Consider the following 72,089-nt stretch of genomic DNA (forward strand, 5'->3'; position numbering starts at 1 on the left):
GTAACTATAAATGAGGAGAACATTTGTGATTGATGCCTTGAAAATCATAATTCTTTAAAATCCACTGAGTTCTCTGAGCCTGCCCAAGTAAATCCCTCTTTCTGGTTAAGGTCAGTACTTCATTCTTTCTCAAAGACCCTTGGCTGCCTACACAAGACAACTCTTGGACTCTTGGGAACTTCCACCATTTTTCTTCCTGACCACTAGGCCAACAAGTAGATTAAGTCATCATATAAGAAGTCCAGAGATGTTTTGCACTTCCTAAGGAAGGAAAGAAACAATACCATGAAAGAACTGTAAGACCTAGAAAATATGTAATGGCAGAATTCATAGGGAAACATACAGAACTATATATGTGGACATTGGATATTGAATATTGGTTCTACAGGCAGCAGAACATCCCATTTATCCACTATATTGATGACATTATATTAATCAAATTAGATAAGCAACAAATGGCAAATATGTTGGAGCCCTTGAGAAGATCTATGAAGTTCAGAGGGTGAGATATCAACTCTATAAAAAGTTAAGATACTATCACATTGATAGAATTTTTAAAGGACTTTGTAGTCTGTGGAATCCCAGGAAATGCTTTTCAGATAAAGAACAATTAATGAATCTCACACCTTTTACCATGAAAAAGAAAGTGTCATGCTTGGTGGGTCACATCGAGAGGACTGCTCTGGTCATTATACAGAGTGACATGAAAGGCTGCAAACTCTGAGTGACTCTCAGAAAAGGCTCTGGAGCAGCCCTAGATTTTCATGTTGAAATAAGTGACACTAATGCTTTGGCCATTTAATATGACAGACCCTGTGGTCTTAGGTATATCTGTGAGGGGAAAAAGTTGTTACATAGAATTTACATAAAATTTAATGGGAAAATTATAATGCAGTCCCTTAGGGTTCTAGAGCAAGGCTATAGCCTCTGCAAGGGAGAATTAAACATCTTTTGAATAACAGTTCTTGGTGTGGTACTGGCTCTGCTAGAGATGTATAATAAGATATCAATGACATGTAGTCAGAAATGCCCAACACAAGCTAGCTTTTGTTAACCACACCACTATTTGAGGGCTGACAGCAATGGCAAGGGTAGAACCAGGCAATCCAGTTAGGAAGCTGTTATAAATTGAGGGAGGTAGAATTGCTGGCATTAGGAAGTGCTCAGATTTTGGATATACCTTGAAGACAGAGTTGATATCATATGTTGGTAGATTGGAAGTGGAGAATGATGGAAAACAGAGGAACCAGGAATGAGTAGAAGCTTCTGAACCTGAGCAAAAGGGGTAAAAATGGATTGGTCATTTATTGAAATGTCAAAGACAATGAGAGGAGAATTGCAAAAGACCAGGGCCAGTGTGGGGTTGAAGTTGTCCATAGCTCAGTTTCGGGAATGTTAAATTTGAGATATATCTTATACATTCAAATAGAGAGGCCAAATAGACAGTTGATATACAAGTCTAGATTCCAAGGGAGAGGTTCAAGCTAGAGAAATACATTTGGGAATTATTAGCATGGAGATAGATCATCTTTAAAGCCATGAATCTATATGAGATCATTAGAGGAGGGTTGTAGATAGAAAAGAAGGTCAATAACTGAACGCTGCACACTCACATTTAGAGATCAGGGAGATGAAGAGATGACGAGGAGACAACAACAAAGCCAAAATAGCATAGCTATAAACGGAAAGAAGACAACCAGGCCAAAAAAAAAAAAAAAAAAAAAAAAAAAAATCTCACCTTGAAGTTAAGTTAGGAAAGTGTTTCAAGGATAGAGTGATGACATTATGTCATATTCAGCTACTAATTAAGACGACCCAATCTCATTGTTTTGTTTCTTCAAATCTCCTTTGCTTTGGCGTTTTCTACTTTCACTCTTTTTTATTAGGTCCCATTTTCCCTTCATTTCATCAGTCCCTGTGTCTTTGCCCACTCGTCTTCCCTTATAACTATGGCTCTTTAAATATGGTAGTGAGTTTTTGGCTACTCATGTCCTTTGAGGTATAAAAAGCATCTTTCTAGTTTATAAACACAAACATAATTCCTGACATAATTTGGACACTGACCTTGTATGTCTTCCAAATAATTCATAGTTCTTTTTAGACATTACCTCATAATCCTAAGATTTATTTGGAAATACATGTGAAGAATTAATTGCCTAAAATAGGCCAAGTAGAACATTTAAACTAAATAAAATAAATTTATCTGTAGATAAAATCTTATTTTTCTCATAAGCTCTTATACATAAATATTCATGGAAACCACATAGACTGGATCATTGAAATATCAATCCAGATAACTCAATAGTGAGAAAAAGAGCCACCATGTTTGGCCTGGTTTAAACAGTTACAGCATCATATTATTAATATCATCGTCATCGTCACCACCACCATTGTCTATGAGAAGTCTTAATCAGTGTCAGCATTGTCCTCAGCATTTTAAATTATTATTTTCATTGTTAAAGTCACTCTATAAAATAGTTATTTGAATTATCTATCTTAACACGAGGAGTCTAGACCCAAAGACTTTAAGAAAGTTGCTTACAGTCACACAGATAAAACTGATGGGCGTGACATGTGTGACTACAAAGTCTAATAATGACAATTGATACTTCAATCTTGGTTTTAAAGGAAGAACTAAGATCATTGCCAAGAGTATCATGGTAGCTGAAATGAGAAATCTAGAGGATAGTTTAAGCATAAGAAATAGGAAACAGAACTAAAAAATATATGTGAATTAAAAGTTGGTTTTTTTGAAAAACTAATAAAATGAATGTCTAGCAAGACTAAACAAGGTAAGAAAATAAATAAAATATCTATCTCATCTATCCATCTAATCTATCATCTATCTATCTAAGCTAGTATAGAATTAAAAAGGGAAATTGGCCCAGGGCAAGAAAAGAAAATTACAGACCAATTCTCACTTGTTAAAATGTTTTAGATGGAAATATTCTAACAAAATGAAGTTAAAATTAGTAAAATAAGTGATTATCCACATTTGAAATAATGTCTCTAATTCATGGTGCTTGATTCATTCTCACCATTTCATATTACTCAAAATATTCTTCTTGCTTGCTCCTTTCTTTGAAATATTATTTTGCTATAGTTGTGTTTAGTTTGTTATTCCTTTGTTCAAGGTAATTCACAAACAGTATTTCTACAGGCAAAGATAAAGCAGAAAATGATAATGAGAAGGGAGGACTAGACCATATTTGAGCTTTACCAGAATTTTTCTGCCCTTGGTATGTAAGATGTATTACTTTGGAAGAAAACATGCTGGAAACCAGCTAGGATGATTTTGCAAGGCAAAAGGTAATGCATGTCTGTAGTGTACGTACTGAAGTTGAAAAAAGGTAAATGCTGCAGATTTAGCTATTCAGTTAAAGTTAAAGCTTTCCTCCATATTACAGATATTTCTAATGGACCTATCAAAATAAACGTAATGCCCCAAATTAGAGAAATCAATTAATCAAATAATATTATTTTTTTTGCATAATGGAGCAATATAAATGGTACTTAAAAATTAAATATAATTGCTAGGTGAGTACAGTCAGATACACAAATACAAAATAAACAGTGAAGTTTTTTTATATGTGGTAATAATGACTAGTTGTAAGATATGTGGAAAGAAGTACTAAACACACATTTTTACATTTATATAAGTACAAAAAAGATATAAGAAAATATTAAATTTAAAATTAATAGAATATACTTTTTAATACAATACAATTTAAAAGAAAGTACAAAAACTGTACAAACAAAAGCATAGCATTTTATTAAAAAACACAAAAAATGATTTTAATAAGCAGAGACAACCAGTTTTTTGGTAGAAATTTTCTTTAAGAATGATATATTTGTATTGGTAGCAGCATAAACAAGTGAGTTTTTATTTAAAAAGTCTATTTGTTTTTTTAAAAATCTCACATTTAAAGTTCAAAAAGAGTTAAATTTTAAAATTACTTTTATAAAAACAGTTATATCTGTGTTTTCAATTAGTATCTAAATTATGTATTTATTATTTGTAAAAAATTAGATTATTTTGATGATTGTCATGGTCATGAATAATTTAGGTAACTGAAAGAACTGAAGGTGACTCAAATCTTATATGCTGCATGGAACAGAATAGACAAAAGCATGGGCTTTGCAGTCAGATACACGCCTATATTCAAACCCTTGTAGTCCTATTAATGAGCTGAATGGACTTGAGTAATGCTGTGACTTGAAATGTGTCCTCTAAAAAAATAGTTGAAGTTGGAACCTCGGGTACCTCTGCACATCACCTTGTTTAGAAATAGGGTCTCTGCAGAGGTAAAATGAGGTCATTAGGTGGTCCTTAATCCAATATGACAGGGAGAAGAATGCCATGGGATGATGGAGGCAGGGATTGGAGTGATGCATCTACACCTAAGAAACACAAAGGATTGCCAGCAATACCAAAAACTAAGGGAAAGGTATAAAATAGGTTCTCCCCTAGAGCTTTCAGAAAGAGCAGAGTAGGGGCCTGCAAAGAACTTGATTTCAGACCTCTATCCTTCAGAACTGGGAGAGAATAAATTTGCCATTTTAAGTCTCCTAGTTTGTGGTAACTAATTTGTCATAGCAGCCCCAGGAAACTAGTACGGGTAAGTAACATTTATTCAAGTTTCAGAGTCTCCCTCCTTCAAATAGACATCATAATTCCCCTTGAAGACTTAATATTTTTGTGGTCTGAGTTTCTGCATCTGTAAAATAGGAATAATAATATCCTCATCATAATGTTGAAAGGATTAAATGAGTATTATATGTAAAGCACTTCATCATGTACCTGAAACATAGGTAAAGATTCTTAAGGATTTGCCACTTTATTATTAGATGTGATAATCCTTATAATATTCTTAACATAGTGCTTAAAGCATGGTAAGCACTTGTTAAGTATTATGTATTTTTGTAGTTAAATAATAAAGATATGCAAAATACAAGGTACCTCAAACATAGCTTGCCTTCAATAATTTTGTGCCATGATAAAATTTTTATAAATAAAGTTTTATAAATAAAGTAATTAATGTATTCTTTAAGTTATTTAATTTTCTGATGAAGCTGTAAATTAATCTTTAAAAAGCTGAAATAAATTGCTTCAAATGGAGAAGTTTATGCCTCAATGAAATCTGAGGTCTGTCTGCATTCTGAATTTAAAATGGGTAACAGATAAGTACTCCTAGAAGAGATATACTATTTGAAGAAAAATGAATTAAGAATATACCAAAAGAGATCAATTTCCTAATTTAAATAACTATTGCAATTACGACAAGGATTGCCCTGTTTTTTGGAAATAAACATTGAAGTGTTATGAGAAAAGAGATCATACTATACCTGCAACTTACTTTGAACTAGTTCAGTAAAATATTCTCCATCTACTTATCTATCTATCTATATTTAGATAGAGAGGGGTAAAAATATGGGTAAAGTATTAAAAATATAGGCTATATAGGGAAGGTTATTCAAGAAATATCTGTACTATTTTTGCATTACTCTATAAGTCTAAAAAATGTCAAAATAAAAAGTTAGAAAAAAAAAGACTACATAAAAAGAAAAAAATAGAAATTTAATATAAAGCAGAGATGTTCTGATTAGTTACTTACATCATGAAGTTGTTTGTTCTTATACAGAGCTAGATTTAATTTATTTGACCCAATCTGAATTCTTTTTAGGCATTAGGTTAATGTTTTGCATCAACACTTATTATCATATCAGTTATTTTTAGTTTTGTTTCTGTTATATGCTTTCTGTTTTCTGCTCCTTTAATTATCGTTTGTTATTTCCAAGTTTTCTGCTGTTTGCTATTGTATATTTTATATTTTCTACTTTGCTAATGTGGAAGGTATACAGCCTCTTTTCAGCTCAATTACTTAGTAAGGCTGCGTGTATACTTAAATCACACAGTTTAACATACTTTTACTTTCAGATTGTTTTTAAGATTTTTATTAAAATATAGCAAACATAAAAGATTATATTAGTTTCAAGTGTTCACAATAGTTATTCAACATTTGCATACCTAAAGAAATGATCACCATGATAAGTCCAGAAACCATCTCACACTGTATCACAGTATTATGCTATCACAATATTATGGACTACATATAGTTCCTATGCTGTACATTACATCCCTATGACTTATTTGTTTTATACATGGAAATTTGAACCTCTAATTCTCCTTCACCTTTTCCCCCCATTTTAAGTTTTCAATTAACTTGACGTTCAATATTATTTTATATTAATTTTAGATGTACAGCATAGTGGTTACGCATTTATATAATTTAAGAAGTAATCCCCTGAGTAGTGTAATACCCACCTATACATAGTTATTGTCATATTATTGACTATATTTCATATGTTATATCCTACATCCCCATGACTACTGTGTAACAATCAATTTGTACTTCTTAATCCCTTCCTGTGTTTTACCCATCCCCAACCACCCTCTCATCAAGCAACCATAAAAATTTCTCTGTATCTATGAGTTAGTTTCTGTTTTGTTTGTTTGTTTATTTTGTTATTTAGATTCCACATATAAGTGAAATCACATTGTGTCTATTTTTCTCTGTCTGATACTCTACTCAGCACAATACCCTCCAGGTCCAGATGGTGAGGGTTCATTCCCTTCCATGACCAAGCAATATTCAATTTTATATATGTACCTTTTCCTCTTTATCCATTTATCTATTGATGGACACCCAGACTGCTTCCACATCTTGTCCATTGTAAAAAAAAAAAATGCTGCAATGAACATATCGATGCACATGTACCCTCGAAGTAGTGTTTTGGGTTTCTTTGGATAAATACCCAGAAGTGAGATTACAGTTTTTTCTTTGTCTCTTGTTATAGCCTTTCTTTTAACGCTTATTTTGTCTTGTATAAGTATCGCTACCCCAACTCCTTCTCCTTCTCCTTCTCCTTCTTCTTCTTCTTCTTTTTTTTTTTTTTTTTCAGGAACTATCTTTTCCCCATCCCTTTGCTTTCAGTCTGCATGTGTCTTTTGATCTGATGTAAGTTGCTTGTAGGCAGCATACATAAGGGTCTTTTTTTTTTATCCATTCAGCCACCCTATTTGATTGAAGAATTTAATTCATGTACATTTAAAGTAATTGTTGATACATATGTAGTTATTGCCATTTTATTATTCATATTTTTTATTTATTTATTTTTTCATCTTAAAAATGTCCCTCTAAGATTCCTTGTAATTCTGGTTTGGTGTTAGTGAATTACTTTAGCTTTTTCTTGTATGGGATGCTCTTTATCTGTCCTTTGATTATAAATGATAAGTTTGTGGGGGAATCTTGGTTGTAGGTCCTTGCTTTTCATAACTTTGAATATTTTCTGCCAATCCCTTCTGGCCTGCAAAGTTGCTGTTGAGATAGCTGACAGTCTTATGGGAGTTCCCTTGTAGGTAACTAACTGCTTTTCTCTTGCTTATCAGATTCTCTCTTTGTCACTAAGTTTTGGCATTTTAATTATGCTGGGTCTTGGTGTGGGCCTCTTTGGATTCACCTGTTTGGGACTCTCTGCACTTCTTGGGCTTGTATATTTATTTGCTTTGCCAGGTTAAGGAACTTTTCTGTCATTATTTCTTCAAATAGATGTTCAATTCCCTGCTCTTTCTTTTCTGCTTCTGGTATGCCTCTGACGTGAATGTTGGTACACTTCATGCTGTCCCAGAGGCCCCTTAAATTATCCTTGTTTCTTTGGATCCTTTTTTTTTCTTTTTGCTGTGCTGATTGGGTGTTTTCTGCTACCTTATCTTATAAATAGCTGATTTGATCCTCTACTTCATCTAATCTACTGTTGATTCCTTCTCAAGTATCCTTCATTTCAGTTGTTTGTTCCAAACAATAGAACATGTATAAATACAAATGAAGTAACTTTTTAAAACAGTTTCTGAATCTTATTTTATTTCACCTATGCAAAACTCACCTGACTTGGTACTTCTCACAGCTTTGTGGAGAGGGGAACATAGGAATGTATGCAGGTAAATACTAACTACTTTATCATTTAAAAGATCTACAACACAAGAACATTGATTTGCGTCATTTTATTTCTATAAATATGGTTTCCTGAAAGATTATTTTATGAGCCTGGTATAGGGAAACATTTTCTGACTTGTCTTACAGATAGAGTATGAACCAAGAGATGCTATTTTTGTTTAATGATTTTCCACTTGCGATCACTGAGCATCCTTATAAACAATATTTTGAACTCTGTGCCTGATAGATTGCTTGTGTCCATTTTATTTAGTTCTTTTTCTAGAGCTTTGTTCTGTTCTTTTATTTGGGACATGTTTATTTGTCTCCTCATTTTGGCTGCCTCCCTGTGTTTGTTTTATGTATTAGATAGGACTTCTATGTATCCTGGTTTTAGTAGAGGGGCCTTATGTAGTAAGTGTGCAGTGGGGTTCAGTGGTGCAGTCTTCCTGTTCACATGTGCTCAGTACTCCAGGTGTGTCCCTTGTGTGGGTTATGTTTTCCCTCCAGTTGTAGTTGACTTTGATTGCTGTTTGCAGTCAGTAGGAGAGATTGATCCTCAAGCTCATTGGTTGTGAGGACTGGCCATGACTACAGTGGAAGAGCTATTGTGCAAAGGCTGACCCCACAGAGCAGGATTATTTTTAGCAGGGCTCTGGTGCCTGCCCAGTCTGCCCTTTGGGTATGTCATTCCCAGAAGTGGTTGGATGATAGATAGTCCAGCTGGGTCTGAAGTTGGCTACCAGATGTGCCAACCCATGGGCCTCCTGGGAGGGGGCCCACTGCAGGCCAAGTTCATCTGCAGCTTGTGCCTTTCCAGGGACCACCTGACATGAGCCACAAAGCAATCTTCAGATGGCCGCCACCCATGCTGTGCTTGGAGGTGCCTTGAGAGCCTAAGCTGCGAACTGTAGGCCTGTCAGCCAGAGGTATGGGACATACTGAAGCCAGATGTTGCTTGTTTAGGTTTTGTGAACCTTTGAGAAATTTTAGGAAAGTTTCCAGCATGAGCCAAGGCAGGCCATTTATAGGGAAAATCCACTGCAAGCATCTTGTGTGGTCCCAAAAGTTGGGTGGGGCATGGTCTCAGTGAAACTAGGTGACTGAATGGTGTTAACAAGGTTGATAGAGACTCAGATATAGTGGCCACCTGCATCTGCACACCTGGAGGCGAAGGGCTCAATAAAGAAACAGTGGCTTCTACCAGAAACTCCATTAGTCTGGAAGAAAGCTGCCCCTCCATCCCTCAATCTGAAGCCAGACAACTCAGTTCTTCCCTGTATGTCCCTGGTGCCTTTGGAGCTGCTGCCCTAGTGATGGAGCTCAGAGCGAGTGAATCCATCAATGACTAAGTACATACATGCGACCTTTAAGAGGAGTGCCTGGGAATGCAGCCACCCTCATCCCATTCAACCACAATCTCTGTTTTTCCCAACCAGAGGTTATGGGGACTTCTTTCCCCGGCACTGGAACCCTGGGCTGGGGAGCCTGGTATGCGGCTGGGACCCTCCATTCCACTGGTGTGGATGGGGAGAATTTCCACAACCGAGATATCCCTCCCATTTTTAATGGTCACGCGTGGGTGTGGGACCAGCCCATCCCATATCTCTGCCCCTCCTACCAGTCTCAAGGTGGCTTCTTCTGTATGTTAGGACTTCAGTATGGTTCAGTTAGACTTCAGGGGATTCTCAATGATGGTTGTTCTGTAGTTTAGTTGTAATTTTGATGTTGTCATGAGAGGAAGTAAGCACCTCATTTGCCTTCTCCACCATCTTGACCAATTTCTCTTATGAAGTTATTTTTGATGAATGATTTAAAGTATGATTTCAATAGAAGCTAGCTAGCATAACTGGAGAATAAATCAGAAACAGAACTACATATATTTCACACTACAGTCACCTGTATCAAACACAATTAGTTCAAAGTGATGAGTATGGCTTCATTTTTTAAAATTTTGTTCCAAACAATAGAACATGTATAAATACAAATGAAATAACTTTTTAAAACAGTTTCTGAATCTTATTTTATTTCACCTATGCAAAACTCACCTGACTTGGTACTTCTCACAGCTTTGTGGAGAGGGGAACATAGGAATGTATGCAGGTAAATACTAACTACTTTATCATTTAAAAGATCTACAACACAAGAACATTGATTTGCGTCATTTTATTTCTATAAATATGGTTTCCTGAAAGATTATTTTATGAGCCTGGTATAGGGAAACATTTTCTGACTTGTCTTACAGATAGAGTATGAACCAAGAGATGCTATTTTTGTTTAATGATTTTCCACCCTTATGGAGTTTTTCATTGTATATAGTAAGTTTTCAGTTGGAAGGCTGCCAAAATGACTTTAATTTAAGCTTTGATGTTACAAGTGAATCTCTTGGTAAATATCATAAATCATTCAGTGAAAATATCAATATATCCAAAAGCCAGACCAAAACAACTTAAGGTCCAAAGGCTCAATATGCCATATTGAACAAAAAGCTTAATCAGTCAGTAGATCAAAGAAAGCTTCAGTTATCTTCAGATAAACTCAACAACACTTTTTAAAAAATATGTACACCAGACTTCATTCATCTACAACATAAGTTTTCCACCATTAGTGTACATATGCTCCCATTTATTAAGAGGTACTTTGTGACCAATATATATATATGCCTTTTGTTCAGTGTCATTCATGCAAAGAGCTATCATAAACTGAAGTTTATGAAAAATCTTCCCAATTTATACTATAAGGAAGTAGGTCACCTCTGCAGTAACAGAGTATTTAACTGGTGGTGAAAATATTTAGCAAGGTAGGATCTTATTTTTTAACCAACAGTGAAACACCTCCATTCAAGTAAATTAATACTCTTATCTAAAATTTATCAACTGTATTATTTATTTTTGAGTGTTTTACCATCTAAAACTTAGTGGTTTAAAATAACCATTTATTTGCTCATGTTACTGGGGATTGGCAAGATGAGCAGGGTTCAGCTGACATGTTTCATCTCTGCTACTTATAGTGTCAGCTGGATACATTCATGCTGTTGTGGTCAGCTAGCAGGTCAGCTGGTTGGCCCTGGATAGCTTCACTTACATTATTGGCAACTGGCTGGGGCTGTTGGCCAGGGCATGTAAGTTCTCTCCATATGGCATCTCCAGCAAGCTACCTTGGGCTTTCTTATACAGGAGCTGATTTCTAACAGGACAAGAACAAAGGCTGGACATCATCTTGAGTCCTGAGCTTGGAAGTCATACCATGATACAGTCCCATTCTGTTAGTTAAAGCTAGTTACAAGGACAGCCCATATTAAAGGGAAGGGAAATAGATCCCAACACTTCATGAGAGGAATTGCAAAGTCCAATTGAAACAAGAAAAGCATGTAATAGAGATAAGAGAAATTATTGTGGCCATCTTTGCAAACATTCTGTCATATCAACATATAAGCACTAGAATTTCTACTTTCCTTTAAAAAAAAAATGGCTCTAATAGTGACTTTGCAAAATTTTCAACAAACTATTCCTCTCCTTCATATTGTTGTTGTTTCTAGTAGATTAATTGTAAATGCTTTGAAATAATTGTCTTGAATCTAGGCTGGTTGTTTTATATACCCCCCTTATTTAAAGAGTGTAGTGACTCCCATCTATGTCCAAGTAATCCAAAATTTATCTTTTCACAAATATTAAGTGTTGTTGTGTACGGCTCTTGTTGTGCACCATATCTACACTGTAACATCACTCATAAAAATCCAAGTGCTGAACTCTTTTACTAAATTTTTAAATTCCTATTTTTCCTTTAAAATTTTTCTCTCTCCTATTTCACATTACCTGGATATTTTAAGTGTAGCCCATCATGATGATTATATTTTATAAAATTAGTCACAATATAAAAGCTTCCATTCCATGCTCTTTGACAGGCATGCTGAAATCAAAGTGGAGGACTCCTTAAAAAAAATGGGGGATTGATTGTATGGAAGGTCTCATTGGTATATGCCAGAAGTGTCAGTATGGAACAATTTAAATAACATGTAGCCAGAGTAATTCAGCTTTAGATTTAAAAACTTTATCCAACAAAAACTTCATAACTGAGATATTAAGGAAGAAACTCTGGAGCTAGTGTAGCACTCTCCTCCAACCTCGGGCATAGGGCAGATTTTCTTCAAGTCTTTATTTTTGGAGATCTGGGCTTCAACAACCATTGTGTCATTTATATCCACGAGTATAAAACACATCTTGCTGGAGAATAGTTATAAAGCTGATGGCACAAATATGTAGTTTCAAGAAAATAAGCAGCTTTTAGAGATAGATCATTACTTTTCCTCTTTTCATTTCCATCCTGCTTTCAAACTTCCAAAATTTCAGATTTGAACATTCACTGAGGTAATGATGTTATTCAGGGTACTAACTAGGCTGATTTAACAGTGATTTATACTAAGATAGATTGTCCATTTGACTCTCATATAAACGCCTAAAATGGAGGGCAGCCCTCTTCCATGATGTGGTCCTGAGATGTGGGATACTTGCCTTTTATTGTTTCACCATTCCCAGTTCTGCTTAGTCTGAGCTGGCTCCCCATAGCTAAGTCCAGTTCTGGGGAGTTGCGGGGGGGATGGAGTGGAGGGCGAGTAGCTTCCTTTTAGGGACATGGCCCAGAAATTGCACAAATCACTTGGTATACATGTTATTTGCCAGAATCAAGTCATATTATTACATCTAATTACAAGAAAGAATATGGAATATAGTCCCTACCTGAGTAACCAAGACCAAGCTATAATTTGATGGGGAAGATTCTATTAGCAAAGAGAGCAATGAAGTGAATGGATTCTGAAGGGCAATTAACCACCTCAGCCACATTATTCAAACTAAGACGTGGACATAGGAAATAGTCACATCCAGAGGACAATTAGCCATTGCATATCAAAAGCACTAAAAATGTAGTCAACACAAAAATTCTACTACTAAGAAAAGCCCAAGAAAATAACTTTGGATGTGCACAAAGTTGGTGCTACAATTTTAATCATTGCAGTATTAATAAAGTGACAAAAATCTCTACAAAACAAACAGTAGGTGATGGATTAATACAGATTATTGAAGAGCAATATTAAAATCTAGGTATTCTTACTGGAGTAGTTATATTATTTAGAATTTTGATCAGCTGTTTTTACAGAAACTTAAATAACATGGATGACATGGCAAGAGTTTTACAATGCGTTATTGAATAGAAAAATAGAAGTCAGGTGTAATATAAATGTGGTTTCATTTTGTATAATCTTATCATCAATGTGGACATATCATATGTAAATTACAGTCTTTTCTAACTCTAAAATTCTTTTAATGATAGAAAGGGAAAATATCAAAAAGAGATTAATGCAACACTTGGAATTCTAATATCCTATCTATCTCATTTTTTTATAAAGCAATCCTTTATCTTTGCTATTCTTTGAATTGAGCACTGCATTCATAGCTAAGGAATAAACACACTCTTTATTTTCCTCTGAATCTTTTTTGGTTGGATTATGCCACAATTGAGGAAGGAACATTTTTTGGCTACCATGGTCTCCTTAACTGCAGAAGATTTCAGAATATAATCCATCAGCTTGGAAATCCAGAATCCAAGTAAATTGTTTCAGGGCTGCTTATTCCTTTCTGGAGGTATCTTATCTCCTTCAAGCCCCCATTCAGGATTTGTTGCATTTTTGAAAAAGCAACTAAGAGTTAAAATATATATTGGCTCGAAATAGGGCAACAACACATCAAGTTGCCTCTATGTATAATTTAAGTAGGAAAATATTACTGAACAAGGATGACATAAAGCAGCAAGTTGAGAGAGTTTCCAGGAATGCATAAAAAATCTGCTTGCTGAAAAGATCTGGCTAGAATTATACTAGTGATGTTTCTGGCTAGGTTCTTTTAAGGTACCCAATGACAGAACTCCATGATATCCATTTATTAAAACATCAGATTATTAAAGGGCTAGATATGTAATCTCCTAATAGATTTGTTTCTTTACCAACTGCTTGATTATGATAACTTCACCATGTTAACAAAATGGATTATTTTTGTTGTCCCTGTACTTACCAGGGCCTAACTGGTAAATAGCCTGTCAATATTTCCGTTTCAACCCCAGTGTTTCAATGGGATACAATTTGACTGAAAATCAGCTGCAGGCATCCACTTGTTCAGTCCAAAAATAATTTTTACGTTGTTTAAGTCAAATAGTTCTGTAGCCATTTAAACATTCTTAAGTAAAGGAGGACAAATTGGGCCCTTGTCTGTACCCATCAGTAGGTTTATTTTCTTCCTCAAATATTCTTAAATCTCCAATTAGTATTTTAAATTTTCTATGAATTTGTATTGATTGAGAGTCTATTTTGCTTGGCCCCCAGTGTCTAGTTAAGACCCTCAGATGAGATTTCGCTCTGCTCCTGCTGAGAATATAATAGTAGGGTGAGGCTTGTACTTGAAGGTCTCTCTCCCTTAGAATAAATTATGGCTGTGCAATTTTTGGTAAAATTTAACTAAAAGAAATCTTGCTTTGCTTTTATGTGCTATAAGATAACTGATCTGCCTTTTTCCTGCTAAAATAACTCAGTATCCTATTGCACATACTTTAAGATTAGCAGTATGAGAAATACCCAAATGTCAACCAAGATGGAAGAAACAACAGCTGAAAACTATCTCAGTTTCTATAGAAATATTATGAGCTAGTGGATGGAACAGACATATTGGGGGATAATAATGATAACAGTAAGCAAAAGGATGTTTTTATTAAATCTGGGAATGTGTTTTGGCAATAAAAAATGTTTGTAGGATGAATCCTGGTCATTACAGAGGGTGTTTTTCTTTTCTTTTTTGTTTTTTGAATAGCAAAATTTGTAAAAAATGATATTCACTGACTGACAGGCTTTTTATTGAAATTAAATAAAACTATATTTACATAAGAAATTTTCAAATGAACTGGAGATATAATTTTATTTTCTTTTTTTATATGTTATTAAAATTAGCTCCTTTTTAATCTATATTTTTGTCCTAAATTCTTTCTCTATTTACTGACTTTGTATATTTGTGTGCTGGATAAATTTTCCCACAAAAATATTGAACTATCCTAGAAATGCAAGGTCATTTCAATTAAAAAATATTATTAAAACTACAGTGATTTAACAGAATATAAAAGATAAATTGTGTAGCCATCTCAATAGATTAAGAAAAGTCTTTTGATAATAACATAAATTCTTGACTTTTAAAAAATGTAGCAAAGTCAAAATAGAAAGTAACACAGAAACCCTAGTATTAAAAACCTTTAGAGTTTTGTAACAATGTGAATGCACTTAATGCTATTGAACTGTATGCTTAAAATAATTAAAATGATAAGTTTTACATTTTCTATATTTTAATACAATAAAATATACATAATTTTATTAAAGAGTAAGTTTAAAAGGATGCATATACTCATAATTGTGTCATATCAATAGCATATACTCAAATTATTGACTAAGCTGTTTTGAATAGTTCAACAAAAAATTTAATCATTAATGCTATCACGTTTAAGCACTATAATACTGCTATAAATGTGTTTTACTGACGACTTTTGTTTTCTAGACATGGTACAAGAACTTTATATTATCTCATTTAATTTTTAAACAATTCTCTGAGATAGAAATGATCATTTGTATTTTACTTATGAGGTACCTGAGATTAAGGGAGTTGAAATTATTTGCCTTATGCCACATAGCTACGTGATGGATGCTGCCCAGGGCCGTCATACTCTAAAAATGATGTTCACAGCACTTTTGCTCTAATGCATCCTATGGTTACATTCATTGATTCTCACTGGCCTGAATACAAAATTAAAAAAAAAATTTAATAACTGAAACAAAATTTGGCCTCCCAAAAGATATGTGTACATCCTAATTCCTGGAACCAGTGGATGTTACTTTATTTAGAAAAAAAGGTTGTTGCAGACATAATTAAATTAAGGATTTTGAGATGGAAAGATTATGCTAGATTATCTAGTGGGTGCTAAATCTAATGACAAGTGACCTTATAAGAGACACACGGAGGAGATTTGACAGAGAGAAGAGGAAGAAGCCATGTGACCATGGAGGCAGAGCTTGGCATATTGCTACCATGAGCCAGAGAATGCGCAGAGTCACTGGAAACTGGCAGAAATAAGGAACAGAATCTCTCCTCCGGCCTTTGAAGGAAGTGTAGCCCTGGCACACCTTGATTTTGGACTTCTGGCTTCCAGACTAAAAGAATAATTTTTGTTGTTTTAAGAAAAAGAATTTGTAGGAAATATCAAATTTAATGGTGAAATTTAGAGACATGGTCATTAAGGTTAGGAAAAGACAAGAATGCCTGCTGTCAATATTTCTATTCAATTTTGTTGCTGGAAACCCTAACTAATCCAAGAAAGCGACAAAAAAATCCCCAAACTGTCCTTTGGAATCAATGGGAAATAGATGTTACAATAATCACAAGTCATTATTCTTTCTAGTGAGCTGGGGATCTATGCTGCCATTACTCAGATGTGTCTGAAGCATTAGAATACTTAAGAATCCTCAGGGATGGAGAAGACTTTGTCTTCTTTTTCCACTTTTTTTTCTGCTTCCCTTCTGTACTTCCATTGCATATTTCTCCCATCATTCACCTCACTCTGACTCCGGTTCTCCTGATTCGAGAGAACTGTAAAGTCCTATGATCTTCAGAACTGGCATTTTTCTGTTAAATCATTCTATTTGATGGACACAGGAATCATTGCTTTGATTAACTATGTCATTGCAGTAAATACAAGTACATTAAATCAACACTTCACACTTCTGAAAGTGATTTATTTTTAACATGTGATATATTTATGATTTCAGATATTAAAGACATATTTATATCTCCATTTTAATCAAATTACAGCACAGCACATTTCTTTAATAGAGGAGATGACCACAACACAAGTCTAAGTCCACAACTTGACAATAATCAACAGAAGGGGCAGGAACTGAGCTTGGAGTGATATTTGGAAACTGGATGTTGAGCTTCTGAAGGCCATGCACGTTCAGGCTGTGACCCCCCGTTACTCTTTTCCTTACATGTAGAGAAGGAACTAGGGTGTGTCCAAGTATGTGCCATACGGCCACATTGTTCTGGAGTTTGGTAGTTGGTAGACCTACCAAACTAGACCTCCCTCTGTGATTATGTCTGTGATCTTGGAGAATTCATTTCACTTATCTGGACTTCAGTTCCCTTACTCTATAAAATGATTAGATTAAAAGAGCTCATCTCTCAAATGGTTTTTATTTCGGAAATTCCTTCAGTGTTTGGACACAAAGTGGCAATATATGCTATTCACCAAATATTTTTTATGTATGTATCATAATGATACATGTTTACCTTCATTATTTTATTAAACCATTATATCAATTCTCTGAGGAAGAAGTTATAAGCCCAATTTTATAGTTGAGGGAACAAAGGCATAGAGAGATTAAATAACTGGGCAAAGTCATGCAATTATAAAATTACAAAGGCAGAATTCAAACGGTAGTCCTCTTGTGTTCAAAATTTGTAGTTCTAATCACTATGTTATTCTACAAGGATTCAGCTCAAATTGTGCTGATTTAATAAATGTATTCACCGAGTTATCTAGTTATTCTAAAGTGTTCAATCCAGGTCTGTACTATATTCCCAAAATGTAATAACCATAATAGTGTAATTTTCAGTGTTCACCTTCCCAGCTCTGATCAAAATTAAAGTGATGGTGGTACACACATCCCAGCCGAAAATGCCTACTTCCCTTTACCACTAGATGTAAGTGTCACCGTTATGAGATACATATATCATCAAATATCCTATACAGTGTACCTATTTACTATCTCTGCTGTGTAGTATCTGTATGTCCCGCAAACTGTAAGTTTGACAGGGCAAAGATATTTGTCTATCTTGTTTACTGAATCACTAGTACTCAGAATAAAATCTGGTGCAAGATAGATGCTCAATAAATATTTATTGATTAAAAGAATAAATAACCATGGGTAGATGTTTATTTCAGAGTTTATATGCACACATGACTGAATTATATGATTGGATTGGAATTACAGTATGTGCATAGTACTCTTTCCAATCATTTTCAATATATTCTGTCAGATTTACAAGTCTTGGGTTGAATTATAAAGATAAATAAGTTATGATATCTAGGTTGTAGAAGTTGTTTGATTATAGCAATCACGACTCTCTGGGTAGATCATGCAAGCACGCCTCTTTCATCAGAGTTTTTACCAAAGTATAAGGATTGTCTTTTTTTTTCTGCTTGTTCAATATGTGACACCTGGACCTCCCACAGTATAAGGTAAAGTTAGTGGCCTAGCAAACTCGGAAATATCCCATTCAGACAATTTACTCTAATCATGTAATAAGCATTCAATGTGTTTTTGTTGATTGATTCTAAATTGGAGCCAACTTATTTCAAATTATCTCTCTGCCTGGGAGCTTCATGTAAGATTCAATACTATAGGTTTTTCAGTTTTGCTATTTAGTCACAGCATTGTCTGTGATTCCTATTATCAAATTTAGTACACTTGAGCCAAAAGAAATGCCCTCTTCATTTTGAAGTCAAAACCATGTTTCTTGCTGAGGCTCACAGAATAAAACCGCTTAAAATTTCTGCATTTTAGATTTAGCTAATGACAACCAATGAAAAATAATCCATTAAGTCTGCATCGTTGCAATCAGCCTGTACCTTCCTAGAGGTCTATGGGAACAGAGTCCCAGAGAGCAGTTTCCAGGCTCTCGACCTCACATGGAAAGGTGCTGGCTCGATTAGTAGTTGTACCTCAGTTGTAACTAGTTGGCCATCAGCTGTAACCAGTTAGCCACTGGCCACTGATAATACTGCGGTGGCTGAGCTAGCAAATGTGGATTGCTGTTAGCAACGGGTTGGTTGGTTGGCAGAGAAGCGGGCGGCAGATTGCAGCTAGCAAGTGGGATGGCGGATTGCAGATCGTGTGGATCCTACTTCCTGTGTCTTGCCCAGCCGCCAGCGAGACTGAGGTGCAGGAAGACCCCCTGTTGGGGTACTGGTGGATGTTTGCTTTTGTATCTCGACCAGCCACCATAAAGAATATAGTGGTATGTGACTCCCCTATCTATGGCTCTGTTGTTCCTTTTTGGCCTCACCATATCGTGCGTTCTTGTGTGGGGAGCGGGAGCTGAGTCCCTGCATGACAAGGTCAAAATCTATAATTTTGTTGTAAACTTTACTTTCCCACTTTGATCTGGATTATTTCCGAGCATTTGATTTTTCCTTCACCAAAAGCTTGCTATGCAACCATAGTAATCCAATTAATGTTGGTTTAATTAAATTGTATGGATTGAATTTAATTTTCCATGTCAAGCATGCTTCATTAACATTGATGAACACACAGAAAAGAGGCAGAATATGGCTACATACTTAGAGACCTTACAGGCACATATAGATTTGTGATGTGGTATAATATCTATGGTTTCAGAAGCCCTTGCTGCAAAGAGCCCAACTAACTCCATAATCTCTCTGTATTTCATAAACCTTCACCAAGTACATTTGGGAAATATACCAAACTAGATATCCAAAAACCTGCCATCATTCTTATCACCAGGGAATGAAAAAAATTTAATTGCAAGAAAATGATACAACAAACTTCTATTCTGTTTCTCTTGAGTATTTTTAACAGGAGTATCACTCACAATTCTCTCAGAGGTAATTAAAAAAGAAGGTAGGAAAGTAACTGTACCTGGTCTAATGATTTCTTATACATCTTATGGGCTGGATTCTATGTCTTTATTTGTTCCCGGTTTAGACTCAAATGCTTGCTCCTTGCAAATTCCCATTTTAGGGTTTTTTCATTGCTGTTGACTTCCTTAATTGTGCCCCTTGAAGAAAACTATCTAAGATATCCCACATAAATATTCTGAGCCAGAGAAAATTCTTCATGATTTCTTTTTAGCATCACCCCAGTTATTTTCTCCCCCATTTCCTCCAAGGTGTTCCTGCCAATGTTAAAAAATGAACAAACAAAAAACAAACAAACAGAAAATTGCCTATGGTGTTTATTTTTAAAGCATAGTCAGCATATCAAATATAGGGCATAAATAGATCAACACGTTGGACATAAAGAATTTCCAACTACCACTGTGAATTAATAACAACAACAGCAACAAAAGCCACTTTTTAAGCCTTTTGTTCTGAGTTATCCATTGTTGGCTATGACTTGAAACTTATGTGGAACTTTAAAACGTTATCCTCAAATTTGTGCTAATTTTTACTAAAAAATAATACAAGTTAAAATGAATTTTTGACGCTGACCCGTCAGCACAGTAGAATAGCAAGAGGGTCTGAGCGGGCTGCACAAAATAAAGGCAAAACCCTATCTGGCAAGAATCTTTCCGAGTCTTGGTTTCCTCACATGAAAATACCAAATCTACCTGGCAGGGTTTTTGAATAAAAAGAACCGTAGTTGACATGTACTAAATCTACCTTTCCACACTTCACACTGAAATTTCATGTAAAGGACCCAATAAGCTCATCCTTCTGAGAACACTTTCTTTCTCATACTATTTCTTCTCACCTACGCTTCCCTTCACACCACTCTTTTACACTCAAAGAGCAGTAGAACCACTATTGTCTTTGTTTTCCATAACTAGTTCTTCTAGTTACCACAGACAGTTTACAACTAAGTGACTGGGAGATTCTCAAGTCAAAATAGGGAAAATTAATTGCAGACTTATCATGTGCCAGGCACCATTCAAAGTGCTTATTGTTTATATAGCACCTTTCATTATGTACCTCATATTTGTAGAAAAAGGAATTTAAGAATCACACTAAAAATTCCTTTTTTCATACTTTTTATTTTTCAATTACACTTGACATACAATATTATATTAGTTTCAGGTGCACAACATAATGATTAGACACTTACATAAATTGCAAAGTGATTACCTCCATAAGTTTAGTACCCATCTGACACAATGCATAGTTACTGCAATATTATTGACTGTATTACTTATGGTACACTTTATATCCACATGACTATTTTGTAACTATCAATTTGTACTTCTTAATCCCATTTCCTTTTTCACCAATTCCCCTTAAACACGTTCCCATCTGACAACTGGCAAAATGTTCTCTGTATCTGAGTTTGTTTCTGTTTTATTTGTATGTTTACTTTGTTCTTTAGATTTCACATATAAGTGAAATCATATGGTATTTGTCTTTCTCTATCTGACTTACATGTTCAGTTAGCATAATACCCGCTAGGTTCATCTATGTTGCTGCAGATGGCAAGATTTCATTCTTTTTTATGGCTAAATAATATTTCATTGTGTATATGTATCACTTCTTCTTTATGCATTCATCTATTGATGGATATTTAGGTTGCTTCCAGATTTGGGTTATTGTCAATAATGCTGTAATGAATGTATGGGTGCATATGTCTTTCTGAATTAGTGTTTTGGTTTTCTTCGGATAAATACCCAAAAATAGAATTGCTGGGTCATTCATTGTCTCTTGTTATAACTTCTTTTTTTAAAGTCTATTTTGTCTGATGTAAGTATTACCACACCAGCCTTTTTATTTCATTTCTGTTTTCATGAAATATAGTTTTCCATCTCTTTACTTTCAGTCTGTGTGTGTCTTATGATCTAAAGTGAGTCTCTTGTAGGCAGTATATGTAAGGGTTTTGTTTTCTTATCCATTCAACTTCCATATACCTTTTGATTGGGACATTCAATCCATTTACATTTAAAGTAATCATTGACAGATATGCAGTTATTGCCATTTTATTATTCACATTTTTGATCTTTTCTTCTTCTTAAGTAAATATCCTTTAACATTTCTTGAAATACTGGTTTGGTGGTAATGAACTCCTTTAGCTTTTTCTTGCCTAGGAAGAATTTGATCTATCCTTTGATTCTAAATCATAGCTTTGCTGGGTAGAGTAATCGTAGTTGTAGGTCATGGCTTTTCATCACTTTGAATATTTCCTGCCAGTCCAATCTGGCCAGGAGAGTTTCTGTTGAGAAATCAGATGACAGTTTTATGGGAGCTCCCTTGTATATGCATAACTAGCTGCTTTTCTCTTGCTGCTCTTCAGATTATCTCTTTGTCTTTAAGCTTTGGCATTTTAATGATGATGTGTCTGGTGTGGGCCTCTTTGGGTGCATCTTGTTTGGGACTCTGTACTTTCTGGGCTTATATGTCTATTTCCTTCACCAGGTTAGGGAAGTTTTCTGACATTATTTCTTCAAATAGGTTTTCAATTCTTTGCTCTTTCTCTTTTCTCTTTCTAGTAACCCTAAGATGTGGAATGCTGGTTCACTTAATATTGTCCCAGAGGCCCCTTAAACTATCCTCATTTTCTTGGGATTCTTTTTTCTTTTTGCTGTTCTGATTGTGTGTTTTCTGCTATCCTGTCTTCCAAATTGCTGTTTTAATCCACTGCTTTATGTAGTCTACTGTTGATCACTATTTTTTTAATTATTATTATTTGTTTCAGGTGTACAAAACAACACACTAGTTAGACATTTATTTCACCCCTCATTGCTAATATTATTGATTTCAGTTATTGTAGTCTTTTTTTCTCACTGGTTCATTTTTGTTTTCTATCTCCACTTTTTTTTTTCTATTTCTTTGTTGAAGTTCTCCTTGGGATCACTGAGCATCCTTATAATCAGTGTTTTGAACTCTGCATTTGGTAGATTGTTTATCTCCATTTTGTTTAGTTATTTTTTGTTTGTTTGTTTTACTTTTGTTCTGTTGTTTTATTTGGGACATTTTTCTTTGTCTCCTCAATTTGGCTGCCTCCCAGTGTTTGTTTCTATTAGGTAGAGCTACTATGTCTGTTGGTCTTAGTAGGGTGGCCTTATGCAGTAGGTGTCCTGTGGGGCCAAGTGACACAGTTTTCATAGTCACCTGAGCTGGGAACTCCAGGTGTGTCCCTTGTGTGGGTTTTGTTTGCCCTCCTGTTGTAGCTGAGTCCTCATTGCTATTGGCATGTCAATGAGAAGGATTGACTATCAGGCTTATTTGCTGAGGACTGGCCATGGCTACAGTGGAAGAGCTGTTGTTCAGGGGCTGACATTATGGGGCAAGATTCACTTGAGAGATGGCTGATACCTGCTGAGTCTACCCTTTGGGTGTGTCATTATTGAAGGTTGTTGGGTAGTGCTCTTGTATGGTCTGAAACTGACCACTGGGTGTGTTGGTTCTGGAGCCTCTTGAGAAGGTTTCTGGTGCAGGCCAAGTTCAGCAGCTTCCTGTGCCCTACCCAGAACCACTTGGTATGAGCTACAAAGTGATCTGCAGATGGTTGCCACTTGTGCTACACTTGGAGGTGCCTGGGCAAAGCTAAGCTACAAACTGCAGTTAGCTGCCGCTAGTACCAAGCTTGGGGCTGCTTGACACAAGACATGGGCCTTGCCGAGGCCAGATGCTGCTTATCTGAGGTTTGTGAAACTTCGAGATTTTAGAAACATCTGCAGCATGAACCAAGACAGTCTGTTTGTATGGAATAGCCCCTGGAAGCAGTTTGGCTGGGCCTGCAAGTTGAGTGGGACAGGGTCTCAGGGAATTACCAGGGTGGGGCAATCCATGTTACCCAGGTTAATGGAGACTTGGATATGGCACTCGCCTGAACAGGAGGAGGTCTCAACAAAGCAACAATGGCTTTTGCCAGCACTTCTCTCTGGAAGAAAGCTGCCCCTCCAGCCCTTGCCCTGTAGCCAGACATCTTAATTCCTCCCTGTGTGTCCCTGGCATTTTTTTGAGCTGTTTTCTCAGCATTGGAGCTCAGAGTGAGTGAGTCAGTCAGCGAATAAGTCCATGTGTGGGCCCTTTAAGAGGAATGCTTGGGACACCAGCAGCCTGCTATCTCACTCAGTCGCAATTTCCATTGGTTTTCTCATTCAGAAATTATGGAGACATCTCTTTCTGGTACTGAAACCCTGGGTCCTGGAACCTGGTATAGAGCTGGGACCCCTGACTCCTCAGAGAGAACCTCGTTGGCTAAGATATCCCTTCTGGGTTTTAACCACCACAGGAGGGTGTTGGACCAGCCCAATCTGCATCTCTGCCCCTCCTACCAGTCTCAACATGGCTTCTTCTGAATATCCTCAGTTGTAGGACTTATGTTTCATTGAACTTTAGGCAATTATCAGTGATGGTTATTCTTTTGTATAGTTGTAATTTTGATGCCGTGAGAGGAGGTGAGTGTTTACTTATTCCACCAACTTGACCTACTTTCCACACTAAAAATTCTTTAATCATCATGGGCTAAGTGAAACAAATGATCTCAATGTTACAATTGAAGAATGGGAGATGAAAAAATGGGGAAATGTGGAATAGTTCCTCCTGGTTAAAGAGAACATGAGCTGGGCAACTTTTGGAGATTTATTTTCTAAATCTTGTGCCTGAGTGCAGAGACAACTGTCATCCATCATTAGTGCCTTGACTGGTGTGTGCCATAGAGAATTCAATGAATTTTTGCAAGTGTGAAAACATATATGAAGACTGATCATTTGATTCTGAAGGAAATTTTTTAAACTTACACTTGCACCAAAATAGAAGATACACACACACACACACACACACACACACACACACACACACACAGCAAGAAGCAATTGATTTTTTTTTTCTCCTGGAAGTTCAAATGTTAATGACACCAGGATTCACTCACACTGTCTGCCTCTCTGCTTGGCTTTAGTCTGGGATAGGAATTACACACAGTAGGTAGGTCTCCACTTTTGCATGTTTTTAGAAGGAAACACAGAACAGCAAGGTACCTCAATAAAATATTTTTATTCAGGTTTTCCTGAGGACTTATGGAAAGGTCACATTCATTTGGAAGCAATGCAAGCTTCTAGAGACAATAGCTCATGTTATCATTAGGAAAAACTATATGAGAAAAATATGTTAAGGAAAAGAAAAAGTCTTGCCCATAGCAATTCTTTCAAAATCCGATGACAAATGTCAGAGTATTGTTGGACTAGTAGAATATGCCACATTTCAAAATGCTAGAAAAGAGGACTAGAATTGGAAAGTGAGTCACAGAGGGACACTTTTAATCATTTACATAGTTAGTCTGAGGATTTTCACTTGCAACATATCATGTCAGTTTCTCCAATTATTAGGAGCCCCAGAAATTTTCTACTAAATAACTAAAACATATTTTCATGTGTCTTAACTCACAGAAACCATCTAGGAAGAAAGGCATGAATACGAAGGTGCAATTTTGAGCCCATGTTTAGAAAGTTAGCCCAGTTAATTTTGACTGATAAGAATTAAAAACCATGATCATTTTAGCCCTGGAAGCCCTGATGTTTTCAGTGCTTGGTGATTCTTCTAAATCAAGTGGGGAAATGCTGACATACTAGGAGCACTCCCACAAGTTAAGTGTAAATTTCCAGAGTAGTTCTTGTTAAGGGATTACTCATGCTGCATTATTACTTTAATTATACTTTAAAAAATCACATCAAGGGACCCTGCTAATGGGAATTTTAAGGACCTCTTAAACAATGGGCAGCATCCACAGCAGCTTGCTTTTTTGGCCTTCACCATTTGCCATGAAAGTGGACACTTTGCTTGTGTTGACAACGCTCTATATGTAGGGAACGTATGCCCTACAGGATCCAAGACGTAGCAATATTCATCTACATTCTAGTCCCACATCCTCACCTCCTAGTTCCCTTGCTGGTGTTTCAGAACCCAGAGACTCATCTTAAAACGGCACACATTCTGAGGTGATGTTAAAACCTCTTGTCAAGAATTGTGAAGTTTAGATATCACCCCCTAAACTGTGAAAATCTAAGATCCCAAGCACAGAATTGTGAGTCTTTTGCCTATCCCTTATCCATGATTTTAAAAATACAGAAGTAATTGTCTCTAATAGACTCAAGTTTCAGCAAGTTCTTCACAATCCATGAGCTGATAGATGCAAACACTCATACATGACGGAAGCAGTAGCTGGAGTGAGAGAAAAAACATACAAATTTTTCTAAATTCTATATGATGATTTTTTAAATGTTTACTCCTGCCCCCAAACAAATTTTTTTTTTAATAAACTTGTCATTTGCTTTAAAAAGAGAGTAGAAAAGATACTCTATGCCATGAAAAGTAGAATTATTTATCTGAAAGAAGTAGGAAGAATGAGTAGAATGAATTAAGTAATTTGGCTATTGCATATACTGCATACATACACAAACACACACACACACACACACGCATGCATGTTCATAACAAAATAAGTAAGAAATAGTCATAATATTACAGTCCTTATTTCTGTGATGGATCACATGGTCACAGGTTATATTCATATAACCACATTCTTTCACTACCTGTTTCATATTCCCTTTGCTCTCAGAAGCATCTCAACTGTGGTTCTTTGCTTGGTGGGCTGACCCAAACCTTAATTCCTAAAATGTCTCGGTCATTAGGCATCCTTCCTGGATTGGGTTGCTATAGTTTTTAACTAACTTTATCACGGATGTAGGAAGTGCTAAAAGATATCCTAAGCCTTCTCCTGTATATCAGACATGGACTTCCTTAGCACCATTGTATAGTAGCAGTCCAACTTTTCTTGGCACTCAGGATTAATTATCCCAGACAGTATAGTAACTCTCTTGTTTGCTTGTTGATTCAGAGGTGTGAAGAGCTCAAAGAGACTGGGTGGCAGTTTTGTTTCTAATTCAATGGAATTGTTGTGTCTCCTCGTAGAATCATTCCTCCCTTTTGAATTAAGACTTCTAGATAAGCAGAGCACAAGGTTGTGGAGAAATGAAGCAAACATTTTGCTTGTGGATCGAGGAGGGTAATATTGAGTGGTGCCACTCCATCCATTGCTTGATTCCTGATCCTGTGCCTCTTGTCTATGGGGGAAGAGTATCATATATTAGACACTGGTTTGGAGTATATCGCTTCTGAAAAGACATTGTCCTAGATACCTGCAATGAATTTCCACCTAGATGGCACTAAAACTGAGTCTTTAAAAAGCCAGAACATTATTTTATGAAGCCATCTGCTTTAGTGTGTTGGGGAACAAGGTAATGCCAATGAATTCCATGAGCCTGAGCCCACTGCCACACTTCGTTTCCTGTGACTTGAGTTCCTTGATCAGAACCAGTGCTGTGTGGGATACCATAATGGTGGATAAGGCATTATGTAAATGCACGAATGGTAGTTTCACAGAAGCATTGCATTCAGAGAAAGGAAATGTGTATCCAGAGTGTGTATCTATTCCAGTAAGAACAAAGTGTTGCCCCTTCCATGATGGAAGAGGGCCAATGGAATCCTGCCCCCAACTGGATGGCTGAACACTCCAGGTAGTGGTACCACTGTCACTCCAGGTAGTGGTCTCTGCTGTCGGCTAACTGAGCACTCAACAGCACCCACAGCCAGGTTAGCCTTGGTGAGTGTAAGTCTATGTTGCTGAACCCATGCATAACCTCCAGCCCTGACACCATGACCACTTTGTTCATGAGCCCATTGGATGATGACAAGTGTGGCTGTGGAAAGATCCTGAGTCATAGCCATTGAATGGGTGGTCATATCCACTTGCTTGTTAAAGTCCTTCTCTGCTAAAATCACCCTTTGGTGAACATTCACACAGGACAGAAATATCTTCACTTTTTGTTTGCTCATGCAGTAAGGTCTATTCATATAATTCACCAAAGACCAATTTTCCAATCACATTTCTTCTAAATCCCTTAACATCCAGCAAAACTATTGACAACAGCTCGCTAAGCAGTACAGACTTATACTTCTGGCCATTTTTCTTTCTAAGCAAAATGAAAAACAGACACACTGCTCAAATTTCTGTTCACTGGGAGGATTTCACCTCCCCACTATCCTTCAGGGTTGTCCCTAAAAGAAGCTGTTCACTTTCAGGTGGTGCCTGCATATTGTATAGAACTATCTATAAACTAGGCTCAAATGTTCTCTTCCTCAGTTGACTGGTAGTAGGTAACTCCCCATGGAGCCACAGAAGTGAGCTAGAACGGAAAAAGTAATGTATAATAGCAGGAATAGATGCTGTGGCATTTGAGCCACTTCCTCCTGTAACTTACTCATGCTTTCAGGGCCAGCTCAAGCCTGATCTGTAATATAACACTTCCTTTTGATAACAGTGGTGCTATGTATACCCACCTTTAGGTTTAGTGAATCAGACCACACCCAGTTCATGATGGAAAGTTCAAGTCACATAGTAACTTGGTGGACCATGGGTAAGCATTCAGTTTCTAATAAGATACAGTAGCAAACCCAAAGCTGTTTCTGTAAAGGAGAGGAGGTATCCACCAAGGGTAGCACGGCTTTCTTCAAAATCTAAGGGTCTGAGCTACGATTAATCTACAGAGGCCTGCCAAATGTTCCAAAATAGCATCTTGATATGCCACTGACATTTCAAGAACCATCTGATCTATTGGATCCTTTGGCTCAAGTGGCAGAGCAGCTTGCTTGGTATCCTGAACCTGTAGCTGATTCTTCTCTTCTTTTGAGCCCACTCAAATCTAGCAGTTCTTAGGGTCACTTAGTAAATAGGCCAGAGTAACAAACCCAAATGAGGACTATGTTGCCTCTGAAATCCAAAGAGGCCCACTTGGCACTGTGCATTGTTTTTAGGTTGTACAAGGGCCTAAACTATAACAATGTATCATTCATGTTAGAAGAGATGTATCAACATATCCCACACAACTATATCCACTACGTGAATAAGTAAATTCTTCTTTCAGGAAAGATATAGCTAATTATTGGTAATTGACTGAGAATTCTATAATTTAAATAATCCTCAATTACCAAAAGCAAACATAAAGAATGTAATCAAATTTTTGTTTGTTTTGCCAATCATTTTTAAGTGACAGGTAGGATTTTATGAGTGGCCATGAACTGTCAAAATATTTAAACATATCTCTATAGAAAAACTGGTAGAAGATAATAAATTTTTTCCTGAGAATAGAAACTCAATAATAAGTTAAGCAGCAATGATAACACTAGCTTTTACTAATCGTTAGCATTTTTGAGTTTTTATTATATTCCCAGTAGTGTGCTAAAGACCATGTGTTAAGATCAACTTATCTCATGCCCATAACAACTTCAAATGCTAGGCTTTTAAAGGGCACTCAAACTTGCTAAATTCAAAGTCTAAGTGTATTCCTCCATAAAAGTACAACATCTTATTAATTTAATGCATTTAAACTATGCTTTGCTAGCTGTATTTTAAAAATACCATATCCTACTTTGTAAAGAACACAGCACATATAGTTATTTGGATAAAGTTGTACTTTTAAGTTATTTAAACCATTTAAACTTTAACAGTTCTTCTTTAACTAACTCGTCTGATTTTATCTAACCCATCTAACCTGTTTTATTTTATTTTTAACATTTATTTCCAGGACTGGTTTCATGGGCCTGTAATCCATGCAGTCACACAGGGCCCTATGAGAAAAAGTGCCTCTCACTGGGTTTATGCTCAGCTGTTGCTATCTTGAAATCCCTAGTAATATTTAATCAAGACCTTGCATTTTTATTTGTCACCGAATACCACAAATTATGTTATCTGGTCCTACTTGGCACCACCTGATATTATCTTATTTACTATACTACGTGTTTATGCTTTGTCTTCCCTACCAGAATGTAATCTCTATAAGAATAGAATAGAGATTATATCTATTTTGTATACCAAAGTAATTAACAAGTGCTCAAAAAACGTTTCTTGAATTTTGTATCTGTTCTCACTATATCTGAACAAAGCTATATCTTGAGCATAAGCAGCCCAACCCAAGGAATTAATATTCATCTAATGTTACTCATATTTAAGAGGTGTATCAAAGAGGACATAAACATTCTCTCTAAGGCTGACCTTGCATTTCCAAACTTATTAAGTAATGGTAAATGTCACAGTGTGTCTGGAGAGAATATGCCAATTTTTTTCATTTAACATCAGTATTTGAATTACAATTTCTTGGTGACCAAATCCCATCTGAAATTTCACGAGCAAGAGGCTGCTCTTCTGGTGACCTTTTCCCATCCTCTTTAAAATCCATTGTGGCACTTTAATCCTTACTTAACAGATAAGAACAGGAAGAAGAAAAGAAAAATGGAGAAATTAATCAGCATAAAATAAATCATATCTGTTATTCCTCTTAAAATTAAATTCTGGCTCTGATATTCCACTAAAACCATCAGCACCATTTTGCCTTATTTAATAAATGTGTTTAGACCCTTTATCATAAAAAAAAAATAGCTTTATATAGTAATAGTTGTAGAAGTTAACATAATTCTCTATAATATAATTTTTAACTGAGAGATATTCTTTATGGTGTGTCTAGGTGTGGATTAATATGATTTTTTCCTACTGTGAGTCCATGACCTTCTTAAATGTGTAAGTTAATGATTTTTTATTATTTATTTAAACATCACTTCTACCCTCTCTCTCTCTGTCTTCTTTTGAGATTTCCATAGTTATGATGGTATGTTTGATTAAACTCAGGTCTCTGAGGTTCTCATTTTCTTCATCTTTTTTTTTTTTTTTAATTTTCATTGACTAAATACGTAATCTCAATTGATCCTTTTTCAAGATTACTGATTATTTTACCTGTTGAAATCTGCTGTTGAGCTTCTCTAATTATGAAGAGTCTTAGTGAACTCTTTATTTCAGTCACTATAATTTTCCACTTCAGAATTCCTATGTGTTTCTCTCTAAAATTAATATATATATATATACATATACACACATATACATACATATTACAGTTTACATTTTACAGTTAATGAGAAATCATTATCCTACTTTCATTTAGTTCTTGAGACATGGTTTCCTTTATGTCTTTGAACGTATTTTAAATAGCTGACTCAAAGTCTTTGTCTAGTAAGTCTAACATCTAGGCTTCACCAGGGACAGTGTCTACTAATTGCTTTATTCCTTGTGTATGGACCATACTTTCTTATTTCTTTGTATATCTCATATTATTATTTCTTTTTGAAAACTGGACGTTTCAAATACAATGTGGTAACTGTGGAAATCAACTTCTTCCCCTTCTCCATAGTTTGTTATTCTTTATTTAGCAACTTTTCTGAACTAATTCTCTGAAGTCTGTATTTTTTTTTATGTATAGTCACTGAAATCTCTGCTTAGTTTAGTGGTTAGCTGATGATTGGTCAGAGATTTCTTTAGATGCCTAGGACCAATAAGCCTGCAAGTCTTTGCTAAGGAGCTCTGTACATATGTTGAATCATACCCTTGATACTCTGTCAGGCAGCTTTTTTTTTCCTGCTTGCACCATGCCTCAAGGTAAGCCAGATGAGAAATTAGGGCCTTCTTAGATCTTCTCTGAGCATGTTCAGAGCCCTAAGCAGACATACAGCCTTACACATGCATGTGGCTTTCTAGATTCCCAAGAATATGTCAGAGGTTTTCAAAACCCCCATAGACAACTCATGCCTCAGGTTTTCCTTTTGGGTTTGCCTATTCTTTGCCTTAACTGTTTTTCACTACCCCCGGCAGTGACAATATTAACTTTTTTTTTTTTTTTTACTTTTTTAAAATTTTTGTAAATGCCCCAAGGAAAACCCTGTTTATACTACGTGAGCTCCAAGTCTGATCAGCCAAACAGCATTGCTAGTGGGATTTTCTCAGGAACTACCAGACAGATCAAATAATGAGAATTTTCTGGGAATGGGTCTTTGAAGGCATTTCAACCCTGTCTTTCCCTTCAATTGACTAACAGCAGTTGGTTTTCACTATGATTGCAGGTTTTTGTTTTTTAAGGACACTTGTGGAGCTGAGGAGGGCGGGAAGTAGGAATAGGGCAAGTAAAAATACCACAAAGTTCACTGTTCTTGAATAAACACTCTCCAGATTTCTACAAGATTTAAATTTTCAGAGTTCTGAGAAAGTTGATCCCTAAAGTTTTTGCTAGTGTTCTCTTGTTTTTATAGAGGAAAGAATTTTCTGAGGTTTTTTACTCTGCAGTTTTTGCTGACAGAATTGTACTTTCCAAGAGATGTTCTTAAAAAAAAAAGTACTTGATATTTTTTTTATCACTCACTTTAAGTTGAGGTACCTGAATTGCAGCTTTGTTCTAAGTTGACTGATGCTGTGTTTTTGCCTGTCTAACATTCATAAAACTGAATATAAATTTTTCCTCAAATTTCACTATTAGTAGTCTAAGTAAATATAATTTTTCTCCTCTCTGGTAAAGATTTTTTTTAAAATCACAGTAAGTACAAAATATTATTTCTCTGGTTCCTCTCGTTCTTTAAGATTATAGTGTTCTTCAAATGTATTCTAACCAGGTTAGTGATATTCCAGGAGATTTCCTACGTGGACTCCTGCCGTTATTCTAGTGATTGAGAAAGCAGCTATAATTCCTGGGGAAGCTGCCATCTTCATTATTTCTCAGTTCAGGCAGAAGCTGTATCTGATTTCTGATAGAACCACAACATATTCCTCAAAAAGCAGGCTCAGAGAAATGTGCTCTTGACTCTCCAGGCAAAACTGCAACTACCTTCTGTGATATAGTTTAGCAGTCTTCAGCATGGACAATGCATAACGCTGTGAGGGAAATACTCTAGGATACACCCCCTGTTCACACACATACACAACCTCCCTCCCCCCATCCACCAATATCTGGCTCCAGAGTGCTACATTTCTTGAAATTGATAAATATACATTAATATATCATTATCAACCAAAGTTCATTGTTTACATTAGGGTTCACTTTTGGTGGTGTACATTCTATGGAGTTGACATTCTCGTATACACAATGACAACTATCTACTATTGTAATATCATACAGAATAGTTTAACTACCGTAACAATACTCTGTTCTCTGCCTATTCATCCCTCCCTCCCACCTAACCTTTGGTTATTACTAAGCTTTACTTTCTCCATAATTTTGCCTTTTCCAGAAGGTCAAATATTTGGAGTTATACAGTATAAAGACTTCTCAGATTGACTTCTTTACTAAGTGATATGCATCTAACATTCCTCCAGGTCTTTTTGTGGCCTCATAACACATCTCTTTTCAGTGCTGAATAATATTTCATTCTCTATGACAGTATATTTACCTACTCACTGAAGGATATCTTGGTTGCCACCAAGTTTTGGCAATTATGAATAAAGCTGTTATAAATATCCATATGCGGATTTTTGTGTCGACATAATTTTTTCAACTCATATGGGTAAATACCAAGGAGCATGATTGCTGTATCCTATAATAAGAGTATATTTAGGTTTGGAAGAAATTGCCAACCTGTCTTCCAAAATAGCTGTAATATTTTGCATTCCCACCAGCAATAAATGAGAGTTCCTGTTGCTCTACATCCTCGATAGAATTTGGTGTTCTCAGCATTCTAGATTTTGGCCATTATGATAAATGTGCAGTGTTATCTCGTTGTTTTAATTTTCAATTCCCTAATGACATTTTTTAAATGCTTACATACTATTTGCATATCTTCTTTGATGAAGTATCTATTCAGTCTTTTGCCTACTTTTAAATCAGTTTGGTCATTTTCTCACTCTTAAGTTTAACAATTCTTTGTATATTTTAGATAAATCTTTTTTCTGATGTGATGTATCTTTAGCAAATATTTTCTCACAGTCTATGGCTTATTTTTCATTCTCTTGATATTGTTTTTCACAAAGTAGAAGTTTTTAATTTTAATGATAACCAGCTTATCAGTTATTTCTTTCATGGATCATGCTTTTGGTGATTATATATAAAAAGTCATTGTCATACCCAAAGTCATCTAGGTTTTCTACTCTTCTAGGAATTTTAGTTTTGTCTTTTACATTTACACATATGGTCTATGGACCATTTAGAGTTAATTTTATGAAGAGTGTAAGGTCTGTGTCTAAATTTTTTGTTGTCGTTGTTTTCTTGCTGATGTTCAGTTTCAGCACCATTTGTTGAAAAGACAATCTTTGCTCCATTGTATTTCCTTTGCTCCTGCATCAAAAACCAGTTGACCACAGTTATATGAGTAAATTTCTTGGCTATCTATTCTGTTCCATTGATTTCATTGTGTTGAATATATAGATCAATTTGGGAATGCTGACATCTTCACAATATGAGTCTTTCTATCTATGAACATAAACTATATCTATATTTATTTAATTCTTTGATTGCTTTTATCAGAGTTTTGTAGTTTTTCTCATATAGATTTGTACATATTTTGTTAGATTTGTAGCAAAGTATTTTATTTTTAGGGATGCTAATAAAATGGAATTTTATTTCTTTTCAAATTCCACTTGTACATTGCTGACATATAAGAAAGTAATTAATTTTGTATATTAACTTTATATCTTGCAAAGTTGCTATAATTGCTTATTAGTTCCAGGAATTTTTTGGTTGATTTTTCCAGATAATGTTATCTGCAAACAAAGACAATTTTATTTATTTTTTCCCTATCTGAATATCTTTTATTGTCTTACTGGATTAACTAGGACTTCTGGTACAGTGTTGAAAAGTAAGTTAGAGTGGCTATCCTTTCCTTGTTCCTGATCTCAGTGGGAAAGCTTTGAGTTTCTTGCCATTAAGTATAATGTTAGCTGTAGGTTTTCTATAGATATTCTTTATCAAATTGAGGAAATTCCCCTTTTTCTCGTTTGCTGAGATTTTTATCATAAATGGATATTGGATTTTATCAAATGCTTTTTCTGAATTTATTGATATGATCATGTAATTTTTCTTTTTTAAGCTGTTAATATAATGAGTTACATTAATTGATTTTCTAATGTTGAACCAGCCTTGTATATCTAAGATAAATCCCACCTGTACATGATATATTATTGTTTTTATACATTGTTGAACTTGATTTGCTAATATTTTGTTGAGGATTTTTGCATTTAAGTTCATAAAAGATATTGATCTGTAGTTTTCTTTTCATGTGTTCTCATAGTTTTCGTTTTAGGGTAATGTTAGCTTCATAGAATGAGATACAATGTATTCCCCCTTCTTCTAGCTTTTGGAAAAGACTGTAAAAAAATGATATAATTTCTTCCTTAAAAGTTTCATAGAATTTACCAATGAACTCATCTAGGCCTGCTGCTCTCTGTTTTGGAAGCTTATTAATTATTTATTCTATTTCTTTAATAGATATAGGTCAATTCATATTGGCCTATTCTTATGTAAGTTTTGACAGAGGGTTTCTTTCAAGAAATTGGTCCATTTCATTTAGGTTATTAAATGTGTGGGCATAGAGTCATCATAATATTCCTTGATTATCCTTTTAATGTCCATGGGATCTATAGCGATATCCCTTCTTTCATTTCTAATATTAGTAATTTATACCTTCTTTCTCAGTTTTTTTAGTTAACCTGGCTAGAAGTTCATCCACTTAATTGATCTTTTCAAAAAAACAGATTTGGTTTTGTTTATTTTCTTTATTGATTTTGTTTTCAATTTTATTGATCTTCTTTAAATTTAATTATTTCATTTCATTTAATGCTATAAATTTTCCTGTAAACACTATTTTCACTGCATCACTTAATTCAAAATATTTTTAAATTTCTCTTGAGATGTCTGCTTTGATCCATGCATAATTTAGACATTGTTTAATGTCTATTCTTTTAAATTAGTTTATATGTGTTTTATAGCCTGGAATGGTATCTATCTTTGTAAATTTTCCATGTGAGCTTGAGAAGAATGTTTATTCTGCTATTGTTGGATGAAATACTTCATAGATGTCAATTATATCCAGTTGATTGATAGTGCTGTTTAGTTCAAATCTATCCTTACTAATTTCTGCCTGCAGAATCTGTTCATTTCTGATAGAGGAGTATTATTTTCCAATTATAATAGTGGCTGCTCTATTTCTCCTTGAAGTTCTATCAGTTTTTGCCTCGTGTATTTTGACACTCTGTTGTTAGGTGCAACACATTAAGGATTGTTATGTTTCCTTGAAGTATGGATCCCTTTATCATTATGTAATAGCCACTTTATCCCTGATAACTTTTCTTGCTCTGAAGTCTACCCTGTCTGAAATTAATATAGCTACTTCTGCATTCTTTTTATTAATGTTAGTATCATATGACTTTCTCCATATTTTTATTTTAATTCCTATGTGATTTTACATTTAAAGTTTATGTAAATCCTTAAAAGTTTAAAGTTAATCCTTTACTTAAAGGATTTCTTATAAACAGCATGTAGTTGGAAACTGTTTTGTGATCCACTCTGAAAAATCACTGTCATTTAATTGGTGTATTTAGATAACTCACATTTAAGGTTTTCACTGATACAGTTGAATTACTATCTACTATATTTATTACTGTTTCTATTTGTTGTTTTTTATTCCTATTTTGTCTTCCACACAGTTTCTGTTTTTGTTTGTGTGTGTGTGTATGTGTGTGTTTCTAATTGTGCTTTTTACATAATTTCACTTCTCTCTTCTCTGAGCATATCAATTATACTTGTTTTTTTGTTGTTTTTTTCTTTTTTATTGGTTGCTCTTAAGTTTGTAATATACATTTACACCTAATCCAAGCCCACTTTCAAATAACACTATACCACTCATAGGTAACGCAAGTATCTTACAATGATAAAATATTCCAAATTTTCTTCTCTATCATCCCTTGTCCTACACACACACATTTACACACACACACACACACACACACGCACATGTATAAAATAGAATATATTGTTGCGGTTATTATTTGGAATAAAATGTTATCACTTAAGAACAAGAAAAGTAAGTGTTTTAATTTTACTTACACTTATTCTTCCTCTGAGGCTCTTACTTTATATAGATCCACATTTCTAACCTACATCATTTTCCTTTTTTCTGAAGAACCTCTTCAAAGATTTCTTGCAAGGCAGATCTACTGGCAAAACAAATTCTAAGTTTTGTTTGTTGAGAAAGTCTTTATTTCTCCTTCACTTTTGAATAATATTTTCACAGGGTACAGAATTCTAGGTTGTTTTTTTCTTTTTCTCTTAAGGCTAAATATTTCACTCAATTCTCTTCTTGCTTGCATGGTTTTTGAGAAGTCAGATGTGATTATTTGCTCCTCTATAGCTAAGGTGTTTTTTTCCTATTGCTTCTCAAGATATTTACATATTGTGTATTTTTCTAAATTTGAATATGACATGCCTAGATTTAGTTTTTATCTGCAGTTATTCTGCTTCGTGTTCTCTGAGCTTTCTGGATCTGTTGTCTGATGACTGACAATTTGGGAGAAATTCATAATCACTATTCTTTCAAATATTGCTTCCATTCCTTTCTCTTTTTGGTATTTTCTTTACACATATTTTATACCTTTTGTATTTGTCCCACAGTCCTTGCATATGCTGTTCTGTTTTTTGTTTGTTTGTTTGTTTGTTTGTTTGGTCTCCTTTTATTTTGCTTTTCAATTTTAGAAATTTCTGTCATTCTCAAACTCAGAGATTCTTTCTTTGCTGTTTCAAGTCTACTAACAAGCCCCTCAAAGGCATTCATTAATTTTCTTACAGTGTTTTTAATCTCTAGCATTTCCTTTGGATATTTCTTAGAATTTCCATCTTTGTTTACACTATCCATCTAGTTTTTGCATGTTGTGTACTTTATATAGTAAAGCCCTTAGTGTATTAATCATAATATATATATACACATATATATGTATACATGTATGTGTATATATATACATATGTATGTATATATGCATGTGTATATATATATATATATATATATATATATATATATATTTAATTTCTTGTGTAATAATTCCAATTATTTCTGCCTTATATGGCTCTGGTTCTGATGCTTGTTTATTCTCTTTAAACTGCATTTTAGTTTGCCTTGTAATTTTTTTTTTTTTTTGAAAGGTAGACATAATATACTGGATAAGAGGAACTGTGTTAAATGGGCCTTTAGTAATGAGTGGTAATATGTGGGGGAAAGGGAAGTGTTCTACAGTCCTATGATTCGATTTAACTTGTCTGGTGAGCCTGTGATCCTGGATTTTGAACTTTATTTGTGCTTTACAGTAACCTCTTGCCTTAAGTGAGAGAGGATGACTAGAGGGGTCTAGAGTTGTGTATTTCCCTTTCCCCACTTGAAAGACTAGAATCAGATAGAGTTAGGTATTTTCCTACCCTGGTAGGCTATGTTCTAATAAAACCCATGCAGGTTAGCCTCTGCTAAAATAGGTTTTCCTGAAGGCAGGCCTTTTAAGAACTGAATATTCTGGCAAATGTAAAAATGGTTTATTTTTGCCTCCCTCTGATGGGAGCACTAGGTGATTTTCTTGTTATTCACTGTGAAGGCTTAGAACTCCTGGAGGTAAAGTTCACAAATGTGTGTTCCCCCTCATATAACTAAGTCCCTTTAAGTTTTTAACTCTCAAAGTTGTCTACATTGAGCCTCCAGCAATTCATTAATTATAGTTCAGGTTTTTCTATTTTAGCACTAGTTGACAACCATGTTTCTGCTCCTGGGTTTCTACTCTGGTAAGTTGTGTTCCTCTGTGTCCACCTGTTTATTCTTCTAATTTTAGGGGCAGCAGTTTATCCATGTCCCCAGTTTTCTGATGGATCTAAGAACAATTTATTTTTAAATTTCTATAGTTTTTGTTATTAGGATGGAGTGGCAACTTCTAACCTCTGACATGCCAAACTGGAAACCAGAAGTCTCCCAAATAATTTTAATAGAATAACTTTTCAACTTCTAAATTTTCTCTTTTTATTTTACTTTGCATTAATAGACAATGAAGCATTTTCTTTTCTGTATCATGTTCCCTTTTATAATCACTCTTTTTCTATTGTATGAAAGAAAAGTATGCCTTTCAGTCATTCTATATTTCACTATGACTACTCAAGGGTATAGAAGTCTCTGGATACCACATGAATAAATCCTTCAAATTATTATTGGCAATCAAACATTTTTTAATTAAGGTACTATAGGGCTTCATTTATTTTGCCATTTTATACATATTAATGTTTAAGGTGGAAGTGTGTTATTAGAAACTGTGTATTATAGTCTGTGTTGTGATATTATAAATTAAGAAACTATAGAGTGGGTAGCATGAGTAATTTTCATTTCAAACCTTGGTTTGTTGGTAAAGAATTAAGGGAACAAAAACATGAAAAGCAAACAGAATACATATATAAAATATCTGAAGTAGTACAATACCAATTTTTTCCCCATTCTCTATTTGTACAACTCTGTGAAATGAGGAAGATCTTGACAAGTATTCTTATACATCTTCGTTTCAGCTATGTATAAAGATCTAGAGTGTACTTAAAGTACATATTAAGATAGAACCATGTTATTAAAAAATATTAGCAAAGATATATTTATCATTTTAATTTTTGCAAAACTTTTGTATATATCATATTATAACATAATTCCAAGTGAAAGAGAATAATGTACCTAAACAGTCATTTTATAACTTTTGATAATATTTTCAGTTTATTTTCCAAAAATATAATGACTGGGTAATAAATCATTATGTTTACAATTCTTTTTTGTCTAAATAAAATGCACAAAAACCTAATTAATGCATAGATTGTAGATCACTAAAAATTATTTTTGATGTTAGAGCACAATGTGAAATTCAACATATATCATGAAAGGGGTTTTGAAAATTAAGGGACTTTTAAAAAACAAAAACACCTTCAACTTTCCATTCATTTATTTATATTAACAAGTTTTCATATATGTGTATAGAAAAGCTGAAATTGATTTGATATAGAAGTCTGCCTCAATATAACAGTAATTATTTATTAATCCTTATATAAGTGAACTAATTATCAAGAAATATAATTTTAATAATATTTTACTATATATATTCATGATTAACTAAAATCTGGGTCATATTATACTATTTTAATAAATTCTGCACTAATAATAATTGTAACATAGCTCAATCCAAAAAAAAAAAATATGAAACCTTACAATGACCAGAACTTTTAAAAAATTAAGATTAATTGATATACAAAATCTTCCAGCAGAGCAATGATCAAAAACATTACTTAGAGATGACATTATGTTTGGATATGTAATGGAAATGTGAAGTCAAAAAGGGAACTAATACTAACATTTCTGTCTGATTAAGAAAACTCCCTGGGTATATAACCCCCAAATCTGAAAACATTTATCTGTAAAGATATATGTACTCCGATGCTTACTGCAGCCGTATTTGCGGTGGCCAAGATGTGGAAACAACCAGAGTCCTTTGATAGATGATTGGATAAAGAAGATGTAGTACATATATGCAATGGAATATTACTTGGCCATAAGAAAAGATAAAATACTGCCATTTGTGACAACATGGGTGGATCTTGAGATTATCATGCAAAGTGAACTATGTCAGACAGAAAAAGTCAAGAACCATATAACTTCACTCAGATGTGGCATATAAAACTGAAAGCAACAAATGAACAAGACAAACAAAAAATCATAGACACAGACAACAGTTTATTGGTTACCAGAAGCTGAAGTAGAAGAGGGTAATGGGGATCAAATATATAGTGATGGAAGGAGAACTGACTCTGGGTGATGAACCCACAATTCATTATGTAGATGATGTATTATACAAATGTACATTTGAGACCTATATAATTTTATTAACCAATGTCACCCTAATAAATATTTTTAGAAAAGAAAAAACAGTTCACGTATTTTTAAACAAATCAAGGGCGATATGAACTTGCTAAGTATTTAGATAACTAGATTAACTTAGAAAAGTAATTTGAAAGTTTTACTTTAAAAACTTCAATAATTACAAGTGCTAATATAGTATTTGGAACTATATAAATTTAATGTGAAAATCTTTAAAAATAGGGTTATAAATGTACAGAGTGATATAATTTTTAAAAATTATTTTGAAAATACAGAAGCAAAATTTTTTGAAATCATCTACAAAAATTATGAAGGATTATTGCTGTGAATTCTCTAAAGTAAACTTATTGAATCTATACCAGTTTTTCTTATACCTATTTGTCAATTTTTTTCCAGTTTCATTCAGAGTCAGTAGTGGTTGGTCTACGATAATCATCAGTTTTCTTCATGTTTGTCATCAGCTCATTGACTATGCAAGATAATCTGATTACCATAATTTATAATTTAGACTGACCTCTAGAGAGTTTTGAATAGCAAGGTGCCAGATGTCTTGGACTTGTCTAAGGAAAGTTGAGGCAGATGCATCTCACTATTTAATCTCTCTATAGTACTAAAGAGTACTAAAAAAAGTTGTTTTATATGAGGTCTCACAATTAAGTTTGCGAACTTGTTGCAACAACATTGCTAATCTTCTTTGATATCAGAGGGATTATTCATTATGAATTTGTACCAACTGGACAAACAGTTAACCAAGTTTACTATTTGGAAATGCTGAAAAATCTGCATGAAAAAAGTTAAATGATCTGAACTTTTTGGCAACAATTCATGGCTCTTGCCTCATGACAATGCACCAGCTCACATGGCACTGTCTGTGAGGGAGTTTTTAGCCAGTAAACAAATAACTGTATTGGAAAACCCTCCCTACTCACCTGATCTGGCCCCCAAAGACTTCTTTCTTTACCCGAATGTAAAGGAAATATTGGAAGGAAGATATTTTGATGACATTCAGGACATCAAGGGTAATATGATGACAGCTCTGATGGCCTTTCCAGAAAAAGAGTTCCACAATTGCTTTGAAGGGTGGACTAGATGCTGGTGTCAGTGCATAGCTTCCCAAGCATAGTACCTCGAAGGCGACCATAGTGATATTGAGCAATGAGGTATGTATCACTTTTTCTAGGAGTTCACCAACTTAATTGTCTGACCTATTGGGCACGTCTCTTTGACAATTTTCAGAAACAAAATGCATTTTTATTGATAAGTTTGTAAAATATTGTATTAGTAGCAGCATTAGCAATATCATAGTTATTAACCATCAGTATTAGTTCTGATCTAATCACTTTAATATATTGCCTCATTTAATACTCAGAAACTTATGAATTAGCTAATGTATTTTAACATCAGTCCAGTTCATAATAGGGAAAAAGTCTTAAAGATATTGAGTAATGTGTACAATTTTATACCTCTAGGAAAGGGTAGAGCTGGATTTGAATGTTGAAAGTTATCTGATGCTTTAGTCCTACTATATTGCCTACTGGACAAGTTATACCTATGGTTCATCCTTGGACAATACATCTTAGGTTACTTCTAGACTTGGAGCAAAAGTTCTGTCTAGGATAGCATTAAAATGTATATTTTCTTGCTGTAATAAAAGTGATGCCTTGAAAAAGACCAAACAGAAATTACAGCTGTCAGCACATTTATGATACACAATAAACACAACCTAAGCATCATTTTCTTACCTTTGTCATGACAAAATAAAATTGTGAGTACTGTGCAAAGGAAAAATGCTAACAAAACATGCTTTAGATGGAAGCTACCTGGTTAGAAAACCTGATTTACAGCACATATAAAATAAGTGCTGAAGCAGGTCTTGCTATTTGATATTAGAAACTAATGCTGAAAAACATCTACTAAATTTCATGGACTTCTTTATTGAAACCTATAGATTCAGATACCCAGATAAAGAGCTCAGTTTGGTAATGTTGTTACTCCTTTAACAGAAAAACAGATCAGGAAGCCACTGTATTGGTTTGATATAGAATCATCTCCATATATCCTGCTTTAAGAGCTAGAAGAGTAAAAACTGTTGAGAATATGATAGCTTATAATTAAGGATAGAAACATTTTGCATGAAATAATTGAATGGTGAAGGTGAAAGGGATCATGAAACAAAGGCCAATGAATTCAAATGTTATATATAAATTCACTTATCTTATATATGAGTTATTTTCACACGTATATCCAACATATAAGTTACTTCCTCTGTTAAATATTATTTCCACTGAACCATTGCTGACTGTGGGAGAGCCTGTGGTTTTTCTTTTTTTTTAAGTTATAATTTTAGTGATCTCCTAATTTCAAGTTGAAACCTTGTTTACAATGTCTTGTTGTTTTTTGTTTTTTTTGTTTTTTTGCTCACAAGAGAGAACAATAAGCCAGTGGAATTTGCATTCCAGCAAACTGTATCGTCATGTACTTACCTCTTTGGTTTTGAAATTTTGTGATTAGACTAAAGGGTACTATATTATCAACCTGACATACACATACATCAGTGTTTTTCTGTTTTGTTTTTTGTTTCATTTATTTAATTTTTATTAGTTTCAGGAGTACAAAACAATGTAATAGTTAGACATTTATCATTTATACCCCTCGCAAAGTGATAACCCCCTTCCCCAGTCTACTACCCCTCTGACATCGCAACAGCCATTACATTTCCACTGTCTCTATTCCAAATGCTGTACTCCACTTCTTGTAACTATATAGAGATTATAGTTGACATTCATTATTGTTCAGCTTCAGCTTCAGGTGTACAGTGCAGTGATCAGGCATCTACATCATCCCTGAGGTGGTCTCTCTAATGAGACAAGTGTCCATTGGATACCCTACAGAATCTTTACAATATTATTGATTACATTCTCCAAATTCACTTTCATATCCCCGTGGCCATCTTGTGGTTACCAATTATGCTTTCTAATCCCCTCACCTTCTCCCTTATCCCCACTGCCCCTCCTATCTAGCAACCCTTAGTTTTTCCTCTATGTCTCTGAGACTGTTTCTGATTACTTCATTCATTTAATCTTTTCTTTAGATTCCACATATAAGTGAGATCATATGGTATTTGTCTTTCTCTGTCTGACTTATTTCACTTAGCATAATGTTCTCTAGGTCCATCCATGTTGTTGCAAATGGTAAGATTTCTTTCTTCTTTATGGCTGTGTAATACTCCATTGTATAATTGTACCACAGTTTCTTAATCCAGTTGTCTACCAATGTGCATTTCGGTTGTTTCCATGTCTTGTCTACTGTGTATAGTGCTGCAATAAACATAGGGGTGCATAATTTTTTTCGAATTAGAGTTTTGGATTTCTCCGGATAGATACCTAGGAGTAGAATTGCTGGGTCATAAGGTAGTTCAATTTCCAGTTTTTTCAGATACCTCCATACTGTTTTCCATAGTGGCTGCACCAATCTACAATCCCACCAACAGTGCACAAGGGGTCAATTTTCTCCATATCCTCACCAGCAGTTGTTGTTTGTTGATTTATTGATGATAGCCATTTTGACTGAGGTGAGGTGCTGTCTCATTGTGTTTTTTATTTGCATTTCTCTAATGATTAGCGAGGTTGAGCATTTTTTCATGTGTTTGTTTGCCATCTGTATGTCCTCTTTAGAAAAATGTCTCTTCATGTCCTCTGCCCATTTTTTAACTGGGTTGTTTGTTTTCTGGGAGTTAAATTAAGTGAATTTTTCATAAATTTTGTATATTAACCCCTTACGGATATATCATTGGCAAATGTCTTCTCTCATTCAGTAGGATCCCTTTTTGTTTTATTGATGGTTTCCTTTGCTGTGAAAAAAAATTTTGGTTTGATGTAATCCCACACGTTTACTTTTTCTTTTACTTCCCTTGCCTGAGGGATACATCAGTAAAATTCTTTTTCTGGGTAATATCTATAAACTTTCTTCCTATATTTTCTTCCAGGAGTTCTATGGTTTCAGATCTTACATTTAAGTCTTCAATCCCTTTTAAATTTGTTCTTGTATATGGTGTAAGGAGGTGGTCCAGGTTCATTTTCTTGCATGGATCTGTCCAGGTTTCCCAGCACCATTTATTGAATAGACTGTCTTTACACCACTGTAAATTCTTGCTTCCACTGTCGTAAATTAAATGACTATATACGTTTGGATTTATTTCTGGGCTCTCTATTCTGTTCCATTGATCTGTGTGTCTGTTTTTATGCCATGCTGTTTTGATTACTGTAGGCTTGTAGTATAATTTGATGTCAGTTATCATTATATCTCCCACTTTGTTCTTATTTCTCAAGATTTCTGAGGATATCCGGGGTCTTTTATGGTTCCATATAAATTTTAGGATTATATGTTCTGTTTCTGTGAAAAATGTCCTTGGTAGTTTTATAGGAATTGCGTTGAATTTGTATATTGCCTTAAGCAGTGTGAACATTTTAACGATATTAATTATTCGTATCCATGAGCATGGTATGTGTTTCCATCTATTTGTATCTTCTTTAATTTCCTTCTTCAGTGTCTAACAATTTTCTGAGTACAGGTCTTTTACTTCTTTGGTTAAATTTATTCCTAGGTATTTTATGGGATTGTTTTCTTAATTTCTCCTTCTGATATTTTATTATTGGTATATACAAATGCAACTGATTTCTGAATATTAATTTTGTATCCTGCTATTTTACTAAATTCATTTATAAGTTCTAATAGTTTTTTGGTGGAGTCTTTAGGGTTCTCTATATATAGTATCATGTCATCTGCATATAATGACAATTTTACTTCCTCCATAGCAATTTGGATGCCTTTTATTTCTTTTTCTTGTCCGATTGCTATGGCTAGAACTTCCAGAACTATGTTGAATAGAAGTGGAGAAAGTGGGCAACTTGCCTTTTTCCTGATCTTAAGGGGAATGGATTTAGCTTTTCCCCATTGAGTATGATGTTAGCTGTGGGTCTATCATATATGGCCTTTATTATGTTGAGATATGGTCCCTCTAGTCCCACTTTCTTAAGAGTTTTTATCATAAGTGGCTGCTGGATTTTGCCAAATGCTTTCTCTGCATCTATTGATATGATCATATGATTTCTATTTTTCATTAATGTGGTGTATCACATTAATGGATTTGCGGATGTTGAACTACACTTGCATACCAAGCATGAATCCCACTGGATCATGGTGTATGATCTTTTTAATGTATTGTTGAATTCTGTTCACTAATATTTTGTTGAGGATTTTTGCATCTATGTTCTTTAGGGATATTGGCCTGCAGCTTTCTTTTTTTGTAATGTCTTTGTCTGATTTTGGGATTAGGGTGATAGTGGCCTCGTAAAAAGAGTTTGGAAGCCTTCCCTCATGGATGTTTTGGAATAGCTTGAGGAAAATAGGTGACAATTCTTTTTTGACTGTTTTATAAAATTCAGCTGTAAAGCCATCTGGCCCATGGCTTTTTTTTGTTGGGAGCTTGTTAATTACTGATTCAGTTTCCCTGGTAGTAATCAGTCTATTCAAGTTTTCTGTTTCTTCTTGAATTAGATTTGAAAGGTTTTATGCTTCTAGAAAATTGTCCATTTCTTCCAGATTGTCAAATTTGTTGGTATATAGTTGCTCATAGTAGTTTCTTAAAATTTTTTGTATTTCTGTGGTGTCTGTTGCCACTTCTCCTCTTTCATTTCTGATTTTATTAATTTGGGTTCTCTCTCTCTCTCTCTCTCTCTCTTTGGATGAGTCTGGATAAAGGTTTGTTGATTTTGTTTATTTTCTCTAAAAACCAGCTCTCAGATTCACAGATCTTCTATATTGTTTTTTTGGTCTCTATTTCATTTATTTCCACTCTGATCTTTATTATCCCCTTCCTTGTACTCCCTTTGGGCTTATTTTGTTGTTCTTTTAACAGATCCCTTAAGTGTAAAGATGAACTGTTGATTAGTAATTTTTCTTGTTTCTTTAGGTAGGCCTGAATTGCTATGAATTCCCCTCTTAGAACTGCTTTCGCTGCATCCCATAGATTTTGGGTTGTCGTGTTTTCATTTTCATTTGTCTCAAGATAACTTTTGATTTATTCCTTGATCTCATTGTTGACCCATTCATTATTTAGTTACAAGTTATTCAGCCTCCATGTATTTGTGTGTCTTCCAGTTTTTTTCCTGTAGTTGATTTCTAATTTCATAGCACTGTGGTCAGAGAAGACACTTTGTATGATTTCAATTTTCTTAGATTTATCAAGACTTGTTTTGTGGCCTAACATGTGGTCTATCTTGGAAAATGTTCCATATGTGCTTGAGAAGAACGGGTACTCTGAAGCTTTAGGGTGAAATGCTCTGAAAATATTGATTATATCCAACTGGTCCAATGAGTCATTTAAGGCCATTGTTTCCATATTGATTTTCTGTCTGAAAAACCTGTCCCTTGTTGTCAGAGCTGTGTTGAAGTCCCCTACTACGATAGTGTTACTGTTGATCTCTGTCTTTATGTCAGTCAATATCTGTTGTATATATTTAGGTGTTCCTATGTTGGGTGCATAGATGTTTACTAGGGTTATGTCCTCTTGTGGGATCGATCCCTTTATTATTATGTAGTGCCCATCTTTGTCTTTTAATACATTCTTCATTTTAAAGTCTATTTTGTCAGATATAAGTATTGCAACTCCAGCTTTTTCTCATTTCCATTTGCATGAAATATCTTACTCCAACCCTTCACTTTCAGCCTGTGTGTGTCTTTTGATCTGAGGTGAGTCTCTTGTATGAAGCATATGCAAGGGTATTTCTTTCTTATTCTTTCAGCCACCCTGTGTCTTTTGATTGGAGCATTTAATTCATTTACATTTAAAGTGATTTTTGATAGATACATAGTTATTGACATTTTTTTTTTATTTGTAGTTAGATTGTTTTCATCTTACTTCTGCTTATAGAAGCCCTTTTAATATTTCCTGCCATGCTGGCTTGGTGGTAATAAATTCCTTTAGCTTATCCTTTTCTGGGAAGCTCTTTATCTCTCCTTCAATTTTAAATGATAGCCTTGCTGGATAAAGCAATCTAGGTTGTAGGCCTTTGTTTTTCATCACTTTGAATACCTCCTGCCACTCCCTCCTGGCCTGCAAAGTTTCTATAGAAAAGTGATTTGATAGTCTTATAGGAGTTCCGTTGTATGTAACCCACTTTCTCTTGCTGCTTTTAGGATTCTCTCTTTCTCTTTAACTTTTGCCATTTTAACTATAATGTGTCTTGGTGTGGGCCTGTTTGGGTTTATCCTGCTTGGAACTCTCTGCACTTCCTGGGCTTGTATGTCAGTTTCCTTCAACAGGTTAGGGAAGTTTTCAGTCATTATTATTTCAAATAGGTTCTCGATCCCTTGCTCCCTCTCTTCACCTTCTGGTATTCCTATGATGCGTATGTTATTGCGCTTGATATTATCCCAGATGTCTCTTAAACCATTTTCATTGTTTTTTATTCTTGTTTCTTTTTGTTGTTCCGTTTGGGTGATCTCTGCTAACTTGTCTTCTAACTCACTGATTTGATCCTCTGCCTCATCTAACCTACTGGTAATTACTTCAACTGTGTTCTTTTTTTTTTAAATTAAAGTTTATTGGGGTGACAAATGTTAGTAACGTTACACAAATTTCAGGTATACAGTTCTGTATTACATCCTCTATAAATCACATTGTGTGTTCACCGTCCAGAGTCAATTCTCCTTCCATCACCATATATTTGATCCCCTTTAACCTCAACTACCATCACCCGCCCCCGTTACCTTCTGGTAACCACTAAACCTTTGTCCACGTCCATTAGTTTTTCTCATTTGCTTGTCTTGTTCTTTTGTTGTTTTTGGTTTATACAACACACATCAGTGAAATCATATGGTTCTCTACTTTTTCTGTCTGACTTATTTTGCTTAGCATTATAATCTCAAGATCCATCCATGTTGTCACATGGTCCTATTTCATCTTTTCTTACCACCAAATAGTATTCCATTGTGTATATATACCACAACTTCTTTATCCATTCATCTATCAAAGGACATTTTTGTTTTTTCCATGTCTTGGCCACCGTAAATAAAGCTGCAATGAACACTGGAACACATTTGTCTTTATGGATAAATGTTTTCAGAATTTTTGGTAGATACCCAAGAGAGGGATTGCTGGGTCATATGGTAATTCTAATCATAATTTTTTGATGAACCTTCACACTGCCTTCCATAGCAGCTGCACCAATCTGTATTCCCACCAACAGTGTATGAGGGTTCCTTTTTCTCCACAGCCTCTCGAACACTTGTTACTATTTGTCTTGCTGATGATAGCCATTCTGACTGGGGTGAGGTGATATCTCATTGTGGTTTTTGTTGGCAGTTCTCTGATGATTAGTGATGTTGAGCATTTTTTCATATGTCTATTTGCCATTTGTGTGTCCTCTTTGGAGAAATGTTTCTTCATGACCTCTGCCCATTTTTCAATTGATTTTTTTGTTTTATTGTTATTGAGTTGTATGAGTTCCTTGTATATTTTGGATATCAGCCCCTTATCGGAGGCACTGTTTGCAAAAATCTTCTCCCATTCAGTTGGTTGCCTCTTTATTTTGTTGATGGTTTCTTTTGCTGTGCAGAAGCTTTTAAGTTTGATATAGTCCCATTCATTTATTTTAGCTTTTACGTCCCTTGCCTTTGGAGTCAAATTCATAAAACGCTCTTTGAACCCAAGGTCCATAAGTTTAGTACCTATGTTTTCATCTATGCAGTTTATTGTTTTAGGTCTTATGCTTAAGGCTTTGATCCATTTTGAATTAATTTTGGTACATGGTGATAGATAGCAGTCCAGTTTCATTCTTTTGCACATGGCTTTCCAATTCTCCCAGCACCATTTATTGAAGAGGCTGCCTTTTCTCCATTGTATGTTTTTTGCTTCTTTGTTAAAAATTATCTGTCCATATTTATGTGGTTTTATTTCTGAGTTCTCAATTCTATTCCATTGGTCTACGTGTCTGTTTTTTCTAGCAATGCCATGCTGTTGCCCTGTAGTACAAGCTAAAGTCAGGGAGTGTGGTGATACCTCCAGCATTGCTCTTTTTTCTTAAGATTGCTTTGGCTATTTGGGGTCTTTTGTGGTTCCAAACAAATCTGATGATTTTTTTGTTCTAAATCTTTAAAAAATGTCATTGGGATTCTGATGGGGATTGCATAAATCTGTATGTTGCTTTGGGTAATACGGCCATTTTAACTATGTTGATTCTTCCAATCCATGAGCATGGAATGTCTTTCCATTTCTTTGTGTCTTCTTCAATTTCTTTTAAAAATGTCTTTTAGTTTTCAGCCTATAGGTCTTTCACATCCTTGGTTAAGTTTATTCATAGGCATTTTATTGCAAATTGCAAAAGGAATTGCAAAAGGAATTGTTTTTCGTTTTTTTGTTTGTTTTTTAATTTCTTTATCTGAGATTTCATTGTTATTATATAGAAATGCAATGGACTTTTGTACGTTGATTTTGTAGCCAGCAACTTTACTGTATTCGTCGATTGTTTCTAATAGCTTTTTGGTGGAGTCTTTAGTGTTTTGTATATATAGCATCATGTCATCTGCAAAGAGTGACAATTTAACTTCTTCATTCCCAATTTGGATGCCTTTTATTTCTTTCTCTTGTCAGATTGCTCTGGCAAGGACTTCCAACACTATGTTGAAAAGCAGAGGTGATAGGGGACAGCCCTGTCGTGTTCCTGAACGTTGTACAAAGGGTTTCAGTTTTTCACTGTTTATTATGAGATTAGCTGAACGTTTGTCACATATGGCCTTTATTATGTTAAGATATTTTCCTTCTATACCTATTTTATTGTTTTTTAATCATAAATGAATATTGTATCTTGTCAAATGCTTTCTCTGCATCAATTGACATAATGATATGGTTTTTGTCCTTTATTTTGTTTATGTGATGTATCACATTGATGGATTTGCATATGTTGAACCATCCTTGTGCCCCTGAGATAAACCCCACTTGGTTGTGATGAATTATCTTTTTAATGTATTGTGGCATTTGATTTGCTAGAATTTTGTTTAGGATTTTTGCATTTGTATTCATCAGAGATACTGTTCTGTAGTTTCCTTTCTTTGTGTTATCCTTACCAGGTTTTGGTATCAGGGTAATGTTAGCATCATAAAATGAGTTAGGGAGTACTGACTCTACAATTTTTTGGAAGAGTTTGAGCAGGGCAGGTATTAGATCCTCTTTGAAGGTTTAAAGGGACCAGTGAAGCCATCTGGTCCCAGAGTTTTGCTTTTGGGAAGGTTTTGGATGACTGATTCAATTTCCTTACTGGTGATTATTCTATTTAGATTTTTCGATTCTTCATGATTCAGCCTAGGAAGGCTATATGTTTCTAAGAACTTGTCCATTTCTTCTAGGTTTTTTAAATTTGGTGGCATATAGTCCTTCATAGTATTCTTGGATGATTTTTTGTATTTCTGTGGCATCCGTGATAACTTCCCCTCTTTCATATCTGATTTTGTTTATTAGTGTCTTTTTTGTTTTTTTCTTAGTCTACCCAAGGGTTTGTCAATTTTGTTAATCTTTTCAAAGAACCAGCTATTTTTCACAACAATTTTTTCTGTTGTCTTTTTGTTCTCTATTTCATTTAGTCCTGCTCTGATTTTTATTATTTCTTCTCTTCTGCTGACCTTTGGTTTCATTTGTTCTTCTTTTTCTAGTTCTTTAAAGTGTAATGTGTGGTTATTTATTTGGATTGTTTCTTGTTTCCTGAGCTAGGCCTGTAATGATATAAATTACCCTCTTAAAACTGCTTTCGCTGCATCCCCAAAATTTTGGTAGAATGTATTTTCATTCTCATTTGTTTCTATGTATCTTTTGATCTCTCCTCTTGTTTATTCTTTGACCCAGTCATTCTTTAAAAGTATGTTGTTTAATCTCCACGTATTTGTGGTTTTTCATGCTTTCTTTTTGCAGTTGATATCAATTTCAAAGCCTTGTGATCAGAGAATATGCTTGGTATGATTTCAATCTTCCTAAATTTGCTGAGGCTAGTTTTTTGTCCCAATATATGGTCTATCCTTGAGAATGTCCCAATATATGGTCTATCTTATACACTAGAAAAAAATGTATAGTCTAATGTTTTAGGGTGAAGTGCTCTATAAATGTGAATTATGTCCATTTCATCTAATGTGTCATTTAGGGCTGCTATTTCGTTATTTATTTTCTATTTGGATGATCTATCCATAGCTGCCAATGATGTATATAGGTCTCTTAGTATAATTGTGTTTTGGTCAATTTCTCCCTGTAGTTCTGTTAGTAGTTGCTTGGTATGTTTCGGTGCTCCCTGATTGGGGACATAAATATTAATGATAATTGTTATGTCTTCTTGTTGTATATTCCCCTTTACCATTATGAAATGTCCATCTTTGTCTCTTGTTACCTTTTTCACCCTGAAGTCTGTTTCATCTGATATCAGAATGGCGACACCTTCTTTTCTCTGGATACCATTTGCTTGGAGTGTCAATTTCCACCCTTGCACTTTGAATCTATGCTTATCCTTGTAGCTATGGTGTGTCTCTTGAAGACAGCATATGGTTGGGTTTAGTTTTCTGATCCAATCTGCTACTCTTTGCCTTTTTATTGCTGAGTTCAGTCCATTTACATTTAGGGTGGTTATTGATATATGAGGATTTCCTATCATCCTATCTTTAGTTTTCTGGTAAGACTGTGTCTCCATTGTTTCTTTGCTTTTTTGTTGCTGTCTGTTATTTCTCTGTGTGGTGGTATTCTATGATTTTTCCCTCTGTTTTTTCTTTTATTACAGTATATATTTCAGTTCTGCTTTTTTTAGAGTGGTTACCATTAAGTTTATGTAAAAGAAAGTTTGATATTTAGAGTATTCCATTTTCTTCAGCATGCTTACTTTCTCCATTCCCATATTCCTGTTCTGGCCTTTATTCTCCCTCCTTTTATGTTTTGGTTGCCACAAATTGTCCCTGTTGATGATGGTTGAATGGCCTCCTTTAGTATTTATTGTAGTACAGGTCGTGTGTTAGAAAATTTCCTGAGCTTCTGTAGGTCTGGAAATGTCTGTATTCCTCTTTCATGTCTAAGGGATATCTTTGCTGGATTATATTTATTGGCTCATAATATCTCTCTTTCAATAGTTTGAATATTTGGTTCCATTCCCTCCTGGCTGAGTTTCTGTTGAAAAAACCTGATGATATTCTAATGGGCTATCCTTTGTAGGTTACCGTCGTCTTTTCCCTGGCTGCCTTGAGGATTCTTTCTCTGTTGTTGATTTTTGACAACTTCTATACAATTGCCTTGGAGAAGGCCTGTTGGGATTGAAGTAATTAGATGGTCTATTTGCTTCTTGGATTTGAGGATCCAGTTCTTTCCACACGTTTGGGAAGTTCTCATTGACTATTTATTTGAATATACTCTCTGTCCCCTTCTCTTTTTCTTCTCCTTCTGGTATGCCCATTATTCTTATATTGCTCTTTCTGATGGAGTCAGAAAGTTCTTGTAGAGTTCTTTCATTTCTTTTAAGTCTCAAGTCTCTTCCTGCTTCCATTCATGTCATTTCCAGATTTCTATCTTTGATGTCACTGATTCTTTCCTCCATCTGGTCAACTCTATTACCTAAGCTGGGTATTTCATTCTTCATTTCTTTTATTAAGTTCTTAATCTCCAGAAATTCTGTTTGGTTCCTTTTTAAAATTTCAATCTCTTTGGAAAAATATTCATTTTGTTCTCTGATTGTGTTTCTGAGTTCATTAAACTGCCTTTCTGTGTTTTTTTGCATCTCATTGAATTTCTTAAGAACTGCAATCTTGAACTCTCTGTTATTTAAGTCACATATTTCCATATCTTGAAGTTCATTTTTCTGGAGACTTTTCATTTTATTTCTGAGCTGTCTTCTTGCCTTCGTTATTCATGGCAATTAATGATTAATTATTTCTCTTCCTAGACATCTATAGGAGTGGGTTCTGCCACAGGTTGCTAGAAAGACGTCTTTCTTTTGTTTTCCAGTTGGTGTTGGTAGAATATTTTATTGTCTCTCCGAATGCAGCCTTTTATTCTCTGTCACACTGTAGTGTTATGTTTTCTCTGCACTATTCTGGCTTCTCACACAATTGGGGGATTCCCTGGAAGATGGGCTTCTCCTCTGTGAATAGTTGCCTTTGGTCATAAGGTACCACCTCCATTGGGGGATGTGGAGAGCTTATGAGGTAACAAAGCTCTTCCTGCTCCAGATTCAGAGCCTGTGTGCTTTAGCTCTGTTTACTCCTGAAGGGATCCACCCAGATAGGTGTGGAAAGGGACGTGGTAAGTTGTGAGAGGTGGCCAGAGAAATGGCGGCAACCACCACCACAGCCAGTTCTGTTTCCACAGCTCCCTCCCCTTTGCTGGAACCAGTTGCGCTGCGAGTCCGTGTCTGTGGACCACAGTTCTCAGAACTGCAAATATTCTGTTCTGTTGATCTGACACTGTTACTATTCTGCTTCTAGCACTGGGCAGATGGAGATGGGATGAGCTCTGGAAGGATAGGGAGGGGGCGGCCAGGCTCAGTGCCTAAGGTTTCTGTGCTCTGCTTGGCTTAAACCACCGTTTTCAGCTTTCGTCCCTCTATCTTTGCTCCAAGGTCTCTGCTGTGAGCGTTGGGTTCAGCCGTGTTGTATGCTGTCCCCTCAGCCCTGGGGGCCATAAACGGAGCCCCAGCAGTCTGAGTTCTTCCCTCTCCTGCAGTTGTGGTTGTTCGGGGATGCAGCGAGCTTGGAGCACCAAGCTAAGTCTGCGTCTTGCGCCCACATGGCCCCACCTCCGCACTTCTCCCTTCCATCCTCCCCTGCTCATGCAATTTGCCCACCTTTAGGTGATTTCAGTAGTGAGCCTCTTCATCTTGCCTGTCTGCTGCGCAGGGAGTCCTTTGTGGAGTTATAGTTGTTCAATTTGTTATAAATTCCAGGGGAGATTTCCAGGGGCTCATTTCATGACACCATTTTTATGACATCAGCCAAGTGTGTTCTTTATTTCAGTTATTGTATCCTTTAGTTCTAACTGGTTGTTCATTATGATTTCTCTGTCCTTCTTTATGTCATCACTAAGCTCCTTAAACATTCTTATCATCAGTGTTCTGAACTCTGTTTCTGATAGATTGGTTACCTCTATTTCATTTGGTTCCAATTCTAGAGGTTTCTTCTGTTCTTTTATTTGGGACATGTTTCTTTGTGTTTCCATTCTGGCTGACTCTCTGTGTTTGCTTTGATGTATTAGGTAGATCCCCTAGGGTTCTTGGTTTTTGCTGGGTTATCTTATGTAGTATGTGTCCTTTATATTTGACCAACACCACTTCCCTATTCTCCTGTGCGTGTGCTCCAAAGGTGACCCTTGTTTAGTGAATATTGTCCTGTTAAAGTTGAGCTTTAATTGCTTTGGCTTGTCAGTAGGTGGGATTGACTCCTCGGCTGACTAGTTGTGAGACTTGGCTCTGCCCACAGTGGATGATCTGCTGCCTGAGGGTTAACTGCTCAAATGAGGCTTGGCCGCTGTGGGCTCTTATGCCTGTAGAGAATTCCCTCTGGGTGTGTCACTTGTAGGTCAAACCCAGTAAAACTCTAGTTTGGTCTGGAGTTGGCCTCTGGATTTTGTTGAATCTTGTGCCTCTTGGGCTGGGCCCTGGTGTAGGCAATTTCAGAACAAAGCAAATATTCAAGCACAACAACAACAACAAAGGAAAAACCAAATATACTCACATGTAAAAACAACCAATAACCCACACTCAACACAGGCAAAATTATAAAAAATTCAAAAACAAAACAAAATAAAAAAAGCAGTGCCAGTCTTGGCTTAAGCCCACCAAGTAATCTCCAGGTTGTCCTCTGCTATACCAAAGAGTCCTCTGCGTCTTGTGCAGGCAGAGCTGGCCACCTGGTACCCAGAGTGATCCTGGTACTGCAGTTCTAGATGAGTGGGGCTGTGGGGTCTGGATGGTAGTTTTTACAAAGTCAGTGCAGTTTCTGCTTTTGCCTGCACATCTGTGTACTGAGAGTAACACAGCCAGCCCTGTGCCCAGTCTTAGGACACTTCTTCCATGTGTGTGTGGAGGGCACGAGATTTCTGAGCTGCTGAAAGCACAGAGCTGCCTCTGCCACCTACTGCTGACCCCTGGGTGGATCTCCACAATTGTAATTGCCCTGCCCTAGGCAGGCCAGAAAAGTGGGGGCTGAGGATGGAGGAGTCTTCTCTCTCCCATCCCAGCAGTGTCACACTCTTCCCAGCCTCTTCCCTGGGTCAGAGCTGCAAGCTGCATCTTCCCAGATCTTGAGAACTACTGCTCCTCTGTAATCTGATACTACTCCTCAGTTTAAGGGTCAGCTTGAGTCTCTGGAAGGGTGGGGGTAGGATTGGGAGAGTGGAGGGAGGGGCACAGGTATGGTGTTTATGTCCTTTGTCTGACCTAGGGCCCACCTGGAGGTCTCAGTTGAGGTTACTGCCTCAAAGGCTGGCTATGCAGCTCTCTTGGCAGGAGAGATCAGCTGTGGGAAGCAGGGAAAGAGCCCACCTCCTGGCTCTTGTGTTCTCTGTTCTGTCCTGCATCCCCATGTGTCTCTGCAGCTGCAGATGCGGACCACCTCTCCACTCTGCTCTCTCCCTCTTCCCCTGTTCACCCAGTTTGTCCACCTTCAAGTAATCCTCATATTAGTCTCTTAGCAGTTCTGTGTGATGAGGAGAGAGTCCATTGGTGGGTTATAGATGTTCAATTTGTGGTAAGTTCCACAGGAGAACTCAGGAAGACAACCTTTCTGCCATCATTCCTATGATGTCCTGCACATCCATCAGTGTTAACAGCCTTTGACTTCCCAAAAGGGAAGCAGGCAATACTATGAACTAGCAGAGACTGTAAATGAATTACTACAGGGGCCAGGCAGGTAATGACTGTGAGTGAAGCAGGTTGAGTAAGGAAAGCAAGGTATATGGACAACTGGAGACCTCATTCGTCCTCTGAAGGGGAAAGCAGCCGCTCAGCTCTAGTCAGTTTCTACAATATCAAAGCTAGTCCCAGTATTGCCAGTTCTTTTCTTGTTTCACAAAGACCCCAAATCCAAATGTTACCATGGAATCTCCCAATGTTTGAATACTGGAAACTAAGTTTTTAATTTTGTTAAATTCTGTAGGCCAAGCACAATACATCTGTCAGAGGTAACAGATATATCTGTTTGATGGAATGTAGACCACAGGCTACCAATCTGTGAGCTGGGAGATTTAGCCACGCTAGATTCCAAACCACGGATCCTTTTTCCATCAGTGATATGTAGGGCTGGTACCCAATGTACGTGAGTCATTGGAACCTACTCATAACCCTGTCATCTTTGGTTACCGTACAATTGTTTTCAATTTCTGATTAGCTCTCTAATCTGTTGGGACAGGGTTGATGTCTTACAGACCTTTTGTCAGCATCTCGTTCTGAGAAGAACAACCATATTCACACATGCCTCAGGCACTCATTGATAACACGCTCCAAGTTAAACTCATCACTGAGAACAAAACAGTCACCTATTTTTCTCTGACTACTTCTGCTCACCGAAAATTCATTCTCCCTTTCAGCACCCTCCAGATTAGACTCCTTTGAAATTGGCATGCATGTGGATCAAGCCCCCATGTGTAAACCGTGTGTTAGGACACATACTATGAATTGCTGATTGCCCGTGTTGGGAGTAGCCCTGGCCCTGATGCCCAGCAGCCTCAGTACTGGGTACTCTGAACATCACAACAGTCACTGGCTTATATCCTCATTCTACTGACTATGGGAATTTTAGAAATTGGTTGAACAAATTTAGGTACTATGCAAGACCTCTCAAGCACGAAGAAAGTGAGAATTTACATATTTTTGTTCATAGTTTCTACACTTGGTGCTTTATTCATAACTTTGTTTAGTCCTCACGTCAGTTTTGTTAGGTATGTTTTAGCAGCCTAGCTTTACAGAAGAGGAACTAAAAGCCCAGTGAAGATACATAAATATCTATCAAACCAAAACCAGAAATCAGATCTTAAACTTTATCTTATTGGTTGTATCATATTAATTTCTTCATATTAATTTTTTGACTGAAGAAATTATTTTCAACATAGAACTCTTAGAGAACATCTGTAAGGTAAGAGGATAAAAATAGCATCTAACTCATTAGTTTATTTTAAGGATTGATGAGAACACTGTAAAGTGCTTAGACCATGCCTGACATAATTATAAGCACTCAATAAGCACTCACTGGTATTCACTGTATACACATATCTACCACATGTATTTCTTCTTGTGCAATATACATCTTCATACTGTGATGTACTTTTCTAGTGAAGGATTTGTTTTTCTCATATTGATGTTTAGGAACTTTTAAATTTTATGGATATTTATCACTTGTTTTATATATCTTGCAAATATTTTCCCCCAGCTTGTCATCTGGTGGTGATTTACTGCAATATATTTGTTTCCTTTATGCTGACTGATCTATCAATCAATTGCTTTATTAATAATATATACCTTTACTTGTAGGACTTGATAGGCTCTCCCTTCCTAAAATCAGATGAATATATATTCTTCGTTAGTTGTTTAGCAAATTTGTTTTGTAAATTTAAATATTTAGTCCATTTGGAATTTATTATTTCTGTATAGCATAATTTATTCATTCACAGATTTAAGCATTATCCCTGGATTCTTGAGCAGTAAAGGGGTTTGCAGTCTACAGACCACAAAGGAAATGAAGAAACAAATACAGTGTGATAAGTGCCACTACAGAGAAATGCAGGGTGAGATGGAAAGCCACTGGAGGGGCATCAAACACCAGCTTTGAAAGCTAGAATGTCCATAAGAATTAATGTCTAAGATGAAACCTAAAGAGTAAAGAGAATAGAAAACTCTCAGCAGGGAAAAACAGTATATAGAAAGGCTCTAAGTAAAGAACGTGTTGCATTAAAGGAAGTTCAATCACTAGAGCGTAGAGGAAAAAGGGAGTGAGGAATAGAAAAGGATGAGTTTGGATGTCGGCAGGCACTAAATAGTAAAGTATCTTGTAAAACAAAGGATTTTGAAACCTATCTCAAAAGCGGTAGATTGACTCTAATGTTTTAGGCAGCATTAATATCATGTGATTTACATTTTAAAAAATATTCTAGCTTCAATGTGCAGAAAGGCTTATTGAGGGGAAAGACAGGATGTGTGGGTCAGTTGGGCAGTATTGGTATTACCCAGGAAAAATGGAGGTCAGTGGTAACTTTACTGAGGAGATGAACTTCCCAGCGTGTAACCAGGCTAGAGCAAAATGAGAAGTTTAGAGGACATTGAGGAAATGGAGATAACGAACAGGGAAATAACAAATTGTGTGTGTGTGTGAGTGAGACGAGAGAGAGAGACAGAGACAGAAAGAGAGAGAGAGAAAATCAATATGGTGGAAGATGACATAAATATAGTTATTATTATTATTATTTTTAACAAGGGGACAACATGACAAAATTTAAATACCAATAGAATTGAGCCAATAGATAAAACACTGGACATAGAAGACAGATAGGGCATGGTTAATAGTGCAATGATCATGATGAAATAAAAAATAATGGGACCAAAGCACCAGTGGAGGAATTGGCCTCAGAAAGTGGAAGGACACATCATCTATTGTAAAAAGGAGACGGCAGTAGGATGGATGGGTGAAGATGCAGATGGATTTGTAAATTTAAAGGCAGGAACTTCAGAGTTAGTGGTATCTGATTCCTTTGTGAAATAAAAATTTAGGTCATCTGAGTTGATTTGGATCACTAGCTGCTAAGAAGGACAACAAGAAAAACAACGCTAAATGTGGAAACAAAAAATGGTTGTAAAGAAGAGTTAGGGGTCAGTTTACTTTCAAAGACAATGAATTTGTAGTATAATATAGGAATTACATTTACTTTTCCCCAAAACAGCCAGTTGCCCTACTAGCATTTTATTGTATAATCCATCCTTCAGATTGATTGGAAATGCATGCTTTTGAGCTTCCAAAAATGTTTAAGCCATTATCCTTACTAAAGAGCATGGGACTTGTTAAGAAAGAGGTTTTTGGTCTTCTCATAGGTGCTCAGTAAACATTTGTTGAATGACTGCATAAATAAGGACCTAAAGGAATTAGTGATAATTAAATTTGGGAACCAGGAAGACAAACGTTAGGAAGTTCTCAGTTGGTCTTGTCCTATAATCAGCAGGACCTTACCTTGGACACATAATCTACCACCACCAACAACTGAAGCTCTTCTTCTAGAAACACTGGGTTTTTTTAACCAGCCAAGCTCACCAATCACCCCTAGCCTGGTACACTATCCTTTGTGTCATTGTAAAACTATGTATAACTTTCTTAGATATTATGCCAAATCTCAGGTCATATTTTTTTCAAGGACATTTCTTATAAAGTATTATAAGACAATGTGGAATACATGTGAAATTACATCTTTCTGATCTATCGGTTGTACTTGATTTCTATTGTTAGCCATGGCCAGACCAGCAGCCCACAAAACCTGCCTTGATGGGCTTTGTGGATAACTCTCTGTCATGTACTCAAGTGGCAAATTGTGATGCACATGTGTGATGTTTCATCATTTTTATATAACCCCTGCATTATACAGCAAGTTGGCTCTGGAAGCACTGTGAAAAATTGTGCCTGAAACCTTAATATTCAGTTTAAATGACAGAAGTTGGAAAAGCTGGTTTCTGTGACTATACAAATGTGTCATGATTTTAAGGAATGTGTGAGGTATACAAAAACGTTAGGAAGTTCTCAGTTGGTCTTGTCCTATAATCAGCAGGACCTTACCTTGGACACATAATCTACCACCACCAACAACTGAAGCTCTTCTTCTAGAAACACTGGGGTTTTTTAACCAGCCAAGCTCACCAATCACCCCTAGCCTGGTATCTATTGGGAGGTCCAAATAAGAATGTCTCCTGAGCCAATCACAGATTTCCAGTTTGTAAATATATAGAGCAAGTTACTCTAACACGCAATGGCTTAAAACCATTATGATATTTGGGTCAAGAATTTGAGAAGGGCTGGGTGGTATTTCTGACTTGGGATTTCTCATGTAGTTGCAAACAGTTGTCAGCTGGGTCTGTAGTCATCTGAAGTTTAAGCTAGAATGGACATCCAAGAAGGCTCACTCATATGGCCAGCTATTGACGGAGTTCAACTGTGGCTATCAACTAAAGCACATACACATGACTCACCAGCTAACCTGGCAGACTCAGTGTAGTCAAACTTTTTACATGATGTCTGGCTTCCCACAGAGCAAGAATCTCAAGTGATCCAGTGGAAGCTACATGATCTTTTCTGATATAGCCTCAGAAGTGACCTAGTGCAAATTTTGCTGCATTTATTGGTTACAAATGAGTCAGTGAAGCTGGTCCAAATTCAAGAAGAGGGACCATAGACCCTATATCTCCATGGGAGGAGTGTGCATGAATGTGTAGACATGTTTTAAAGTCAGTGTTATAGTATGTTCAGGCTGCTATAACAAAATACCATATACTTGGTAGCTTATAAACAACAAAAGTGTATTTCTCACAGTTCTGGAGGCTGGAGGTCCAATATCAACTTGCCATATGGCTAGGCTGTCTTCTGGGTTTCAGACTGCCAACTTCTCACTGTGTCCTCACATGGTGGAAGGGGTAAGAGAGCTCTCTCAGACCTTTTTTATAAGACCACTAATCTTATATCACTTTCCAAAGGCCATAACTTCTAATACCATCACATTGAGCATTCAACATATGAACATTTTAGGGTCACAAATATTCAGACAATTAGCAGCCATTACAGTGTTAAATGTCACTATAAATTTAAAACGCATTCTTAATAGGATAGAGCAAAATTATATAAACTCATTTGTTCCTTAACAAATAGCTGTGGAATTTTTGGTGGTATGAAACCACTTTTGAAGAAAATCCACTAGGAATATATAGTATAGAATAACTGTAGATACTCTAATAATCTAGAGAAATTGAGATTTTTGTATAGAATTGTACACTATCCTTTATGTCATTGTAAAACTATGTATAACTTTCTTAGATATTATGCCAAATCAATCCTGATCATTGCAACATTCTTTGGAGTACTTTTAATAAGGTGATCCCTCCTTCCTTAGTCTCATTCGTTCAACATTCCAATTAGGAAAACAGTAATTACTAACCCAATCACATTCATGAAAATTGTATTTGACAAACATAACTACAAAGCCTTAAAATGGCTGAAATTAATGATATAATAAAACATTGAAAGGGAACATAATTTTTTGATTATATACTTGAACACTGAATTTGTGTGTTTTGGAGTTCAATGCTCCTCTATATACTAGCTGTTTGACTTCAGTCATTTATCCCGTATAGGCATCAGGTTCACTATTAGAAAAAGAGAATGATAACGATTCCTGATAGTATTGTTGTAAAAATTAAATAAGATAATATATGTAAAACAATTAACACTTTATATAAATATTAGCAAAATTATCTTTAGTAATTATCTCTATACCATTAGAATTGCTAGGTTTGCTCTTATATCATTTAAATTGTCAAAAACTTAATAAAGAACAGTTGACTTACTTGATTGAGTTACTGATCTAAAATCTAATTTACTAAAGTATCTGATATGTCTAAAGAAGAATAGATTCTTTTGGTCAAGATGTCAGAGTAGGTAAATGCTGTGCTTGCCTACTCTCATGCTCCTATCAAAATTACAACAAAACTACAAAACAACCATCATTGAGAATTGCCTGAATTCTAACTGAATTGAAGCCCTACAACTAAAGACATACCGAAGAAGCCTCTTTGCGACTGGCAGCTTTCTCCCAGATAGAAAAGCTGGAGAAAGCCTTTGTTTCAACTTTTAGACATACCCAAGATGCTTCCAGCAGCTTTTCCATACAAATGGCCTGTATTAACTCAAGCTGCAGACTTTTCTAAAATCTCTTAAAGGTTCACAAAACCCAAACAAGCATCATCTGCCTTTGGCATATCCTGTACCCCTTGTTGAGCAGCCCTAAGTCTGGCACTAGTGGCAGCCAGCCTTGATTTGTGGCTTGACCTCTTGAGGTACCTCCAAGCCCAGCATGGGTTGTGGCCATCTGCAAATTGCTCTGTAGTTCAGGCCAGGTGGCCTCAGGCAGAGTAGAGGGGGAACTTGGCCTGTAATGGAGCCACTCCCAGGAGGCCCAGGGCTGGCAAGCCCAGTGGCCAGCTTCAAACGGAGCCAGAGCATCATCTGACTGCCTCCAAGGATGATACACCCAAAGGGTAGATTGGGCAGGCACCAGAGCCCTGCAAAATTAAATCCTGCTCTGTAGGGTCAGCTGCTGCACAACAGCTCCTCCACAATATTCATGGCCAGTCCTCACAACCAATTAGTCCAAGGGTCAGTCCCTCCCATTGACATACAAACAACCAAAACAAAACTCAAGTACAACAGGAAGGCACACACAACCCACACAAGGGACACAATGGAGCACTCGGTTCAAGTAACCAGGGAGAATGTGCCCCTGGGCTCTACAGGACACCTACTACCTAAGGCCACCCTACTAAGACTGGGAGGTATAGCAGCCCGACTTAATACATAGAAACAAACATAGCGATGCAGTCAAAATGAGGAGATAAAGAAATGTGTCCCAAATGAAAGAAAATAACAAAACTCCAGAAAAATAACTAAACAGAATGGAGAAAAGCAATATACCAGAGACAGAATTCAAAACACTGGTTATAAGGATGCTCAGTAATCTCAGGGAGAACTTCAAAAAAAACAGAGATAGAAAACATAAAAAAGAACCAGTCAGAAATAAAGAATACAATAACTGAAATGAAGTATACATTAGAGGTAGTCAACAGTAGATTAGATGGAGCACAGGATCAAATCAGTGATTTAGAAGATAAGGTAGCAGAAAGCACACAATCAGAACAGCAAAAAGAAAAAAGAATAAAAAAAACATGAGGATAATTTAAGGGGTTTCTGGAACAACATCAAGTGTATCAACATTCTCATCATAGCAGTACCAGTAGGAGAAGAGAGAGAGCAAGGAACTGAATTTTTATTTGAAGAAATAATGATGGAAAACTTTCCTACTTGGTGAAAGAAATAGACATACAAGCCCAGGAAGCACAGAGATTTGAAACAACATGAACCCAAAGGGGCCCACACTGAGACAAATCATAATTAAAATGCCAAAGCTTAGAGACAGACAATCTTAAATGCAGCAAGAGAAAGGCAGTTAGTTAACTGCAAGGGAGCTTCCATGAAACTGTTAGCTGATGTCTCAACAGAAACTTTGCAGGCCAGAGGGATTGGCATGAAATATTCAAAATGATGAAAAGCAAGGACCTACAATCAAGACTCTACCCAGTAAAGCTATCATTTAAAATCAAAGGACAGATAAATAACTTCCCAGACAAGAAAAAGCTAAAGGACTTCATCACCACCAAACAAGTATTACAGGAGTGTTAAAGGGACTTCTTTAAAATGGAAAAAAAAAAATAAAAATATGAATAATAAAATAGAAATAGCTACATATCTATCAATAAATAATTTCAGTGTAAATGGATTAAATGTGCCAATCAAAATAAATAGGAGGACTGAATGGATAAAAAACAAAACGCTTACATATGCTGCTTACAAGAGACTCACTTCAGATTGAGAGACACACACAGATTGAAAGTAAAGGGATGGAAAAAGATATTTCATGAAAAAAGAGAATCTGCAGTAGCAATACTTATACCAAACAAAATAGACTTTAAAACAAAGGATATAAGAAGACAAAGAAACACCCAGTAATCCCACTTCTGGGTATCTATCGAAAGAAACCCAAAATGCTACTTTGAGGGAATGTGCGCTCCATATGTTCATTGTAGCATTGTTTACAATGGCCAACATATGGAGGCAGACTGGGTGTCTGTTGATGGATGCATGGATAAAGACAATACAATGCACTATTACTCAGCCACAGAAGGGAATGTGTTCTTGCCCTCTGCAGTGGCATGGATGGACCTGGGGGGTACTGTGCTGAGTGCAGTATGTCAGACAGAGAAAGACAGATGCAATGTGATTTCACTTATATGTGGAAACTAAAGAACAAAATAAACAAACAAACTCATAGATACAGAGGACATCTTGATGGTTGCCAGATGGGAGGAGGGTTGGGGGATGGGTAAAAAAGGTGAAGGGATTAAGAAGTACGAATTGGTTGTTACACAGTAGTCATTAGGATGTTGGGTGTAGCATAAGAAATATAGTCAATAATATTATAATAACTATGTATAGTGTCAGATGGGTACTAGATTTATCAGGGTTATATACGGGAGGGGGTTTAGGGGCAAGGTGAAAAAGGTGAAGGGATTAAGAAATATAAATGGGTAGTTACAAAATAGTAATGATGATGACTATTGGCAGCCGCACTAGTAGCAGCCGGCCTTGATTTGGAATATAGTCACTAATATGGTAATAACTACGTATAAGTGGCAGGTGAGTACTAGATTAGTCAGGGGGATCACTGCTTAAATTACATAAATGTCCAACTAGTATGCTGTACACCTGAAATTAATGTAAAATAATACTAAATGTCAACTGTAATTGAAAATTTTAAAAATGGGGGAATGGTGAAGGAGAATGAGGTTCAAATCTCCAGGTGTAAAACAAATAAGTCATGGGGATATAATGTACAGCATAGGGAATATAGTCAATACTAATGTGATAGCGTGGTACGGTGTCAAATGGTTGCTGGACTTATGATGGTGATCACATCTTTAGGTATATAAATGTTGAGGAACTATAGTGTAACCCTGAAACTAATATAATATTGTATGGTAGCTGTATTTTGACAAAAATCTTTTTTAAAAAGGTAGATTTTTTTGTACATCTGTTTTTAACCTTCTCTAGTCAGCCTAACAATGAAACATTTCATAGAAGTACCAAATATCTTCAAGTTGAATTCCTTAAATTGTACTAGACTGTGGTTGGGGGTTAAGAAAGGGCCCTTGTGTGAAAGGCAGAAATAAAACTATTTATTTGGACAATATTTGTTTCATAAACTAATTTCAACAATTATACTTGCTATTACTGACTGAAATTCACAACTAAGAAAATTCATTATATTATACATAGAAACCTGGGAATATTTCATGAAAAAAATTTTTTCATGAAAAGTCAAAAATAATTTTTATTATAGCACTGAAGGTATTTCTCTGTAAACATAGATTTCTATCTGACACACACACACACACACACACATATACATACACATATAACTGTATACATATATATATACAGTTATATGTGTGTATATATATATATACATATATATGTGTGTGTGTGTGTGTATATATATATATATATATATATATATATATATATATATATATACACTTCCACAATATCAAAGTTTTATAGGAAGAAGTTATTTTGTTTGTATTATTTACAAATGACAAAGCACTGGCAAATAAAAGCAGATCATGTCAAGAAAATGACAACAGAATGTTTTCACTTCTCTCATAAAGTTTTAAAAGTTAGAGAAATTATCTCTAACATATTTTTACGTCAAAATATATGATTAACTTGTACTTAGTTAAACATTTTGCTGTGAAATGTAATGCATTTCTAATCTTCTTTGTTTTATCCACAATGTAGTCTTGTAAGTCAGGAGAATAGGATAAAAGTCAAAGTAGATTCACATAAAAAGTGCTTACGCCCATGAACCACAAGAAATTACTTAAGGAGTAAAACAAAACACTGTAAAATGAATAAGATAGTATAAAGAGAAATTACAACTCAGAGTTAATGCAGTTGAGCCGTGAAAACTTAGGAAGGTAGCTTAAACCATCCTTAATTTTGTCAATTAAAAATTGACAAGATTGGACCCCATGATTTCTACAGTTCGAGTTCATTCCTTCTTAAATCATTTAGAGTCTGTATCTCTTGGTTGTAACCAAGAATTCTGAATGATTTGACCTTCCATCTACTTGCTGTCTCCTCCTGTTCAACACTCTGATTTTATTAACTGTTTTGTATATATGTCCTTTGGGATGGGCTATTTCAAAATCACTGAGTAAGAGGTGGGATATGACTAAAATATAATACATCATAATGGCTCTAGCAAACCTTCCTTATTTTTCTGAAGACATTGATCTACAAACTTCTCTTGCTTCAAATACTTGTATGTGTTCAACTCAGCTTCTACATAGAATTACATGTTCTGTTCCATAGTCTTCATAATCTAACAATCATTGACATTATTACTCCTCATAGTTATTTGTTTCAAACTTACTGAGATTTTTCACTTACAGAGTTCATACCCAAATGGCACGAAATCACCTAAATGTATTCTACTCTATATCATTTCATTCAGTTCCACAATCCTGAATTAGATTCTCTTATATAACGTGAGTTAATACATCTTGGGAGCCAATCATGTGTATGCAACTTATTCCACAGTATCTTCGAGACTCCTTTAGGAATACATTCAGACACACAATAGTTATTGGGTTCAGGTCTTGTAAAATATAGGCAGCCACACTTATGTAATTTTAAAAGTCATATAGCATTTAAAGGCAAGCAAAATAGGAAGACAATTTAGTTTAGTTTCTTTTTTCTTTTTTTTTTTTAACGATGAAAGGACAGGATGAAAGTTCCATTTTAAGTATATTTATCTGGCCTTCATTTATTCAATAAATTGGTTGAGACACTTCTATATATCATATAAGCTTCTTTATAGCCACTAATAATATGTCATTGGATAAGATTCTTCCTTCTGGGATTACACACACACACACACACACACACACACACACACACACAAGCACAATTGTTAATCGGAAAATGCTAAAGAGAGATACAGAATGGTATTACAGTAAATGTGCATGTGATGAAAGGAAGGCTAATGTGACTCTTGATGAAGCGACATTTAAGATAAGGATAAGGAGAATGCATAAAACAAAGAGAATGTAGGAGAATGTCCCAGGCAAATGAAGGAGCAGAGGCCAGAATTCTGATACAGGAAAAAGCACAGAGTGTTTGAGGACTACATGAAGTTCAAGCCAAATAGTGTGCAGAAAACAAGTAGGTATGGTATGAGCAGACAGTAGTCAAGAGCTATAATTTATAATGCAGACCCTCATAAAGCCATGTCAAGGGTATTGGTCTTTACTGCAGAACGATGAAGAACTAATGAAAGATTTCACGCAAGAAATGACCTGACACGTTTCTTTAACAAAAATTTATCTGTGGAAAGTGGTAAAGTATGTGGAAAGAGTAGACATAGGGAAACCAGTTAGGAGGCCATTTCAGTATTCCCAGCAAGGGATGATGGTGGCTTAGACAACAGAGGTTTTAGAAATCAGGAGAGAATTGGAACCATTGAAGAGATATTTAAGAGATAAAAGAAGACTGGATACAGAAGGAAAGAGGGTGATTGAAAGCTAGCACAAGACTCAGAATTTTGAGTAATTAGATAGTGGTGATATTATTTACTATAAGAAACTGTGGAGGATGACCAGGTTAGGGGTGGGAAATCCACATTAGGACATGCTAATTTTGAGGTATATTTGAACTAAACAACAGTGCTGAGTAGCAACTGTGTGCATAGTTTTGGGGATAAGAGTAAAGAACTGAACTAGAGTAATGAATTTGAGAAAGTCAGTGTAGCAGTCATAATTCGAAGCATGGGCATGGACAATGATACTAGGTAGAGTTCATAGAGTCTAAAGAGTGGAGTCAAGGGACAGTCTTAAAAGGATATATTTAGAGCCCAAAAGAGAAGGATGAGTCAGCAAAAGAAGCTGATAAGCAGTAGAGAGACAAGTAGATGGAAAATGATGGGGTTATCAAATCCAAAGGAATAGAAAATTTCCCACAAAAGAGAGTAATTAATAATGTACAAAACTTATGAGACTCCAAACAAGAAAAAGTGTATAGGAAGATTGGAGGTCAAAGAGGCAGGGTAAAGGACAAGTGAGTGGCTATAACTACAACTCAGGAGACTAGTTAGGAGGTCAAAATCAGGCCCGTGTGTGTTAACATTAATCAGTTCTCAAAATCTATATATGGAAATTAAGAGGTGGTCAGACAAAAAAAAAAAAAAAAAAAAAAGTGAAGAACCACAGTTTGGAAAGCAGGAGGATATGATATGGCTAGGTAAAAGCTATTATATATACACAGGGTGCCAAAAAAATGTATACATATTTTAAGAAAGGGAAAAATTATGTTAAAATTGTAATAGTATATACCGATAACAAAAGAAGAATACAAGTCATGTGTATACATTTTTTTGGCATCCCAGCATATATGGTAAAGGAGAAAAAAAAAGATTAGAGAAGCATCTGAGGCTTCTATCTGGCATTCAGGAAAATTTAACAAGTTAAAGAAATAAGGGTGTTAGGAAGAGAATTACATTTGAGAAGATATGATAGTTTCCATTCGACTATCAACACCTATATCACTCTTTGCAGTCATAGAAATTTTCTATTTTTCTTTAAGCTTAATTTATCTTTAAAACTGGTGTTGGGAAATTTGGAGTTTTCACAAATTTGATCACATGAGTGAAACATGGAAAGTCTTAGGACAAAAACTTGGTCTCAAATTTGGTGTAGTCATTTGTTAACTTATCTATTACATAGATATTAAAGGCTTAGAATATAAATATATTTTCGTTTAAATGAGAACTTTATGTTCTTTGATGATATGAACTCTTTAGAGAGCTATAGCTGTGTCTCATTCCGTAAGCATTTTTAAGCTGCAAAATGATTTTCTATATAAAAGAATTGATGAACGAGTATAGAGGACTTCTGATGCTCTTGCAAAATACTTCGTATAAACTATGTTTTAGTTGAATATACTTCCTCCTTTCATGCTTGCTAATAAGACATCTCTTTGGCTGTGTATGATTTCTGGCTCATCCAAGTAAAACTCACCTGCTGTGCTGCTGCAGACATGGATCGAGCCTTGTCATCTGATTCTCTTCAGCAGAATATGACATGCGAGTGGTGAACTCAGCAGGCAGAGTGGTGAAGCCAGCAGAGGGAGACTTAAAGAAAGAGTTTATAACTGTGCTTGGGCAGCACGAGGAGTTTTACTTCCTGAGGATCCACATGATATGCCAAACTAAATATTTTCATCTCCTTGGTTATTAACATTTTAGTGACTCTTCCAAATATCCCAACTATCTAATGGCATGGTAAATGTCAAAAGAAGTATGCATTTATTTTGATCATATTTTGAAAGCACCATATGAGTAGCACAGATTGTTTGGTCTAAAAGATGTGACCAATTACTGTGCTAGGTTAGCCAATCATGAAATTGGGCAAACATCAATAGTTGTTATTAGAATGTTTCAAAAATTAGCATTACAATGCCATCTCTAAAACTGTTCTCTCTCACGTTTTGTTTCATATAAATTTAGCTTTACCCTCAAAGCGAAGCTGGCAAACCCATGAGGTTCTACTATTCTGCAGAATTGCCTCTGAGGAAATCAATCATTTTGGAGGTATAAAGAATATTTTTACTTCTTATCCAAGGACAGAAACAAAGCTAGGATACTTAGGAAGTAGTCAAAAGAAAAAGAGTTATATCTTTTATGTTTATAAAGCCAGATTCTATTACTTTTGGGCAGCAAATCCTTTCCTTTTAAACTCCACCAGTTTCATGGAACCAATCAATATGAAGGTAGTTTAGAGAAGCATTTGTTATAGAGATATCTGACTAATCCTGACCTCAGGCTGTATGAGCCCAGTTGAGGCATCTGCCAAGTTAACTGGGGCCAGTCTTGTCTCCCAAGGCCAGCCAGAGTAAATTTTCTTTCTGGATATAGCCAGGGTTTAAATAACTGGAGAGATGAATCTGAGCATGATTACTATGAGTGCCAAATATTGACCTATAAGTCAAAAATACAAGAAGAGCAAAAATAGTTAACATGCTAAAGTTTAATAATCAATTAAAATTGGAACAAATAATCAATTAAAATTTGAAGAATTAAAATTGGGATACAGTTGAAAACAAGACAGAGTGCACACAGCTGAAGTACCTAAGGTTTATCTTTAGCCATTCAATTCATTTAAAATCTTTTTTGTCAAGTAATAGGGATACTTTAGTGAAAAAAAAAACCCACAAAAAAATACAAAACAACAGCAACAGAAAAAAAAACCGGTAACAATCTCTGGTTTCTTAGAAACTAACTTCTAGTTTGAGAGCTAGGAGATAATGCCCTGCAGACATAACAAATAAATAAATTATATAATTATAAGAAAGTGATAGCGCTATGAAAAAAATTAAACTGGGACAGGGTAATGTGGATTAGACAAATGAGGAAGGGGACAGTTTGCGATTTGAAGTTGATCAGAGTAAACTTCATTGAGAAAATGACATTTAAACAAAGATTTGAAGAAGATAAGCAGATTAGCACATGAGTGAGGAAATGATGTCTCAGGCAAAGGAAGCAGCCAGTGTATGCCGGTGAGGCAGAAGCACATCCTAACCACAGGAGGCTTGATGTGCTTTTGTGTTGGTTGAACTGGCTTCAAGGTTAAAACATATGTGAGCATTATCAAAGCTTCTGACTCCTCTCATTTCTGAGTGGCTGGCCGAAGTGCTTACCTTTAGTGATCTGTGTTATGTTCATTACCCCCCTAGAGCTCTTGCAGTATCTTCCTTTTGTATGACTCAGATGCAATTATTCCCAGTAGACAACTGGGACTCTGCTTTCATCCATCTGAAGGCCTAATAAAAACTTCCCCAACACCATTTCTGAAAGAGTAGATACAGATGGAACCATTCAGCTTAGCATGTGTGATGCACAAATCCGCATCTTAATTTCCAGTTCCTCTGAGTGTGTTACCCTACATGAGAAAAGGGACTTCGCAGATGTGGTTAAATGAAGGATCTTGAGATGGGGAAGACTATCCTGAATTATCCAGGTGGGCCCAATGTAATCACAAGGGTGCTGATAACAGGGTTGTATGTAGGCTTGTAGAGGGATCAGAATCAGAAAAAGAGAGATTTGAAATGAACTTGCTGTCTTTGAAGACGAAGGAAGGAGCCAAGAGCAAGGAATGCAGGCAGCCTCTAGGACTTGAGAAAGGCAAGGAAATGGATCCTCCCTAAGAGCTTCCAGAAGGAACTTTGATATTAAACTTCTGACCTCCGTAACTGTAAGAGAATAAATTTTGTTGTTTTAAGCTACCAAATTTGTGATACTTTGTTACAATAGCAATAGGAAACTAATACAGTATGTCAGCAGTCTCGATTCAGTTTCCCAGGGGAGCCCCAATGCTAGGATTTCTGCCGTTCCCAAAGATCAGGAAGGATTCTGAGCTCTACAGATTTCGATGTAGAGAGACCAAAATTTTTCCAGTGCCTCCTTGATTTTTCTGAAAAGCTACATTACAGCTCTTAGAGACTGCTGCACAAATTTATCAGGAACCCTCAGTAGCTCACGCCAGCAGCTACAAGGACTCAGGGAAGCCCCCAGCCTAGCCCAGACGCTCAATGTAATTCAAAAAGTTTGACTGCATATAGATTGTCCTTGGCTTA

Source organism: Rhinolophus ferrumequinum, chromosome 2 (genome assembly GCF_004115265.2).
Source record: "Rhinolophus ferrumequinum isolate MPI-CBG mRhiFer1 chromosome 2, mRhiFer1_v1.p, whole genome shotgun sequence".
NCBI lineage: Eukaryota > Metazoa > Chordata > Mammalia > Chiroptera > Rhinolophidae > Rhinolophus > Rhinolophus ferrumequinum.